At 47.5% G+C, this 69,941-nt stretch overlaps 1 protein-coding gene across 5 annotated transcripts; it reads right to left on the bottom strand.

The window, feature by feature from the left end:
* Positions 1–4,065: 4,065 nt before the first annotated feature.
* OLFML2B (olfactomedin like 2B) lies at positions 4,066–42,245 on the bottom strand. 5 transcript variants are annotated; one of them, XM_068541163.1, is made up of 9 exons: positions 41,637–42,245; positions 38,874–39,137; positions 36,799–36,906; positions 24,488–24,664; positions 18,856–19,087; positions 16,453–16,989; positions 5,722–5,898; positions 4,655–5,172; positions 4,066–4,254 (listed from the first exon to the last, which is right to left on the bottom strand). In XM_068541163.1, the coding sequence occupies exons 1-9, from the start codon at positions 41,808–41,810 to the stop codon at positions 4,183–4,185; spliced, it is 2,259 nt and encodes a 752-aa protein (XP_068397264.1). In that variant the 5' UTR covers positions 41,811–42,245; the 3' UTR covers positions 4,066–4,182. The 5 variants fall into 5 exon arrangements, with proteins under 5 accessions (XP_068397264.1, XP_068397261.1, XP_068397260.1 ...); XM_068541160.1 differs by having other exon boundaries at positions 4,066–5,172; positions 16,453–16,986; XM_068541159.1 differs by having other exon boundaries at positions 4,066–5,172; positions 18,856–19,084; positions 41,637–42,244.
* Positions 42,246–69,941: the final 27,696 nt, after the last annotated feature.

Raw genomic sequence — 69,941 nt, forward strand, 5'->3', positions numbered from 1 at the left:
AGAGAGAAAAGAGAATTAAGATGCAAAACCATAAAATCAATGTGTAGACATTGACTGATCTGATTCAAATGTCCAAATGTACAAGACACTTTTGAGACAACTGGGGAAATTGAATGAGAGCTGGGTGTTATCGATTTTAAGGGATCATTGTTAATCTTGTTACATTGAAGTTATGTAGAAAAATGTCCTTTTTTAGAAATATGTCAAATGAAGTAAGTTTGGGTAAAATGTCATGATGTCTTTAAAACACGTCAGCAAAAATTTTTTAAAAAGCTGAAGCAAATATAATGAAATATTGATAATTATTATATTATTGGTGTTGGGGTTATGGGGGCTCATTATACTTTCCTCTGTATTTTTCTGATTGATTGAAAGTTGTCACAATAAAAACTATTGTGTGCCTATTTTTTGCCTTGTGCTTTAGATGTTATTTCATTAAGTCCCCAAACAGCCATATATGACAGATCCATTACTGAGGGCTCAGAGAAGTTCAGTAGTTTTTCCAAGATCACACAGCCAGAACAGGGAAGAGCCAAGATTTGTCCACAAGTACCCACTGCCTCCCATATTGCCTCGGGTGAAAGGACAGTATCTTGTGGGGTCAGGGGGAGTTAAGAAAGGAGCCTAAAGCTTATATCCCAGAGACCAGGAGACTATCAGGGACGCCAAGAGGAGGAGCTTGTTTGAGAAATTTAAATAAGGACTTTGGCTAATATTCTTCACTTACTTTTACCTGCATTCCCTTGCTTGAATCTTCCGTGCACCTACCCTCCTTGTAGGCAGTGTATGCTCCTTTTCTGAGGTCACATGAAGGCCAAGTTGGGGAGTCAGGACCCAGACCCAGTTTCCTCCAGCAGACATCCCTCTTCACGGGGTGGTAGCAAGTGAGAAAAAGGCCTGCACGCCATCACCCAATTGTGTTCAGGTGAGTTAGCATATCGAGTGGCTGCAGAATAAACTTGCTCACTGCCCAGGGTGCTGGGTTGGTTGTAGGTGCTTTGGCCAGCCTCACCTTGTGCCTGGAGGGACTCCAGGCTGATACGGCTGAGTGGGACCGCTGCAGGGCTTTTGCTTGGTCCTGTCCCCCCTGTCAGCCTCCAGAGGTCTGCATGCTCAGCCCTGGCTATCTTCTGCTTCTGTCCAAATGTCCCCATATCACACAGGCTTTCTCTCACCTGCCTACACAAAAAGCCATGCCCTCTCTTCGACCTGTGTTTCTCTATATCCTTTCCCTGCTTTATTTTATTGCCACCTGTCATATCACATATAAATCTATTTCTTTTCTCTCTTCCACTCCAGAATATAAGCTCTCTGAGGTCAGGGACTTTGTCTTGGTCCCTCAGGATCCCCAGTGGGGGACTCCATGAATATTTGTTGAATGAATACATGTATACATGAATAAACGAAGGTAAAAAGAATGTAGGATAAATTGCTAGTCTTATTTTTCTCCAGTTTTGAAAATGATACTGTTGGGAAACACTTTAATAGGAAAACAAAAGTAAATCTATTTTCCCGTCAGTATCAAGTGATTAAAATGCCTCAGGTTCGGTGTGAGGTTACAAAGCCCGGAGAAGCCTCAGCAAATCTGAGAGCTGGAAAATCCCCCTTCATTTCACAGGTGGGGAGAAGGCCCGGGAGGGTGGGTACATACCTGACTGTTGCTCGGTCTCTTCAACTTTCTGAGAAACTCGTTCTCTAATTCTTCATGTTTCCAAAGTTCAAACCCACGATGAGAAAGCTGTTTGGAGAAGTCCTGGGTGTGCTCGGGGAAACTGTTTCCCACCACCCGGCTTCAGGCCTGAGGTCACCCCTTCCACTGCTTCCTCCTTGCAGCGTGTGGGAGGTACTACCTGGGGAGAGGATCCTCACCTGGCCCGAGTGGGCAGTTCGGCCGCAGGGCAATTAGATCGCCCAGAGAGGCTGCAGCTGGCACCCGCAGAGGCTGATCTTCATGGCCCCCTGGCTCTCCCGGCAGGGGGAGTTTCCTGACCACCTACAGAGGGGGCTCTGAGGAGCTAGGGCAGGAAAACTGACTCTTGGGCAAGCGGCCACGTGAGTTTCCATGTTGGAGCCTCAAACCAGAGTCACCGAGGAGTGGAGGGCAGCCCTCCTTGCCTGCTGACCACCTGTCCTGGGATCCACGGATCCAGGCCACGGACGGTTAGGACAGCCACTCCTGTGGCTTAGGCAGTACTGCTGCCTGGCCCTTGCTCTGCCCCTCCTGTCTTGAAGCTCCTCAGCCTGGGTTCTGGCTTTTCAGGGGACGCGGCTCATGGCCTGGGATCCTACACCCGCACTTGTGAGGCAGGCCTCCCAGAACTAATTATTTTGCATGACAGCTGGGGCCCTGACCAAGCCCTGACCACTTCCTACTGACCCTGATTGCTTGTTCCTGAGGTCCATTATCGAAGGTCACTCGCTCTGGAAATGTGAAGTCTGAGAACTCCCTTTCTTGACATGGCAGGGCAACTTTTAGGAGGTTCATGCAGAAACCTGAGGAGTAGGCAGACTGGGAGGCCTTGGTGTCATATGGACAGCAGCAAAGAGAGTAAGCTGAGGGTCAGGCACAAGTGGGAGAGAGGCACACATCCGGCCCCGGCCTCTGGGCACCCAGCAGTGAGGTCCCAGGCGGGGTGAGTGTGCCCTGGGTGACAAGCCCTGGTCTGGGAATCTGGCAACTGTGAATATATCACTTTACATAGATGGATGGGTGGGTCGGTGGATGGATGACTGGGTAGATGATAGATGGATGGCTAGCTAGCTAAACATTTCCGTAAGATGTGAGTTCCTCACCAGCAACTCTCCTGCTGGCTTACCCCATTCCCTCGGAGCAGCCCTACCTTGGGCTCAGGCTGACTTTGCTGTGGTCTCCAACTGGGGCCTGACAGAAGGGCCAGGATCTAGGGAGGAAATGCTTTCTCTCTCCTCTGGTCGGGTAAGAACTCTGGACGTGGGCAGCTTTACCACCAACATCATCCACCAAAGCCTTTTTGAACCCTGGACATACCATCTCCCCGCCTCTAAACCCTGCTGCTGCCTCCAAGCCTGACAGGCACTTGCACTTGCTCAGGAGAATTTGACCCAAACAGCCCCAAGACAAAGTGAAGTCATTGGATATTTGTTATTTGAAATGGGCTAAGTGGAGGAAGCTGCTTTCCGGGTGGGCGTGGAAGCCACGCACCGTGCAGAGAGGTGTAAGCAGCGCGAAGATCGACTGGGGAGCGTGGAGGGGGAGGGTGTCTGTGCGGAAGGACTCAGCAGGCAGCAGCTGCTCCCTATATGGGGGGCGTGGGGTGGAGAGGGTGGGGACAGTGTGGTGACATGATGTGCTTGTCTTCCCACGTCATTCTTGGGTTCTGCCCTCCACCCATAAACTCAGGAGACGCCCATTCAGGTTTTTTTCCACTTTTCTGTCTCCTGTTTTGTGTAACGTGGAGGAAAGGGCAAGCTGTGGGCAACAGGCACTGCACAGGGCCGGGCCGTGCATGCGGAGGGACGGCAGGTCTTCCCATCCTGCAAACACTTCCCTCAGGGGCCTCGTTTCAGAACCAGGCCCTTCTCCTGGAGGGGAAGCTGGGAAGGAAGGCTGGCTGAAGGTGAACGTTCAGGATGAGGCAGAGGAGAGGATCATTGGGAGGGGAAAGATTGATTGATGGATTGTAAGCTTCTTAAGAAGTACAGGGTCAAGGTCACACTCAGCTTTGTACTTTCAGCAGTGCCAACCACCAGGCCACATGGAGGAGGAATAAGGAATGAACAGGTTCCCCTATCTTGGTTAATGACTAGAAAAAAGCAGAACAGCGCAAGGAAGCTGGTGAGACAGTGGAAGAGACGGGAAGGGATCAATGCCCCCAAATTAAAGCGAGTGTAGGGGTCAGCTCATTCCAAATCTCTAACACCCCCTTTCCTGCCGCCACAAGGAAGCCCCTCATTAGGAGGGGAGGGGAGCTGCCTGGGGCAGCTCAGCATGAGGGTATTTCTATGGGACACAGATCCCACCTCCTTCTGGGGGAGGAATCGAAGCCCGCCAGTCATATCAGTGCTAAACAAAAACGCACTGGGGGGTGATTTTAAATTTCTTCTTTATTAAAAAAAAAAGCATTTTTTTCCGGGTTTTTAAAAAAACTTCTCTAACACATAAAACAATTTTTCCCGCCCCTTAGCACTTCCTTCTTGCCGCCTTCACTCCTGCTCCTGGTGCCAGCTGCCTGCAAGACCCAGATGAAGAAACCTTCTCCGATCGAGATGTGGGAGCTGGAGGGGGTTGAGGGTTTGAAGGAAGGTGGTTACTGGTCAAAAGGAGAAGTTCATTTGCACAAAAATATAAACCATGGAGGGTGAGGCCAGCACATACACGTATGGATTGATCTACAATCCGTATAAAAAAAATAGACCCAAATTGTCATTTTACATTGGCAATATTATACAAAATAATATATATTTTTTAAACCACACACACCCACATACACACACACACACACACATACACACACACACACATACACACACACACACACACACACAAGGTGCCAGTAGCCCCTCTGCACTTCTGCTTCTGGGGACAGGAGTGTCAGTAGGCAAAGATGACATGGTAGGTGACCTGGTGGCCATTGTCCCAGGCGTAGAGCAGGCGGTCCTTGGGGTTGTAGTCTACCTGGGTGGTGTAGGAATACTCATTCTCGAACAGCAGCCTGGGGATGATCTGCGTGTTGGTGTGGGTGTCAAAGGCGTAGGAGATGTTGGCATTGCGTTGGTTGTAGCTGTCCACGGCGTACAGCACCCCGCAGATGACGAAGCAGTTGCCGTAGAAGTTCCGCCGGAGCCCCGTGCGCCACGTGGTCTCCTTCTGTGTGCTCAGGTCCACGGCGTTGAGCTTGCTCAGGACGATGACCTCCTGGCTGAAGCCCTCGTCGTCCAGGGCCGGGTAGATGAGCCACAGGCCATTCTCATCCACAGCAAAGTCCACGTCCGAGTGGCCCTGCCACCGCCAGGGCGTGGCCTCCTCATAGGCCACGTCATGGAGCATGGCCCAGGCAGCCACATAGCGCTGCTTCAGGTCGTACTTGATGATGTTGCGGGTGAAGGCCCGGTTGTAGTAGAAGGCACCATTGTACACCACGTGGCCCGTGCCGATCCAGCTGTAGGGGAGCTTGTAGGAATTGCTCCAGCGACCTGTGGGCAGTGAGAAGGCAGAAGGCTCGAGGGCAACGGTGCAGAGACAGCCTGCCAGGCAGGGAGGGGGCAGCCCAGAGAGATGGGACGTGCCATTGGCTTGAGGTCTGGAGCCCACGGTTTGTGTCTTGGTTCTGCCACTTCCTAGTTCTGTATGGCATCCTCAACTGTCATTTAGAAATAACGATTTCCACTCCCCTCACTGAGCTGTTGCAAGGATCCAGAGTGCTAATGTATGTGAGCGTGGTTTGTAAACTGTCAAGGGCCATGGGAAAGGGAGGAAGTATCACTACTGTTTTCTGGACCAGACTCCAGGTTGTCCCACGTCCCAGGGACTGGGAAGGAAGGGCAGGGCTGAGAGATGAGAGAGCAGAGAATGTGAGGGAGTGTGGAAGAGGGACATCCCGCTACCAGAGAAGGTCCTTTTACCATCAGAAGAAGGCGTTGCCCTTCCTGTCCACTGTCTCCACCCTAAGAGATCTGGCCATGATTAAAACAGAGGACAGTGGGGAAGGAGGAACCCCCCTAAGGTGGACCCATATCATGTACCTTGTTTGAAGTTGTCCAGGTTCCGGAACTCTACCAGGGTGTTGCCATAGTAATAATTGGTTACGTAAATCCGCTCATCTTTGGCCAGGGGGTCCTTCATCCAGGCCCCTTCATTCCGCCCGTATGTGTTCTGCGTGGTTGGCCCAGTGATTGTGGAGAGGGTGTCCTTGCACCTTCCTGATGGAGGAGAGGTGGATGGAGAGGTTGGGATGATCGAAGGACACCCCACCCCTAAAACCCTTGCTGGCTCCGCCACCTGGAGTCTGAACTCCTCTGCAGGCTTCTACGGCCCTGTATAGCCAACCCGATGCCAGACATTTTCTCAGCATCATCCCCTGCTATTCCTCTCATCTATCCTATATTCTACTCCTATGAAGCCATCTACTGCCACCATCCTGGGCCACTTACATGCCACCATGCTTTGCTCCTGCTGTCCTCTTACTTCTCAAGCCTACAAACTCACCCCTCAAGGATCTAAGCTCCAATGCCCTTTTCTGACACCACATCCTCCTCTGAAAAACCATTCTAGCCTTTTACAGGATTCCATCCTGCTCCCACAGTACTGGGAATGTAGCTCTCTTACAGGACATGTCATCTGATGTCTCACCAGTGTTTGTGCATCTCTCTCCTGATTCAAAGCCCACCCCCATCCAGAGCATAAGCCCCAGGGAGCAGGGTCTGCGGCTTTCCTCTTTGTGTCCTCGGTCCTCAGAATACACGGTGTCTGGCAGGCCACGGGCACTGAGCAGACGTCCTGAAACTTGGATGAGTACGCGGCGGCATCACTCCTCTCCAGTGTGACCAGAGGAGGGGACTTTACAGGTATGACCAGGAACACGGAGCTTCAGCAGCCACTGCGCCACCCCAAGGGACTTGGCCCAGGCCACCAGCAGAGACCAGCCCTGACTGTGCAGTATATGTCATGTCCCTGAGGCCCACCTTCTGGGTCCTAGAGAGCTGTCCTCAAGCCTATGCCTCTGTGGGCAGGATGCCAGGGCCCCCTTCTGGGAAACTGGAGGGGCCGGGGACCAAGTTCCCACATAAGGAGCTTACTCTGGCTGTAGGAGACTCCTTCAAAGGCCAAGTCTGCTTTAAGGGAACTCTGCAATGCCCTCCTGAGTGACTCTTTGGAGAGACCTGGTGCCCATGAGAGGCCCTAAAAGACCACTGGAACCATGCTGGGTTCTAAATCAAGTTGAAAGCTTGCCTGCATGCTTAATATGCAGTATTACTATTGAACATGGCCCTGAAGGCTACTGAAATCACATGAGACTACAGAGAGCACGTGCTCTTTTTGTCTCTGCAGTAGTGGGTTATGAAGGAGATGGGAAGAGGACAACGGAGGGGGCAGTGGGAGAAGCAGATTAATCCGGGCTTTACAACTTCCTCCTACTCCTCCTGGCAGCTGGGACCAGCAGAATAACCCCCAACTGCCATCAAGACTGGTGCACACATGGGCAACAGTGATGAGAGTAATTTGTCCCTGACATTCACGTGGGACCAAAGAGTAAGGAGCTACAATTCAGATTCAGGGTTCTCTGAACTCCAGGCCACGCCCACTTCCAAATTGTTGCAGTCTGTTCCATCCGTTCTGCTCCCGCATAGCGGTCTGAGCTGGCAGGACAGGGCAGGCGCTGTGCCCTTGGCCCCATGCCTGGGGCAGCCAGGCGTCTGAAAGTAGGATAAACATTGTTTTCTCAGGCAGGGCCCACAGTTGGGTGCAATTGGCCGGGTTCAGGCATCTCCGTGTGGGGTTTATTAGGTCCTGGTCCGACAGAGAGGAGAGGGTTTTGGCCTCTGTAAGACAAACAACAGAGCCTACCAGCCAAAGCCTCATTCCCCCACATGAGTTCATCTGCTCAAGACAATAAAATAGAAGGCTCTGGCTGAGCCCAGGCAACAGAGGTCTGATGGAAAATATCTCATTCCCTGGCGCCGAGCAGGGCCCTGGCTTGCCAGTGGAGAAGCTGTGCTTCCTTAGAACTAAGGTGAGCCCCAGCGTGCCATCCCCAGGGAGGGGCGTTTTTATGTGCCCCCTTCCCCTGGAAAAGCCCAGTGAGGACATCAACTCCCTGTCTGAGAGGCAGCCCCCAACCCATGCCCAGAGCCCTACAAATGGCTGTGCGAGGCCAGGGGTTTCTGCCATGGCTATGCCACCTCTCTGCCCAGATATGGAAATTGCAGATGAGCTCCTGGAAGCCAGGACTCATCTAAGTTTCGATGTACTGCATTGCCCCAGGCAGCCCCCCAAATCCCTGCAGGGTCCTGTCTCAGCACTAAGGCTCTGCAATGAGAGGGGCTTAACGTGAGGCTATAGAATGTGCCCCGGGTTTGCAGACAGAGGCCTGGCATTGGTCTTGGCCCTGCTACTGATTCCAAAGTCTGTGTTTCTTTTAAAAGGTCACAGAGCTTTAATTTCTTCCACAGTAAAACAAGTATAATATATGCCCTACCTACTTCACAAGAGCGCTTGGAAAATGCCCTCTGATGATGGTATGGTAGGCTGAGTAATGGCTCCCAAAGGTAGCCAGGTCCTAATTCCTGGAACCTGTGAATGTGACCTTATATGGCAAAAGAGACTATGTTGCGATAGGGGGACTATCTTGTATTATCCAGGTGGGTCCTAATGCAATCACAAGTATCCTCATGACAGGGAGGCAGAGGGAGATTTGACTACAGAAGAGGAGGCAACCTGATGATGGAAGCAAAGATTGGAGTGATGAGGCCACAAGCCAAGGAATGCCGGCAGCCACCTGAAGCTAGAAAAGGCAAGGAATGGACTATCCCTTGGAGCTTCAGGAAGGAACCAGCCTTCTGACACCTTGATTTTAGTCCTATAAGACGCATTTAAGCCTTCTGGCCTCCAGAACTGTTAGAGAATAAATTTCTATTGTTTAAGCCATTAAGTGTGTGGTAATTTGTTACAGGAGGCATAGGAAACTAATACAGATGGCGTCAGCTTCTGGCATCTTTATTTCTGTAGGAAGAGGGGAGTCCCAGCTTATAGCTTCAAAGTCCTGATACCCAGGACCTCAGGCTGTATCTCCACACGCCCTCAGAGCAAATGTCGGCATCCCACAGGGTGGTCCAGCCCAGGCAGGAACAGTGGGACAGACAAGGGTGGTTTGAGAGCATTTGAAGACAGGTTCAAGGGAGATCAGTAAACCATGAGGCCCAGACCCAGGTCTGAGAATCTGGGGCCATTCAGATGCTCCCACCCTTGGCAGCAAACTGTCAGCCTTGGAGAGAAGACGCAGCATGTCTACTCCTTTTCAAGGGTAATGAGAGAAGGGAGGGAGATAGTTCGAAGGCACTGAAGAGAAAAGAGTACTGCCTGCAACTCATCTTAGAAGTGTTCCCCCGAAGCATGGTGACGGGGAACACTTCCTAAGCCGTCTCTATGTATTAACTCATTTAACCATCGATAGTCCTGGGAGACAGTTGGCCCTGCATCAAAGGTCCCCGGGGTCTGAAAAGTAGGGGCTCTTCCTCTCAGCATATAAACCTGCTCAAATCTTGCCATCTAACGCAAAGAAATCAGCAAACAAGAGGCTCCGTGCCCTCTGGGGCTCTCAGTTCTCGCGGCAGGCCTCTCCTGCACACTCCGCAACTCCTCACCTGATGGCTGCCTTAAATGCTTACACACTGTCCATCAGGGATGCTCTCTGGTCTTTTTATTCGAGTCAAGCCTGTCTTTTGTCTGAAATCCCCGCCCACCTCCCCCCACCTCCCTCGCTCACTGGGCTTTCACACCCCGCTCTCCTGGTCCCCGCTCACCGCCCTGGTCATGCTGCCTTTGGCTGGTTCTCTTTCCTGCCCACCTTTCAGATGTTATCCCTTAGAGCCCCACTTTTAGCCCCTTATCTTCTTGTTCTTCCTGTGTTCCCTGGGCACACTCAGCTCTTATACAGCCCGGCGTTTGTTTCTGAGCACCAGACATCCAACCCCTACTAGACATTTCTCTCCTGTGTGTCCTCCTGATTCCTCAAACTGAATGGATTAAAAATGGAATTCCTCTGCTTCCATTCACAGCCTGTTCCTCCTGTACTTCCTGTCCTGGAGAAAGGCATGGCACACCGTTAACCAAGCCTGGAACCTTGTGGTCCTCCCTGATGTCCCCCTCTCCTCCACCCACACACCCATTGGTCGCTGTCTCCCACCTCTTCATCTCTCTGCCCTTTCCCTCCACCTCTGCAGCATTTGCTATGCCCAGAGAACACAGGTGGACCCACTGCGCGTGGGAGCCCAGAGAGACTCAAAGTGAAAACAAGGCAGGTGTGTTGTCCCTATGACTGAGTAAGTGGGGCCTGACAGCCCCAGAGGCCACAATTTCCATTTGAAACCGAACTTGTTTTGAACGCAGAAAGAAGGCAGTGGTGTTCTAAGAAGTATAAATAACCAAATAACCCTATCATATTCTTTCTTACTTGTGTTATTTCCTCATACTAGCTAACAACTCATGCTGAAGATGACATAGAAAAGGGAAAGATAGGGCAACTCATAGTTCCTTTCCTTTTTAGTCTTCCTTACTCAGTAGGGAGTGCTGGTAAAGTGTACTCATATTAAGAAGTGAGGGCTTCCCTGGTGGCGCAGTGGTTAAGAATCCGCCTGCCAATGCAGGGGACACGGGTTCGAGCCCTGGTCTGGGAAGATCCCACATGCCGCGGAGCAGCTGGGCCCGTGAGCCACAACTACTGAGCCTGCGCGTCTGGAGCCTGTGCTCCGCAACAAGAGAGGCCGCGACAGTGAGAGGCCCACGCACCGTGATGAAGAGTGGCCCCCGCTTGCTGCAACTGGAGAAAGCCCTCGCACAGAAACGAAGACCCAACACAGCCAAAAATAAATAAATAATAATTAAAAAAAAAAAAAGTGAAACAGAAACAGATGAGTTAGTTTTGTGTGTTTCCACTGGTCTGCTAGGCACAAAATGCATACGAATGTAGCAGCCATGAAATACCAACTGTCATTTTGGTGGATTCCGCATGAGTTAAATAATCTGACCTTTGCATTGAAAACCGGCAGTGCACAATATGATAAAATTCATGCTATTCAAGTTTTTAATATTCCTTTACTTACAATCGCATGAAATCCAAAGAAAAAAACCAAGTGAGAGAGAGAGGCCAGAGAAGAAAGGAAACAGCTTTATACTGACTATCTTCAATGCCACTTTTCTCCTGCTCCTTGAACGAGGGGCTCTGTTTTCATTTTGCCCTGGGCTATACAAAATGCGTAGTTGGCCCTGACCAAACTGGTTCACTTCTGGGGCTCTTGCCGGCTCTGGTCCTTCTCACTGCAGTGCTACCTTCCTTCCTGGCTGTTTTTCCCTCATCCCTCAAGACAGCTAGGTCAGCTTCTCTTTTCAGAAGAGACATCTGACCCCAAAGCACCCTATGCATTCACTCACCACCCTGAGTCGAAATGGTGTTTATGTGTCTCATATACAAGCTTGCGGCAACTCCAGGTCAGGGACGCTGCCTCATCTGCCTTTGCACGACCAACACCTACAGAACCTGGGCATCAACAGCACCCAGTACTTTCCTTAAACTGACAAATCTGAATATAGTCCCCCCGCTTAGAACCTTCTGTACCACTTTTAGATATAAGTCCCAACGTCCCACTCCCTTCATCAGCAGGCCCCCCTCCCTTATGTCGCCCTGTGTATGCCAGGACGATGGGCGTTCTTTAATCCCCCTGACCTCCCACCCCCCATGCCCGCACAGGCTCATGCTGTCAGCTCTGCCCTGGGGACCACACTCGGAAATGGAGCTCCACCCTCAGAACCAAAGACAGTCTCCACTGGACTGCACACCTTGCCGCTTGCCAGCCCTGGCCACTTTAGTCGCCCGTATCCCCCTCACGGTGACCCCTCTGCGGAAGTGACCAGAGCTCACTCCCTTTCACAGCCAGCACGGCGTGGGGCTGAGTGAATTAGGAGTGGGCACTTCATCCTTGTAGAGAGGCACAGACTTTATTCCTTATCCATTTACAAGGAGCGTCTCCACTTTCTCGCCTTGTTTCTAGGGCCAGCGGCCTCTGTGTTCTGACTGAAGCTCCTCGTGGTTTCAGGGGGCTGGTGAGGTGCCCCAGCAAACAGACTGAGAGCAGAGTGTGTCTGTGGAGTTGGGCGTCGGGAAAGCTGCCTGTCCAGTGACTCAGGGCAGCCAACTGGCACACTTCTTGGTCCTGAGTCTGGGTGCCGTGGAGGATCTGGCTAGCCCTGCCCCTGCCCGTGTCAGCACCACCTTCCTCAGGCTGCCTCACACCAGGCCCGCTGACATGTGCCAGGCCGGCTGGCCATCTCGTGCCCACAGCCAGTGGCTGGCCAGGCCTCGGGGATTGTTAAGGTGGTTTACTCTGTGAAGGAGACAGTCTTTAGCCAATCGTATTTCCTAGGTTCGACCATGAGGCAGGCTCTCTGGTAGTGCTGTCATCCTGACTGTCCTCTTTGTCTGCGCCTTCCCACTCCCCACCCCCGCCCCAAAGCAGCCTCTTCTAAAACGTGCAGCAGGAGTTGCAGTCCTTAAAGTATGGGACTCCGCAAAGCCTTGGCAACGTGGCACAAGTGTCCTCTTCCTCTGCGGTAGCCTGAGCAGACCTCTCCCAGACACTGAGGATGGTGACCGCTCCTGTCCCGTCCCTTCACTTCCCGAGCCCCGGCTCCCATCACTGACAGCATTTTTCCTCGCCTGTCCTAGAGCTACTATGCTTTGGCCAAAAGTTAATTCCAATTTGCTTGTTTTGGGAATTTTTCTGACAGTTTTACAATTCTCCTGAGGAAGACGGTGGACCTTTCAGGGTATTACAAAACCAGGTTTAGAAACCATGGGATAGGATGTTCCTTTTAAAAGCAGCCTCATTTAAAAGCACTCAGACAGCTCAAAGTCAAAATTGCCAGGCTCAGTAAACAGCAAGCAACCTTTCACAGGCAACAAATCAGTGGCCTGTGTTGGTTTCAGCCAAATGATTTTTATTTAAATGATGACTACATGTACTCCTACTCGGCCAGGCACAGGCAGGCAGGAAGTCTGCAGAGAAGGTTCCAGAAAAGAAATCCCATCCACACTAACAGCAGCCCGAGAGAAGCACTTGACAGTGATACATGATTAAAAGTGATTCCTGGGGCTTCCCTGGTGGCGCAGTGGTTGAGAATCTGCCTGCCAATGCAGGGGACACGGGTTCGGGCCCTGGTCTGGGAAGATCCCACATGCCGCGGAGCAGCTGGGCCCGTGAGCCACAACTACTGAGCCTGCGCGTCTGGAGCCTGTGCTCCGCAGCAAGAGAGGCCGCGATGGTGAGAGGCCCACGCACCGCGATGAAGGGTGGCCCCCGCTTGCCGCAACTAGAGAAAGCCCTCGCACAGAAACGAAGACCCAACACAGCCAAAAATAAATAAATCAATCAATAAATTTTCAAAGAAAAAGAAGAAAAAAAAAAGTGATTCCTGAAAAAACTTGCCAAGACTCCACATTGCCTAAAGAGCCACCCTTCTCTCTGTGCCACCCCCTCTTTTCATCCCTTGGTATTTGAAGAAACACTTATATCTGTGTCCACGTCCCTGTGTTTTTTTTCTGCAGTAGACATAAGAGGCAAGAACTTCAGCTCTTTTGAAAAATCCTACAGGCCAGTCTTTAAGCAGAGGCTTACATCCTCTGTGTAAGACAGATGAATGGATAAAGAAGATGTGCTACGTATAGACAATGGAATATTACTCAGCCACTAAAAAGAATGAAATAATGCCATCTGCAGCAACATGGATGAACCTGGAGATTATCATGCTAAGTGAAATAAGTCAGACAGAGAAAGACAAATATCATATGTCATATATCATATGACATATCATATATCATATATCATATCATATATCATATCACTTATATGTAGAATCTAAAAAAAAAAAAGGATACAAATGAACTTATTTACAAAATAGAAACAGACTCACAGAGAATGAACTTATGGTTATCAGGGGGGAAGGGTGGGGGGACGGATAAATTGGGAGTTTGGGATTGACATGTACACACTGCTCTATTTAAAATAGATAACCAACAAGGACCTACAGTATAGCAGAGGGAACTCTGCTCAATATCCTGTAATAACCTAAACGGGAAAAGAATTTGAAAAAGAATAGATACATGTATATGTATAACGAAATCACTTTGCTGTACACCCGAAACTAACACAACATTGTTAATCAACTATAGTCCAATATAAAATAAAAATTAAAAAAAAAAAAGAACCCCAGCTCTTCTGAAAAATCCTACAGGCCAGTCTTGAAGCAGAAGCTTACATCCTCTGTGACAATGTTACTCTGGTTGAATAGAATATTGAACAACAAGAGAAAATGTATCCCTGTCTCCCATTCCTACCACCAGGTAAATAGCGGCTAGGACACAGGGTTTCTCCTGTCTGGGCATCAGCATCTCAGTCAGGCTAATGGAGGGGGTGGCGTCCTAAGAACCCCAGAAAGGTGCATGTCGGGAGTTACACCAGAAAAGCCCACTGGTGGCAACACCCAGGGTAGGCAGGTGGATTGTGGAGACAGTGGAGAATTCCACCCCTGGCTAGGAAGTCGCCAAGGGAAGAGGCTTCCAGGCTGGCAAACACCATCGCTGAGGACATACAAGGCGTGCAGATGTACCCGTAGCCTGTCTTCACTGTTAGCATCCTATCCATCTGTGGAGGGATAGTGGCGGGCAGCTGTCTAAGTTTCTGGAGGAACCATCCCTCCCACCCAATTGGTGGTGGTACGGGGGCCCCCCCGGGGGGCTCATTCCCATGGCAGAAGAGGAGATGGAGTGCTGGGCTCAGGGGCTATGGGCCCATGAACATGGTCAAGGCTGCTCAGAGCCAGTTTGGAACAGGGAACCTCTGCTCAGACCCTGGGGCATTCTGCAGAAACTGAGCAGGACCCGCAGCTTCAGAATTGATTATCCATGCAGTGAGGAATGGACCTTTTCTACTCTATGGTCAGCTTGCTCCCGTCATGGAAGCAAAAGAAAGGAAAAGAAAAACATTCTCTCCTCCCACCCCAACCTCTGTGGCTCAAGAACTGTCTTCTTGCTTAGCTTCCTCCAGGCCAAGGTTCATGAGATTTTGCCCTGGGGTCCATTTGGTTATTTCCTTGCCATTATTCTGGGATTTTTCACCCAATAGGAATCCCTTGCTATACCATGGGCTGATAAACTTACTGCAGAAAACCACAGAATATAATGGAGAAAACAGTCTTTAGCAAATTTCTGAGACCCATAGATGGGCAGAGATTTGGCCAAGGTCACACAGCTGTCAGCGGCAGAGACCAGGCTATAACCAGGTGTTTGGCTCCTGGCAGGTGCTCCTTCCACCATCTGTCTGGCGTAGCTGGCACCTTATTCTGAGGAGGAATTGGGAAAGAGGCTGCCAAGGGAGCAGAAAATGGGAAGAAGGGAAAGACAGGTATAAGGCAAATCACGTCTTCCGTCAAATCAAGTATATTTTTAATGAAATTATTATTCAACAGTGTTATTTCTCAATCACTATGGATGGTGATGTAATGAATGTTTGGTTTAGTTCTTTTTGGAAGAGACATCTGTAGCCAGGTCTCATTTCCTTTTCTAGTTGTTCCTCCCCCCCCTCCTGCCCCCCCGACCACCACACAAACACAGTCTCACAGTTCATTGTTCTCAGAGTCATCTTGTGGCCATGGAGCTCCCAGGCACAGAACAGGACTGTATTCTCTGTGCTTCTGGAACATACCCTGCTCCTTTAGACCTAATAGTCAGAAGACTTCTCTACTTAGAAAACTCCTGTTTGGGCTTCCCTGGTGGCGCAGTGGTTGAGAATCCGCCTGCCAATGCAGGGGACACAGGTTCGAGCCCTGGTCTGGGAAGATCCCACGTGCCGCGGAGCAACTAGGCCCGTGAGCCACAACTACTGACCCTGTGCGTCTGGAGCCTGTGCTCCGCAACAAGAGAGGCCACGACAGTGAGAGGCCCACGCACCGCGATGAAGAGTGGCCCCCGATCGCCGCAACTAGAGAAAGCCCTCGCACAGAAACGAAGACCCAACACAGCCATAAACAAACAAACAAACAAACAAACAAATAAATAAAAAGAAAACTCCTGTTCATCCTTCAAAACCCAGTTCAAAGGATACTTCCTTAGAAAAGCTTCCCCGGCCTTCTTAGCAGCCAGGCCAAGCTGCTGCTCCCTCTTTCATGTCTCTGTTTCTCCATTCCTCTGTTACAGCATTTATCACATGATGCCACAATGTTTCCATGCTTTCTAAGGCTGAGGGCTCATGAGATTTTTCGCTGGGGCCCACTGCACTGGTTATTCCCCTGTTCCCATTCTTATTATTCTGGGATCCCTCTGCCCACATAATAATCTATTGTTAGTTCATGGCCTGGTAAACATACTGCAGAAAACTTAGTCATCACTAAATAACCAAATACCCAATATCCATCACAAAGCCTAGTACGCCAGCACTTGACAAACATTTATAAAATTTATTAATGAAGCTGAGATCTTGGCTCCATTAATTTACTTATATTTTAGAAAGGTTTCCCACTCTTATCACCGGCACATTTTGAATACATAGACCCTAGATGTTAAAACTGATCATTGGCCAAGGCGAAACTCCACTTGCCTTTCTTTATGAAGCAGTTGGACCATCTGAATCCTCCCTCTCCTTTCAAGCCATTTCCAGGCTCTGCCCTTCACTCGAGCAGGAGACCCAAGCCAGGTAGAATGAACTCACCTATGACATTCCGTATGTCATCTTCTTCCTCGGGGCTCAGGGTGGGGCTAAGGGGGGCTGTGCCCTGCCCAGCAGTAGCATCTTTCCCCAGTGAGTCTGTCCTGACTGGCGGGGGAGGCACCGGGGCTGTGTGCGTAGCCTCTACAAATGCATCCTCGGGAGCCACTGATGGAGGCGCTGAGGCTGGAGGTCGCTGGGTGGCTGTGTGGGCCACGGTCGTGGCTGGTACCTGAGTAAAAGGTTTAAGGACTGCCTCCCCTGTGGGATCTGGAAACACTGAGGTGGCTTGGAGTGGTGTTGAGAATTTTTCAACTGAGGCAGACAGAGTAGGGTCAGGGATGCTGGCAGCTGAGGTCGAGGCCTGCGGCTGTGCAGAAAGCAGGGCTGTGGTCTGAGTGCCAGCATCAGTTGTCACAGCAGCATTGTGACGGGTGGCTACTGGCCTCCGGGTGGCACTGGTCAGCAGGTGGTTGTGTCTCAGAAGCTGATCTTCAATCAGCAAATCCATTCCGTGCTCGCCGCTGAAAAACTCGTCTTCTGGGAAACAAACACAGGTGCATTTGTGACTGGGGGAGAGGAACTGGGAGCATGTGGTATGTGGCAGATTAATGAGGGTTTCTTTCCTCAACATGATGCCCTGATTTAGAGATAGAGCCCAGGTGGGATTTAGGAGAAGCAGGTGAAAAGGAGCACAGATGGAAGCATTTCCTGGAGGGTCTCTGAATAGTCTACTGCTATCCTCTACCTGGGACCCAGGGGCCACCTAGAGGACGCACAGCCACGGGCTTCGAAACCTGGGAGGAAGTTAGTCATTCATTCAGTAGGTATCTACGGGGCACGCACAAGAACAATGAGCAAAAAAAAGATCCTGCCCTCGCAAAGCTTCTCTCTAGAGGTGGAGACACCAAACAATACATAGATTGTACATTTGAAGGTGCTATGAAAAAAAGTCTAGTAGGGTGAGGAGAAGGGAAGGGAAGAGAAACTTGCAGGAATGGATAAAGTAGTCAAGATGGGACTCAGTGGGATGGAGAGATGAGCAGAGGCTTGAAGGAGTGAGGGAGTTGGCCAAGCAGCTATCAGGGGAAGAGTATACTAGGGGGTAAATAGTAGCAGTGCAAAGGCCCTGGGGCCAGAACATGTCTGCCGAGGCTGAGGAGCAGTGAGGTGGACAGAGGTCAGAGAGGACGCGGGAGCCAAGTCATGTGGCGTTTGGCCGTTGTGTTTGGACTTCCGTTTTTATTCCAAGTGAAATGGGGCAGTCTGCAGGGTTTTGAGCAGAGAAGGAATACGAGGAGGCAGAGATTTCTTAGGAAGGACACAAAGAGGTCTAACCACTAAAGACATAATTGGTCAATTGGAGTTTATCTGCTCATCAGAAACACCATTAAGGAGCTGAAAATACAAGCCAAGGGCAGAAAGAAAATATCTGCAATATGTATGCCTGACAGAGGACTTGTTCCAGAATACAAAAACCCCACACACCAATTATTTATTTATTTATTTTGGCCACGCTGCGCAGCTTGTGGGATCTCAGTTCCCAGACCAGGGACTGAACCCGGGCCATGGCAGTGAGAGCGCCGAATCCTAACCACTAGACCACCAGGGAACTCCCACAAATTAATAATTTAAAAAGGCTACAAACAGTTGAAAATGGGGAAAATGATTATGCCAGCGACTGGGTGAGCAGAAACTGTAAGGCGGTCGAGGCAGAGCAGGTGGACGAGTCAGGAGTCTGCTGAGGAGAGCCTGATGGGAGGAACTGGCACTCCAGTGGAGAGAGAGGAAGAGTGGGGCCTCCTGGGGTGCTGGGCAGGGAGAGACAGAAGAAAAGGGAGGGGCCGGTGGCAGGGAGAGAAGCACAGGAAGAGGAAGTGTTAGGGAAACAAGATAAAGAAGAGGTGAAAGGGAAGATCTGTTTTCTATGAAAAAATAAGAGGGACAGAGATAAAAGGGGTCCAGCACGTGCTGGAGTCTCGGTCAGGAAGCCCAGGGCCCCTGGAGAAGGAACAGGTGGGAGAAGCCCACTGTGTGGCGGGGAGTGAGTCATTCGCCTCTATGCCTCAGGGTCCTCATCTGCGAATGGGAAGGACTGGACTCCAGGGCACTGAAGTCCCTCTGGCTCAGCCATGTTCTGCCTTGTGGTCCTCTGCAAGCCCAGAGAAGGCAAGTGACTTGCCCCAGGGCGCTCAGCAAGTGGTGAGGAAAGGCCGTAAGAACTCTGGATAATTTGTAACTGCAGGGAATTCTCAGGTAACCGAGCTGGCTCTGCGGGGCCACAGTAGTAATCAAACTGCAAAAAGGGTGTGTGCCTCACGGGAAGTGCACCTCCACAGGGTCCAAGTGGAGACTCCGTCCCTTTCCCTGCCTCTGGGGGGGCGGCCCTGCTGACCCCCAACTCACGATGCTCTTCGATGTCATTCTCCTCCTCAGGGTCCTTGGCTTTGTAGTAGGTGATGCCCCGAATGACGGTGGGCTTGGAGGCCGGCCGGCCCCTCAGGTGGACCTGCCTCTGCAGGGGCCGCTGAGGCTTCACCACCTCTGGCGGAGCCAGTGGCCGCGTCTGCAGGAGCTTGATGGAGTTGATCTGCTGGGACACGGTTTCTTCCTGTAGAAACCTCTCTTCATACTGCTCCTCAGAGGGGACACAAGGGAAGGTCAGGTCACTGGTCAGAGAGGCAGCGGTCAGGCAGAGACAATGCTGGAGCCAAGGCCATACTAATAACAACAGCTAATCCTAAAAGCACTTCCTAAGAGCCAGGCATTGTTCATCTTCTCATCAGCCCTATGAGGTAGGAACCATTTTTAATCATTTCCATTTACAGATTGGGAAACTGAGGCACAGAGAGGTTATGTAAATGGCCCAAGGTGCCATAGCAGGTAAGTGGTAGAGGCAGGATTTGAACCCAGGCAGTCTGGCTCCAGATTCTGTCTCTAACCTCCATGCTATACTTCTCAGAGAGTGCAGTTGTCCTCTCAGCTCTGGCCTGGGGATGCTGGGTGACTTAGATCTGGTATCAGTTGTTTCTAGTGAGGTCCATGTGGCTGGGACATGAAGGCTGAGGACCAAGATGCATACCTCAGGATGAATCATGACTGCTTTTACTTATGCTGTTAGAACAAACTGCCCCAAGCCCTCCCTAACGAATCCAGAATAAAGTCCAAAGTCCTTGGCCTGGCACTCAGAACTCAAATCGACTTGGCCCAGCACAGCATTCTTCTCTCTTGCTCCACCCCCCAAGCGCCAACACCCCCGGTACTCCAGGCACTTGGTTGACTCCTGAACTTCTTGGCTCTCCTGAGCTTCTGGGTCTTTGCTCAGACTGTTTTCTCTGTCTGGAAGGCCATTCTTTTCCCCCCATATAGCTATTTCTTGAAATCAACCCATTTTACAAGGCCCGGCTAAAATCTCAGGACCCCAAGGAAATACTCCCAGCCCTTTTCATTCAGAATTAATCTTTCTTTCTCAATCATCACTTTGCACTTCGTGGCAGAGACTTCCAAGTGACTACCCAAATCCCCTGTCTCCTTGTTCCTGACTTAATGAGAAACTGGTTTTGTGGGAGTGGTCATGGGATTAAGTTCTGGTTGGTAGGGTATAAGTAGAAGTTGGTGGGAAGAGCTTTTGGAAAAGTTTCTTAAGACGTGGGGCTGACTCAGCTGAAAGGCATCTTTTGCACTCTTCCTCATTTCTCCAGCCAGGAGACTATGGACAGGATGGCTGGAGCTGAGCAATCATCTTGTGATCATGAGGGGATTTTGAGGATGGATATCACTAATGACATCTTGCAGCTGACTATACCAGCCCTGGGCCACCTGCCTCCAGAGCTCTTCTACATGAAAGAATGACCAACCCCTCTGTTGTTGAATGCACTGTATTTCGGTCTCTTACTCAAAGCAGAACACAACTCCTAATGGATACAAGTCTGTACTTCTATTGTAACATCTTTCTCAGCCTGCCTTCCACAGGCATTATTTAAGGATGTTGCCTCTGTTGACTGTGAGCAACTGGAAGAGCAGAGACCACCTCTTGTTCATCTTTAATTCCCCTGGTTAAATGCTGGTTAAATTGAATTTCTGAATCATAACAAACCCCAAGCAGCCATCTACATTTGTGACTAGCACTGGGAGTTTTGTCAAATCAAATGATGCTTTAAAGTAGGTAGCCGATGACCTGGGCATCTTGATGGTACCACAGAAGGCCTCTTGTGATGGTTCTGGTCACATGGAAGGACTACCCTGTCCTCCACAGAGCTGCTGCCTGGGAACTGAGCTCTTGTGTCCACAGTGTGGCAGAGTCTCTGGGTCCTGCCTTGGTCCATCTAGCCATGTCCCCTCACCCAGGATCACAAATCGCCCACCTTTGAAAGCAGAGGGGCTTGGGCACAGGGCCTGCAAGCTGGCTGTGCTCAAAGTCAGAGCCACTGGACAGGGGGTCCAGCTCCTGAGGGGCAGTGGCTCCATCGGTAAAGCAGGCAGGGACCTAAGTGGGTGTGGCCCAGCGCTGCTCTCGTGAGGTCTCCAGTGGCTGAATGATGAAGGGGTTGCCACTGTAGTCATCTAAGCCATGAAAGCTCCCCCTTTTCGCCATGAGGAGGTGGGCGAGCTCCCTTAAGTCCTTGGTGAAATCCACCCAGACAGCAGAGTCCACTTGGAAACAAAACTTCTGTCCCTTGATGCCCAGTGTCCTGAGGGGCAGGGCAGGACTTTCAGGTTCACTGAACATTAGCTGGCAGGGATCCAGCTATCACGGCTAACTTTCTCACTTTGCACAGGAAGAAGAAGCAAATCAGGCTCTTGTTTTGACCTTTAAAATCTGGCCTGGAGAAAACCTAGAGTCCTCATTGCCAACCACATCCCAAGTCTGTACTGGTTTTCCCGTGACAAGAGAGTTTATCCAGATGGCACAGCAGACATGGCAGTTCCTGAATATGTGTTCCTTGCTCCCCTGAGTTGACCGACTCCTGGAAGACAAGGGACACTTTCTGCCAGCCTCCCCTGACTGGGGCCAGAGCGCTGCCCAAGAAGAAACAGGCAGATTTGTGCCCCGGACAGCCCCTACTCCTGCTACCTGCCCCTCTCTCACTTCCCATTCTTGGCTGGTGAGGTGACCTCCATCAGAAGCGCAGGGAATGCTTGGCTGGTGCTGATGACGTTTTACAGAGCACCTATTATGGCCAGACATGTCCCTTTATATTATTTTCAACCCTTAAAATAATGGGGCAAGGTAGATATTATTATCCACATTTTACAGATGAGGAAGGAGAGGCTCAGAGTCATTTAGCAACTTGGTTGAAGGTCAGTCAATTAAGTGGCTGAGAGGGGCACTTATTAAGTCATTCAGCTATTAAATAGGCCCAGGGCTGCCTGCCTTCAGAGCCTGTGCTCTACCTTACATTAAAGCCACATTGTCCTCAGCTGTGACCACAGGACTAACTCATTTGCTATCCAAAAACTTGTCTACATCCCCAAGTCCTGAGGGCCATGGTCTGGCTAGTGCCCAGCAGACTTGGGGATCCCTCATTTCCCATAGGAAAGAGCTGCCTGGGAGGCTGACAAGAGGCCCCAGCCCTTGACTCAGACGCCGCGGGCCATCTAATTGCCAGACTCTGGTTTCCCTCTGCATTGCAAAAGCAAGCTGTCATTTCTTCGTGGCAAACCCCAGGAACTGTCTTTAATCCAAGCTCTTAGGGACGAGCGGGAACTGCAGTTCCTTCTCCCAGCCAAGAAGATGGAGAAAGACCATGGACAGCCTCTGCCAGAGAACATATAATTTCCTTGGATTCGCTGGCTGCACTGGGAGGCAGTGGCCCCCACAAGCTTTGATTTCCTCTCTCTGTTAAACTGTTGTATGACTTCAACTGCTGGTGTCCCAATTTTCCCAATCCCACCCTGCCCTCTCCACTCCCAACCCACCCCCCCAGAGCCCCCTGCCAACCCTCCAGGCAAGGACCTTCCTGGAAAGAGGCCTCCAACAAAGTGCCATTCACCATTCCAAGAAGCCCTGACATCATCTATAAGAACCCTGAAAATAACAGCCAAACCCACACACCCCACTCACCCCCTTTTTCAGCACGGGGTTCACTAAAGAGACAGACGCATGCAAAGGGAGAGGAAGATCCTAGCCTTGCCTCCTTCACCACTTCCCCCTTTCCAGTCGCACCCTGGCCCTGGCTCTGCCCCACCCCCCTGGTTTGGGTGGATTGTGCTAACTTCCACAATGTGTGAATGGGGATTTCAGGAGGCAGAAAGTTTTGCTGAGCAAGGAGAAAAAGAGTTCGGTGTGGTTGATTTGCCTTCAGGAAATCTGAGCTGGGTTCCTGAACATACCACATGACGTGTCATCAAGACAACAGATGGAACTCTCAAGCTCAGCCGACTGGGAAATTGGAAGCCAGAGAGGACAGGGAGTGCCTAACTCTGCTGGGCTGCTGGGCCAGCAGAGGATGCCTGCCATACGGGCTGTGATGGGAGCCGAAGAGCCCCAGGTGTGATGCAAGGGTGCTTCCAAGTTCCCTTCCGGCCCAAATGTCTTCTGGCTCTTTGGCTTACAAACTCAGACCTGCTCAGGGATGACCCACCAAGCAGACTAAACACACCCTCAGTAGCTGGCATGTCGGGGACACCCAAAAATGAGAATAAAAATAATTTTGGAAGGAATATGGTATTTCCCAAAAAAACCCCATCAAAGTAGTCATCATGGGCTAAGCCAGAAAATTGGCCTTCCTTGTACTTATTTTCTGGGTTGGAATTGGTTTTATTTTGAGTTACAAATGGGGCAGGGCGCAGGCACCATACTCTCTTCAGGGCTTCTTGCCTCCAAAGTCCTAATCTGCCTGCTCTCCTGCCTTCGGAACACATGAGCCCAAGGTTCCCCAAACCCACAGCTGCTGTCTGCTTGGCGCCACTTTGAGGAGTTTCTTTGCTCAAGAGTTCCGAGCCCACATGCCTAGCCTCACTTCCTTTCTTACCCCGATTCTTAATGACCCAGGCAACAGGATCCTTCGTAGCGATGCTTCCCAGCCCTTTGCAATGTCACAGCACATACAACAGCTCAGGGGCTCTGACAGCCCCTGTCCCAGGCCCTGCTCCATCCACACCCTGCCCGTCTGCCCCAGGCTGAGGGGATCCCTCAGTGGTTCACCTGGAATCCACGCTCTGCCGTCCACCACCAACCCCTGGCCCAGTAAAAGTGAGCAAGACCCCGCTTAACTGCAGCTATCCCATGGTTGCCAGGGACCCCTCCTATGATACTTCATCCAGACCTGCCTTGCTAATAGCATCCACACTCTTCAAGTCCTGAGGCCAGAATTTACCTGTTTTCTCTTCCACTTTTTTGGGGTTAGCTCCTGTTTTTCAGGCATCAATTTACGAGATAGTCCAATACATTAAATAATCACACACACAACTATTGAATATTAGCACATACTCATAACTTAGTAACTACAGCCAAAAGAAACAGGTATCAAATGAGGAGGTATTTTTAAGCAAATAGGTCCTTGGGCATCACTCAAATCACATTAGATAGTGTTTCGTTTCATTGCGCAGGTGACTTTGTATTCCAGACAATACTGAGTGGGAAGAGACAGAGGTCTGAGACCCCTGTCACCATTTCCCGGCTGAGCAAGGGAGACTGTGAGCACTCCTGGATCTGTTTTCTCATCTGCAAGGTGAGGATATTGATCTCTGCCCCAGCCTGCCTTCCAGAGCTGTGGTGAAGACCACACGGTATGATGATGAAAGACGTAGTACTCGAAAAGGCAGGATGGAGTATAATAAAAAGAATGGGGCCTGAAAGTCAAAAGACCCAGATTTGAGTCCTGGCTTCAGTACTCACTGAACCTCTCTGGGCTTCAGTGTTAATTAAGTACAATGGGGTCAACCCCTGCCGCATCAGACCTATAGAACTGTTGTGTAGATGAAACGAGACCATGCCATGGAAGGACTGAAGCCTGCAAGCTCTATGCACGTGGGAGGTGCTGGGAGTATGCTTTCCGGGGGTCTGTGGTCAAAGCCCCTGGAGGCTGGGTTGTACCTCGGGGTGGGTGTAGGCTGCAGCCGTGTCCCTCTGCAGGGCTGAGCGGATGTCCGGCATGCTGTCTAGGATGTTACTGGAGCTGTTCTCTTTGCCTCGCTTGTTCATCTTGGTTCGAAGTTCTTCCACGTCCTCTTCGATTTGTTCATTTTCCTTGGTGAGGTTTTTAGAAACTTCCTAAGAAGAGAGAAAATTTTAAAAAGAGAGTCCTTTAAAGTGGTTTGAAGGCAAACAGGAGGGAGCTGGCAGCCAGCTTCCGCTTAGAGCACAGAGACTCAACAGACAGGCTGAGAAATCAGCCAGAAACAACTGGGGCCCTCGAGTGTGTCCAGCCCTGCACTGAGGACCAGAGCTCGGTCCCAGGCGGCATTTCCAGGGCAGCTTGGCTCCGGTACGTCCTCTGCTGGAAATGCTTCCCAATACCACCACGGCTTTCCTAATAATAACACTGCCATGTCCCTGGGCTACTGGGACATCTGTTATTTTTCCACCCTTTGTTCACAGTACGCTCTTATGCAGTGACAAGTAAAATTACAGAAAAATTCCATTCGCTTGCACCTCCACACATGTGAACCAGTGGCTCAGTTAATGAAAGATTTTCTGAGCAATTTTAAAAGAGGTGGCCAAAGAAATCTACATAGTATGCTTTTCTAATGAGCACAAACTATTCCCCAGCACTTTTTTTAAAAGTCTCTTTTTCAATTGAGATATAGTTGATTTACAATATTGTGTTAGTTTCAGGTCTACAGCAAAGTGATTCAGTTATACACACACACACACACACACACACACACACACGTATACCTTTTTCAGATTATTTTCCATTATAGGTTAGTACAAGATATTGAATATAGTTCCCTGTGCTATACAGTAAATCCTTATTGCTTATCTACCTCATGTATAGCAGTTTGCATCTGTTAATCCCGTATTCCTAATTTATCCCCCCTCCCTTGCCCCTTGGGTAAACATAAGTTTGTTTAATATGTCTGTGAGTCTGTTTCTGTTTTATATATAGATTCCTTTGTATTATTTTTTAGATTATACATATAAGTGATATGATATCATATTTATCTTCCTCTGTCCGACTTACTTCACTTAGTATGATATTCTCTAGGCCCATCCATTTTGCTGCAAACGGCAATATTTCACTCTCTTTTTATGGCTCCCCAGCACTTTAAAAGCATCATTAATATAGGAAATCGATAGGCTGGCTTTAAACTTTCCTATTCACACATTAAAAAGTTTCCCTAAATGGCTTGGCAAATTAGGCATGTTCCAGACGTAGTTCATACCAGAAAGGACTAAAGCTACATTTCAGTCAACCAACACTGGTGAGTGCCTCCTGTGTGTCTAGGGTACAGTATGGCAGAAAGAAAGCCTCTAATTCCCCTGGGGGTTCTTGTCCTGGGACGGAGGCGGGCGCGGTGGGAGGACAACTGTAATGGGGGAGACAGGGTCCACACTGCAGAAAGAAGATGACCGACCATGTCAGGTTCTGTAAGGGCCAAACATGGGTTCAAAGGGAGGGAGTGCACTGGACGCATGAAAGGCAGCATCCTGGAGAAGACGAAGCTGACTGCGATTTGAATCTTGGACGCTGTCAACAGGCGTAGAGGTATCCTTTCTCCTCCAGTTATTCTTAGAGAAGTTTACTGCACTGAGATCTAACATTGTCCAGCCTTGGCCCCCATTCTAAGGTTTCCATGAGCATCTGAATTTTTAAATGTGATGTTCTCCTTTGATCCCTGTTTATGAGGGCGATAGAGGAAGTAACCATGGAAGAATAGAAGATGCATTCACTTTTCATCTTTCTTTGACAGACAGACATGAGAAGTGCAAAAGCTCAGGCATTGCCGGGCACAGTCTGCAGCCTGGTAAGATGCTACTCATGTCCCAGAGGGAAGCCACGGTAGCTCAGAGTTAGGGGGTGTGTAGGCAGATGGTGACACCCAGACACTGTGGCTCCAGTGGCCCTACGCGGGCTGCCCAAAGGAGCCCACGACGTGATAGTTATAACTAACCAGGCTCTAGACCACTGGCCATGCTATTCTTACAGCACTTCAGTGCACGCCAGATTTTGAGCACTGGAAAGGCTCAATGTGTCTGTGGGGCTAAGGCCAAGCCAACCTCTCTAAACTGCACAGAATTAACTATGAGAGCTAAAGCCCTTGAGAAGAGGTCTTGTTTCAAGAATACCCAGAATAAGTGGTTTTACTGGGGGTGCAGTCATTCCTGATAAGTGTTATCAGGGTCAGTCAAGTACAGTGGTTAAGAGCGTGGATTCCGGAGGAAACGGTCTGGTTTACATCTCAATGGTGCTACTGCTAGATCTGTTATCTTGGGCAGATTACTTAAGCACCCTGTGCTTCATTTTGCCCATGTGTAAAATGGGGTTAATACTAGCACTTGCCCTATGGGTTGTTATGAGGATTAAATGAGTTAAACTATATGTGGAAGTGCATGGGATGTACTAAGTGGTTGTTATTTTTCATAGAATGTCACAGCTGGAATGGACCCCGGAACTCAAGCCTAACCCTTCATTTCACAAATGAGGAAACTGAGGCCCAGAGTAAGGATATGATTTTTCCCATGATCATTTTTAAAAGTGGCAGAACTGAATCCAGCACCCAGCCTCTTGGCCCTTGCTTCTTCAGTTCACTTGCTGGATCACTAAGAACACCAGGAGAGGTTCCTGGCACTCAGCCAGCTCTCAAGCAGCACTGAGCACATCACAGGGGGCCAGCGAACACTGTCAGTTTGGTTTCAGGATATACAATAGGATATGCATATACGGAGAAAGATAAAAAATGTTTGATTCCCATAAATCCTTGCTACTCAAAGAGACCAGCAGCATAGGCAACACTCCATCACTCAGGAGCTCGTTAAAGTGCAGAAGTTCCGACCTGACCCAGACCCGCTGAATCAGAATCTGAATTTTAACAAGATGCCCAGGCAATCTGCATACACATTAAAGGTTGAGAAGCACTGTCTAAAATGTAGGAAGCTTGGGGTAAAGCTAATGGAAAGGGGGCCCAAATGTGTGAGAGACTGTCTTACAGGAACCAGGTTCTTTCTGGGGCCGACAGGAAAAGTTCCTGGTGCCTGAGTGGGATTCAAGCATTTCTGTACATCTATAAGCACCTGCTAAGAGCCGCACCTGTGCGTCTTCTCCTGTAACTCTCACATCCTGTGACAGGTAATGAAGCCCCAGAAGGTTCAGGGGTTCGATATAGTACTTCTTCACTAATGCACTCATGAGTTCAGCCCTGGGCACTGAGGGTAAGCCAGGCCAGCAGGGATCCTGTTCTGATGAAGACCACCCTCCATGAGGGGAAGTAAACAATAAATAAGAAATAAACAAGCAAACATCAACTAGTGAAAAGTGCAATGAAGGAAAGCAAGTCAGAGTGATGTGACAGATGCAGATTCTAGCTCATCGGCAAGATCAACGACACTTGTCTGAGGTGGAGACTGAGGCATGTCCACAACTGCTGCCCAGCCAGCCACGGCCCTAGGACCCCTCCCTGGGTGGACCCAATGGTTTGGCCTAAGTAGCCTAGAACAAGATCCCACCCAATTCCGGAACACCTCAGAAGAGTCAGCATTGGTCCTTGCACTCGCTGTGAGGCAAAGGGGCAACCCCACAGATTTAGCCCCTGCCCTCCAGATTTTGGGTTTTCTAGGCCCCTGGGAGGCTCCCCTCTCATTGATTTAGAAATGCCAGTACCCTTTCTGGTTTTAGTGAGGAGCCATTATTCTGAGTTTCCACAGAGGAGGGTTTGAGACAGGCCTGGCCCTGGGACCCCAGAGGACAATATTCTTTATTTCCCTTGTGGGAACAGCAAAGCCCGCCAGCCACCTGAATAAACACCAGGCTGGTGGTGGCATCACCCCATCGGCCTGCTGGGCCAAGCCAGCTGATGTCCCCCAGGGCAGCAGAGCAGCGGCCACGCCTCCCACTCAGCCACCTCTTCCCCAGGGGTGCTGGCCTTGCAGGGCTCCCCACTCCTCCCTGGGGCTCTGCCTTCCTCACACCAAAGGCCTTTTGTGGGGTACATCTCAGGAGGCACCGGGGATGGTGCCCACACAAGACGCTCTCGATCCTGCCCTGGGAGAAGGGTGAACCCCATGACCTCATGCCTCTGGCTCTTCCCCGCTGGGACAGCTGCAACTGTGACATTTATGGTGTGTGCAACTTGGCTTGTGCATGGCACTGGCAACGTGGCGGAGGAAGTGGGAAGGGTACCTGTCTGCCAGGGGTGAGCACACCACATGGTCCCTGCCAAGGATCCTGGTGCTGTGAGGAGGGAAAGAAGGAGGGAAGAAGAGCAGGTAGATAGAGGGCTGGCACAGAAGGCAGGACACAGCCAGCCAGGGCAATTAAAGATCTGGGAACTGTGTCATGGTCCTTGGGCTAGACAGAGCCAAGGAACTGAGAGGTATTCACAGAACAAGTGCCATGTGCTGGGGGCATGTAGTAGGGCATTGGAGGGTGCCTACTGAGAGCAAGCCCGCATTGCCAGGTGGGGATAGGTGTCCTGTGCTGACCACAGTCAGATGCACAGGTGCCAAAGGGGAGGAAGTCTGCAAACTAGGCAAGTCCCTGGGAAAAGGGGAACTGGATGTAGGTGGAATTGAGGGTACAGCTGGCGGTCAGCACTGGGCAGCACAGTTGGTCAGAGGACAGCTTTAACGAGCCATGGAGGGACAACACAAGCAGATGTGCAGACTGGTGCAACGGGCATGTGCAGAAAGGCTGTTCCATGGGCACAGACTGTGTCCTGACCTTGTCCAGCTATTGGACAAGTGTGTGCATGCCTGGGTGAGACCATGGGGCAGCTTAAGCCAAAAGCGTTGGGACCCGAGGGAAAGACAACCAGAGTGCAAAGCTCTATCAGCTCTCTGTGGTCTTGTTTTCCCAACCAGGACCAGGGACGAGGTGTGGTGGGCAAAGTGCTGGCTCTGGAGACCAGGTATGAAACCCACACCACAGTCACTACCTGATTTTATGTAACTACATAAGGCAAGTGATGGGACCTCTCCAGGCCCCATCAGTTGGAGGAGGAAGGAATAATGATACCTACCTCACCAGCCTTGGTCTGGAGAACGAATGAAGAACTGTGTGTGGCACAGCACACAAAACAGGGCTTGACACGCGTCGCCCAAGGTGGAGTGGGACGGACTCATGGGATCTCAGTAGCAGATACACAGGTGGAAAGGGGGAGGGGAGCTAAGCTTTGGTGTGGCTGGGACAGGGGAGAAGGCGAGGACCCAAAGCTGGTGTGTTGTAAACAGACTCCTGTAGAAGGAGACTAAGCAAGATTGCAGCTGAGCCAAACCATGGCCCCAAGTCACGCAGCAGGCATGTGCCCCCACTGGTAGATGGCTGGGTGTGCACAAGGCTCAGAGGCAGATGGCAAGCCTGAGGACAGAGGGAGCACGGTTCCTTGCGGGAGTGAAGTGAGACAGTGTGGGAGTAACCAGACCTGGTGGGAGGGCTCGGAGTTCCCATAGCTCGCCTTGCCCTTCCCCCCGCTCAGAACCCTCCAAGACACGACTAGGACCAGGTGGCCTGGGACAGACACCCTAGGCGACAGCTGTCTCCAGCCCCTATAAGACAGCTGGATGGGGGGAGCAGCTAGAAACAGCTGGCGCTCCAGCTGACAGGACAGGCAGGACGCAGCACAATCCCTGACCACAGACGATGGAGACTGGCGGGCCGGCCTGGCTGCAGGGGGTGGCCAGCTGACGTGCTCAATCACTCCCCCAACCAAACAGCTGTTGAGCATCTAATCCACATCCACGTTGGGCTAAACTTTGGCAAACAGAGACAACTTAGAGACCCAGGTTGTCCTCAAGAAGTCCAGAGCCTGGAAGACAGTCAAACAAGTAAAGAGCCAGAAGTCCCAGGCCTCTGATGATGAACCCCATAAATACAGCCACACGCTCCCTCACATGCTGGCAGCTACAAGCTATTCCTAGGCCAGCGGATGGAGGGCTGAGGCTCACACCTTAAATCCCTTTAGCCAAGAAGAAAACCTTTCATGCCACAGTGACAGATTAGATTTGAAGTATATATAAAACCCAGGAGAGGTTATATATTGACCTGAACCCATACTAAGATGTAAACTGAATTAAATAACGTTAGGGCTGAAATGTATCTTAGAAATATTATCTCCAGCCCTTTCCCTTTTCACAGGTGAGGACACTATGGTCAGACAGGGTGAGTGACACTCCTCTCCAAGGCTGCACTTGAGTAAGGAGAAGAGTGAAATGATTTACAGCAAACCCTTCTGTGAGTGAAGATCTGATCAGGAGAGAGAGTGAGCACTTGGGGGGTCTTGATGTGAGTGGAGGGAGGGCAGAGAGGAGAGGCTTGGAAAGAGACAGTTCCCCTAACTCATGGCCAGGTCTGCACAGACAAAAATTACATTTTGCTATTAGTTGGTAAAAAGATATATCCCCCAGAGTCAGGAATGATCCTTTGATCCTGCCTTCCAGACCAGAAACACAAAGGCCACCAAATCCTTACGTCTGGGGGAGAAGCCCTCAGTAATGCTTGTGCCAGCACATTCTGGGGAGAGGGCCAGTTCTGGGTCTGGTAAATCCATTGTAGACTTTAAATCCCACTCGGACACAACATTATCAGAAGAAAAAGCTTCAGATGACACACAAGGTTCCACAGTGCCATCTGTACTCACGGATGGGGTTTGCAAACTCCAGCGGGTAGGTGCGCGAGAAAAGGACTCACACACACACTTGGGCAACAGAAATCACACTTTGGGAAGCTTGTAGGCAGGCATCTATTTTAAGAGCCTGGGATATGCACCCACATGTATACAAAGGCACATGTGTACACAGTCACATCCAAGTAATTATAAATGTTGCCAGTTGTACTGCAGCTAAGTGGAGGTAGGGCATTTCTTCACAAAGATTTGCAATTTTTATGGGCATGGCTTAATTCAACTAAAGCCTTGATGCTGGAATAAATTATTTCAACGACCTGTCCCTCTGTTTGTCTTTTTCTTTACTTGGATGATAAATCTACTCCTGGAAGCAGTACGTGGTACTAGGCCTGTACCTCTGCCTCTTGTCCTGCTGCCATCAGAATCCATTTTTAGGCCTGGGCAGCCTACAAGTCTTTGTGTCTCTGGGCGCACTCAGCGCTCAGAGCAAAAGTCTTCTGAGCTGAATCTGTGCCAACGACAGGTCTGCATGTAATGAATAGGGTCTGCCTTTGCCTTTGGAAGCTACAGATTTTCCTTCTAGACTTCTAATTCCTATCTCTCCTGGCACCTATATTCTGTGCCTACACCCACCCCAGCTCCAATACATACCGGTCCTTCCTGAATCCCTTATCCCTTCCCAGCCACTTTCAGAAGAGTGTCAGCCTGGATCTACCCCGTAGAAGGTTCTTGGACCACTGACCACCTTGGATGTTAGTTCCACTTGGACAAATTCTAGAGGAATGCCCATGCGGTTTCAGGCCTCCACTAGGGGAATAGGAAAGAGGTTTTGGGGGGTAAGTTTGTGGCACACAGTGAAAGGGTCCTACTAAGATACATGCTCCAAATTGATAAAAATTAGAAAGTCTGCCAATACCAAGTTTCGATAAGAATCTGCGTGGAGCGTTCACACCCTGCTGGAGGCAACATGAACTCGTACTACCACGTGGGAGGACAGCCTGGCAATACAGTTGCCCCATGGTCTCTGCAGGCGATTAGTTCCAGGACTCCCCACAGATACCAGAATCCACTCAAGTCCTCTATATAGAATGGTGTAGGATTTGCATAAAACCTACAGACATCCTCCTATATACTTTAAATCATCTCTAGATTACCTATGATACCTAATACAATGTAAAGGTTATGTAAATAGTTGCTGGCATATAGCAAATTCAAGTTGTGCTTTTTGGTGCTTTCTGGAACTTGGGGGGGAATATTTTCGATCACCCTAAAATTCCTGTGGTTGAATCAAATCGTAGGCATGCACCTATTTTAAAAGCCTGGGATATACACCCACACATATACAAAGGCACATGTATACACAGTCACATCCAAGTAATTATAAATGTTGAATTCCATGTGAATTCAAATTGGTTGAATCCACAGATGAGAAACATGTGGATGTGTAAGGCCAACTGTATCCCCTAAAGTTGCCGATAAGCATAACTAATAGCCCAGTAGTTCCATTCCTACTTATATATCATAGAGAAATGTATGCATGTATGGGATGTGCATATAGAGGGATGCCCCTGGGGTTACTATGAATTACAAAACTAAAAATAACCCCCATATCCGCCATCAGTGGAACAGATCAATAAATTGTGGTATAATCTCACACTAGAATACTACACAGGAATAAAAATGAATGAACTACAAGCCAAAAAATGACATAGGTGAGTATTAAAAACATTAAGTTGAGTGGAAGAAGCCCAACATGCACACACATAGACACGCACTTCTGTAGGATTCTACATATTTAAAGTTCAAAAACAGACAAAACTGTTGTATTTAGGGATGCATCCTTAGGTGATGAAACTGCAAAGAAAAGCAAGAAGATGATTAACATAAAGTCAGGATGGAGGTTCCCTTCGGGGGGGATGTGAATGGGAGAGGGCATGTGGGGGGCTTTTGGGGTGTTTCTGGGGTGTTTCTTGAGCTGGGTGCTGGTTACATGGGTATTTGCTTTATGATAATTTGCTAAGCTGTACTTTCATTGTTTATGCACTTTTCTATACATGTGTTATTTTTCACGATTTAAAACAGAAGCTCAACCAAAATCACTCCACCAAGAAGAGCTTCCAGAGCTGATTTTACCAAGAGGTGAGATTCTCAACAGTTCAGATTCCATTTATCTCTCCTTTCTCCCTCTTTCATCTGCAAATGGAGTTTCCATTCTTACATCCTCCTACATAGCTGAGGTGAATGTACACACATGTGCATGCCTACTTCTTCTGCCAAGTACTGATCTTACTCTGGGCAAAATGTCCCTCTAATTTGACCCTTTTGTCTGGTCTGACCTCCAAAGAGCTCTCTTTGGGATTCAAGAAGATGCAAAGACCAGGAGCAGAGTTTCACTCCTATTCCTCCTACAGAGCCAGGCTGGAGAAGGAGTGTTTTTTCCATTTACCCAACATTCTGCCTTTTCACTGCATGCAGACTGCAGACAGAGTCAGCCAGCAAGAGCCAGGAGACGAGTGGCTGGACTTGAAGCTGAGAGACATTGCTCTGGTCTGTGGGCCCAGGGCCCAGACCCATCTGTATCTATTGTCACACCAAAGCACCCTGTCATCTTGGGCTGCCTGCTTGGGGAAACTTTCACTGGGTGGGACCTTCTCTAACTTAACTTTAATCCTGTTTAACAGGATTTATGGGGTATGGCCATGGTTCTGCCTAGAAATTCCCTTGGAAGAGCTATTGCTGTAAGTTCTGGTTAGGAAAAACTGATGCTCCCAGGGCAGCCAGCAACGATTCGAAGAAACTTATGAGGTTGATTAGAAAGAGTCCTGAGGAACCAGGAACCAGAAGGCCTGAGCTCCAGCCTATACTTCACTAGCACTGTGACTGAAGGAAAGTCATCTAATTTCCTTCGGCCTCATATCCTGTCCAGCTCACAGGAACAAATAAGCGAAATGTATATGGGATGCTTTAAAACCACAAATGCTATACAAATATAAGGGATGATGATGATTATTATCATAAAGGTCCAGTTTTTGCTACTAATCATTCCACAGTTTTGAAAAAGAGGTAACTCTCATCGATATAACTAAGGTTGGTTTGGGCAAAAACCCAGTGACTGTACGACTGCACAGAAGATACATCCTGCTGGGTAGTGGCACTGCACCAAATTCATCCACACTCCTACCCTTTGCCAGCAGGGAGGGCTCAGCTGCTAGACAAGGCTGGAAACATTATAGCCCTTGAACAAAGCTCAGCCCACTGGCCTTCTCAGAGGCTGAGTGCCTGACCTTGGCCTCATGAACACTGTGTTGTACCCCCAGAGCTATCTTTCCCAGGCTGTGTTCTCCAGACAGAATGAAAATCACGTGGCTGCCAAGGTCAGGTGCAGAAGAGGTGGCTATCACCCCTGTTCCTGTAGAAGATCAATCTTTTTTTTTTTTTTTTTAAAGGTGCATTGCACATTTGGGATGTGCAATGGGGCCAAGAGAAAGAGAGGCACTTTCCAACTTTGAAGGTCCAATGGGATCTTGGTTTAATTCCTTTTGAACCCATCTGAAAGAATCAGAAGGTGGTTTTAAATAGCAGAAAGAATCCCAAGCCCACGTGAAGTCCATTGGTAGTAGGATGGTGTTGACCATTCCGAATCCCATCATTCCAGCTGTCAACATCAGGAGAGACTCGAGATGCCAAGTGGCCTGATTCTCTCAGGGAGCCCCTCCAGGAAGACTGGGGTGATAAGAGTGGACTGCCATGATCCCGTTGGCCACTTTGATCTGCCTACAAGCTTGGGCTCCAATGTCCTGACCCCGCTCATTAGACCTCGTAACTGAAGTGACTGTGGACCTACCAACCCTCCCAGAGCAAATGGCCGTGTTCAGAAAACACTTCATCCCAGCACCGGGGGAGCTAAGGCTAAGGGTGGGTTGAGAAGGATCTGGTGTTCACTTCCAGGGAACATCTTTAGGAGTGTAGGAAGTGTGCTGAAATCAATCCTTGAAATCACAGCGTTTCATCATCCTTTGGCCAGTTCTCTTGGCAAAGCAACAGAGGGACATTTGCCCACACTCACTCCTTGGTCATAACCTGAGTGCTTTGTTTTACTTAGCATTTCAAAGTGTTTCCAAAACGATTAGCTCAACTTTTATCTCCTCAGCAATCATACGCAGTAGGTAGGGGACCTTTCCCACTTCACAGATGGAGAAAGTGAGATATGGTTCCTTGGTAGCGGCAAACAAAGAGTAATTCACTCTGTCTTGACTCCTAGTCCAGTGAGTTCCCTTTCTGCCACACTAAGGATCCTTACTTTTTTCTCATCCTACCTACTAATCACCCATCAGGGGACCTCAGCTCCTCCATGAGAGACCCCCAAAAGCCCACTTTTTCATGAGGAATATATTGATATGTTTACATTCATCCCATTATTAAATGTACCTCTTATATTAACATTCTAACATACAGAACAAACGTGTGGACACCAAGGGGGGAAGGGGAGTGGGTGGGATGAATTGGGAGACAGGGATTGACATATATACACTATTGATACTATGTATAATGTAGATAACTAATGAGAACCTACTGTATGGCACAGGGAACTCTACTCAGTGCTCTGTGGTGACCTAAATGGGAAGGAAATCCAAAAAAGAGGGGATATATGTATACGTATAGCTGATTCACTTTGCTGTACAGTAGGAACTAACACAACATTGTAAAGCAACTATACTCTAATAAAAAATGTTTAAAAAAATTCTAAAAATTAAATAGTTTTCTACTTGAAGCAGCAGCTCTTTGAGTCACTGTTTCAAGTATCCATTCCAGAACTGGATGCCAGTCGAAGAAACATCCATAAGCTTCTCACCAATCAGGCTGAATGATGATCATTCCTTTTCTGGTAACTAAATGACTTCTTATTTATATGTTAAAGCATTACAGCAACAAAACAATGTCAACATGATTGTTTATAATGACTTTTATCTCCCATCACCATATCACACACCAGCTGAAAACCATAGCTCCAGCTATGCATCTCTCTAGAACTCAGTCATACAAATGAGGTATCTCTGTCTATGAAAATTAAATTACTAGTGTATGCGTCCTGTGGGTGATCAGCCTGAATGTTTTGCAATAAGGAATATTATTTATTAGTAATCATTTTTATGTCTTCTTTCTCTAAAATGGATTTGAGATGGATTACCGCCCCCCGCCAACACACACACACAGAGGCATGCACCAGAACAGTTTTTAAAAAGAGAAATTAACAAACATATACCCAGAAGAGACATGACTCCACCTTAAAACTGGAAGTAAGATGCTTATTGCACTTTTACATTTTATTTAACTCTGAGTTCCCTGGAAGTCAAGGGGAAAATAGATATACATTGGTTATACGGTTCTTATATATGAAAAAAGTAGGTATTTACATTTATATTACACTATTTCTCTTCGTCACCAACAATTTGGCATGATTTTGCATGAGTGTTTTATGTTTTGTGTATATTTTTTTCTTTCCAAAGAACAATGAGTTAAACACAGCCAGGGTACATGCTTTCTGAAGAAAAGAGTATGGTAAGTTTTTGATGCACTTTGGGGCCTGATCAAGAGAAAGATATGGAAACCCAGACTCTTCCTTACCTCCTCTAGTTTGTCCACTCTCCCCACCAGTTTGGTGGTAACCGAATGCAGTTTCAGGAGATCCAGGCCATAGAAAGCTCCTTCCAGCATGTCTATGATTGTGGAGAGCTATGAAACAAGGGCAGGCGTTAGTCCAAGGCTGGGGCAGACAGGTCCAGAGGGAGACATTTCCTTTTAGATCTCCATGTTGGAGTCTGGACAGGGAAGCCACTAGCCAGAAATTGAGAGGTGGCCCTCAGAAACCAGCACTTGTGTGGGTGGGCACATAAGCAGACCCAATGGCGTAGGTGTATTCTGTCTATTGGAATACGCGGGTAAGAAAATGGGAGAATCCTACAAGAACAAGTCAGCTGAGGTCTGGACAGCTTCACCAAACTGTTTATACTTCTTTTACTAAGTCCATCTGTTGCATGCATGTCTGTCTTTCATACTAGACTGTGAGCTCCTTGGAAGTAGTGCTATGTCATCTTCATCTTTGATTACCCATGATACCTAGTACAGTACTTGGCCCATAACAAGTGATCTGAAACACTCACATGCATTGTCTGCTGAAGTCCCTGGAAGACACCAACAAGCTTTTCCTTAGCACTAAAAGCAAAACTGCCCCTGGGGTAAACGAGACCCAGTGGCCCATCTTTGAGGCGGCAAGTTGTCATAGGGTACCCAGCTCTCTCAGTTTTTTCAACACTGTCCTTCCTGCCGGTACAGAGCCACTGGGAGGAAGGTGGCTGAGGCACTGGTAACATCCAGGGCATGCAAAGTGCAGGTTAAGGAAGCAGATGAGAGATGCTTTAACTGAGCCTCCCTGCCAAGGACCATCCCTGAAGAGTTTGTTGGACACTATTGTGCAATCTCTGCTCCTCCAGTAACAGCTTTTCTATTAGATGAAGAATTCAACGTACGAAATGCTCATGTTTAGAAGACCTCCTTCCTCCTCCTCAGAGGAAGATAGCTGAATCCTGGGTAAGGGCCAAGGGAGGGTAGCTGATTAATATGTACTGTGATGATTTTCTGATTCCTAAAATTATGCATACTGTTGTTTCAGAATCCCCCAAGAATCCAATCCTATAACCGGGTAACTATGCCTTTGGATCAGAGATTGTTTCACGGCAGAGCTGTAGTTCTGAGTGATGTGGCTGAATCCTGGGACACTCATTTTATTGGTAAACTCTACTCTGCTTAAAGGAATATCAATGATGACCAGTTACCGAGTGTGTACCAGCTGCCAGCACAGCAGTAGCACTTTACATGGTCATTCATTAATGGAACTAGTGTCTATTGAGCCCCAACTATATGTCAGGTATTGTGCCAAGTACTCAATAGTTGTCATCTCATCGATTCTCAAAACAACCCCCAAAGGTAGATGTTATTCTTCCTACTTTTTAACTCAAGGAGACTGAGGTCAGACCAGGTGAGTAACTTGAGTAGCATCACGCAGCAAGCAGTAGCAGAGCACTGATTTGAACCCAAGTCTGACTCCAAACCAAGCTCATCCCACGACCCCACGTTGCAGGGATCAGATGAAGCCCTCAGCTGACCCACTGGGCTGCCCCAGGTAGGGCCTGAGCTTCCCCACCCTGTGGACCAGAACTACAGGATTGCAGTTTGATGACTGGACCTAGAGCAGGCCCCAGGCCTCTTCTTCTCTGGGTCACCCAGCCCTTGCACTGAGGACTAAAGGCTCACTTCTCTCTGTGTGTCTGGTGTGTCTTTGGGGTGCCTCCTGTGCTGACAGCAAATTGTGGCAGTAACTCTCCTGGAGAAGAATGCTGAGTTCTTTTGGCTGGCTGGGTCTGGCAGCTGCTCCCAGGCCCAGCTTCCTTGGCTCCATAAGAGAGGCGGGCACACTTTGCTCTAGGCATCTCCCTCAGACGTTAGAGTTGCAAATGACCAGTTTGTCAGATCATCAGCTTTGGGTCCACACGCAACACTCTCAGGCCAGGGCCTGACCTCCTTTATAGGCTAAAACAGGGCCCACTTACTCAAAGGCCTACAATCCCCAGCAACAGCCTTGCCAGACTCATGGGTCCCTAAGGCACCCTCTCACCCAGGCATCAACCCACACTAGGTCCTACCTTCAAGTCCCGGCTGTCTGCCTCCCGAAGCTTCTGGAGCCTGAAGTCTCCCTCACAGGGATTGAGAGCGGATGGCGGTGCAACACAGGCACACTTGCAGGATGAGCCCGAGGTGATGGTTTCCACAGTGTAGAAGTCTTCCTTCCTGGAGGTCCCCTCGTTGACCCTCTGGCAGGCGTCTCGGCCCAGGGGTCGCACTACACACTTGCACTGACAGTCCGAGCCCTCAGACACGGCCTTGACTTTGTCATAGTCTCCGAGCAACTAGACAAAGAGAGAGAGAGCAGGTTGGGGGTGTGCAAACACAGGCATCAGTTAGGGTCCTGAAGAAGGCTCTCCGTTCACTTTGTCAGATGTCCTGCTAGCCAGAGACCTCAGATAGCCCTGATGTGGAGTTGAAAAGGTCATCGCAACACAATTTGCTGACTCTAGCATTTCCTGGGAGGCACTCAGAGTTCAGCTCTCTTCGTTTATCTTGGAAAGCTGTGCATTTCTCAGGGGGCCTTAGCCTTTCATCATTTAAAGGAAAAAAACAAATGAGCTCCATCATTCTTCCGGTAGTCCTTGCCTTAGCTAGAATCCAGATTTACATTTAAAAAGGAAAGGAGAAGGGATTGATGGAGGGATCGGAAAACTGACATTCCAATTTCAAGACTACTGGCTTCTGTCCTCCTTCATTCATTCACCATTTATTGAGTGCCACCTTGGGACTGAGCTAGGTGCTGTGAGAGGTAAAGCAATGGGCCAGACAGAGAGACTGCTCTCAAGGAGCTTACGGTGCAGGAGACATATAAATAACAGTCACACCAATTAGGGAGTGATAAGTGCCCCTGAAGTGGGAGTGCAGCGGGAGCTCAAACAGAGGGCCACAGAGAGTGGCTCTAGCCGGGCACCAGGGAAGACTTCTTGGAGGAAATGGTATCTGATCTGGTCTCAAAGGATGGGTTAGATTTGGAGAAAAGAAACTGGGAGGAGAGAGACAGATCCAAATGTCAGTAAGGTTTACTCAGCCCAAGGCTTCATTTGGCTCCTAGAATAGCTTCTGCACCCAAACCCCAAGCCAAAGCCAGGAGAGCAAACTGGCAGCACTTGCTGCTTCTACAGTGCTAAACATTTCCTTCTGAGTGCTTTCCCCTGCCGGCCTCCCCAGGCAGGAAAACACGCAACAGCAGGCTTTCTGGAACCACGATCCTAGGCACTTGCTGGGGAAAAGGCTCCTCCCCAGCTCCTCTCCAAGACATCCTACATCCCTGAAGTTAGGGCTCCCTTTGTGGGCACAGAGAAGGGTTCCCTTCATTTGACTAATGACACTGTCAGGCAAGCTTTGAGCTTGTTGGAGTGGATATGTTCCTGGGATGCTGTTGGAGGGGGGAAGAAGTCTCGTTATGTTTTTCTTACAAGGGTTGGGTTTCTGCTAATACTAATATTTGTTTTAGGACTGTTGTCAAATGCAGAATGGATCAGTGGAAGGAGCTGTAGTTCAGGGTGACTTAATTGGCCAGTCTTTATGGTCTGATAGTAAATCGTAGCTGTCTGCTCTCTGAAACTCTGCCTAGATTCCTACATACCCCTGCTCTGAGAGCTTGGGTGGATTCCTTCATTTCAGGAGGCTCGGGTTTCAGGAACGCTTTTGTTGATGGTCCTCCAGAGCCCCATGTGAAGGATTTTTATGTCTTTTCGATTTGGGGGTCAGTGTGAGGTTATGGGTGAGTATGGGGCATGTATCAGCATAATTATTAAAGGAAGGGCGAGGAGACTAGTGTTTGATAAATGCCAAGTGTTTCTACAGGAAGGAGTCAAGGACCCCCAGTCCCAAGGCTTAGCGGAGGTACAGGCAGCATTATAGGAGCCCTTTCTCAGCCATCCCTCATCCTTAGGATTATGGCGACACCCACCACACAATCATCATGCAGGCTCTGGAAAGCATGAAATAAACACTCTAGAGAGAACTGTCTTTTCCAGTCATGAGATCTGGGTTGGGACAACCATGAGATTGTCAGAAGACCCGGCTCTACCCATCTCTAGGGCCCTTTACCGTTCTAAGCCTCATGGTCCTTAACTATAGAATGGGAACCAGGATTGTGTGGGGATTGAGTCAAATAAAACAAGTGAAAGTACTTCGTAAAAGGATATGTTACAGATCCTGTCCCTATCAGCTGTCACTCTCTCCCCTCCCCCCCACCATCTGCCAGACGTGAGTGGATCTGCATTTCCATTTTACCTCCTCAATATGGGGGGGACTTATCATCAGTCCCTCTGTTTGGCGGTCACCTCATATTCATCACGCTTGCTGCTGTTCTGTTTTCTCCCTGGGTGTCTCACTCCGAGCAATGAAATATCTCCCCATGGGTTACGCCATCTGCCTCCTGTCCAGCATGCCCGCCTGTTTTCTGACAACATTCCAATTCTGACAACCAGCCACACAGACAAGAGATGGCCATACTTCCTACAGCCCTTCAACCAAAAGGTTTTGAATTTTTTTTTTTTTCTTCTCTGGGAGTTGTGTGGTGTCTTCCCTTCCTTCTCCTCTCCTTTCTCCTGATTCTGTAACCTTGAAAGACCCTATGATTTTGAGAGGAGGACCCATGTTCCTTTGCTTAAGAAAATATTCTGATAAATGAAAAGCAAGTGTTCCCCCCCCCCCCCGCCCCGCTTTGGTAATGGAGGGAGAAACGGCTGCTTCCGAACGCTTCAGCGAGGACCATCTTAAGGCTCTTGCCACCACCCAGGGCAAGAGGGGTGGGCACGGGACTCGCAGCCTACCTGAGATAAAACGTTCTCCTGGTTGTCCGCTTCGTTTTGCAGAGTCTCGTCCTCCGTGGGCGCCACCGTCTGTACATCTGGGGGCTCGGTCGTCCCAGTCGGGGGAGTGCTGTACCCCGAGCCCAGAGCCATAACCAGAGCGAAGCAGAGAACTAGCAGCAAAGACTTGGCCATGAGGGACGCGACAAGAGGGAGCTCGGCCCCCTCGGAGAATGGCTGGGGTCCGGTGGGGTGGAGGGGGGGTGTCTCAGCAAGGACTAAGGCGAGAGGGTGTCTGGCTGGAGCCCGAGAGTGGCTGCTCAGAGTGCCTTCTAAAGCTGGGTGCGGCTGAGCGGGGCGGGTAGATGCTCCCTAGAGACCCTGGTCATCTCCTTCCCAACTCGATCAGCCCCGACCGTGCGGCCCTGGTAGAGAGTGGGGCGCAGGGTAGGAGGAGGTGACGGGGAAGGTGGAGGTGGTAAGGCTAGCCGAGCGCGCCGTCCTCTGGAGAGGGCTCAGGTGGAAGGAAAGGGTCCAGGCGGAGGCGGGCGGGGCGGGGCGGGGCGCGCGGGGGCGGGCGGCTGGGAGCCTGGGGGCGCAAGGGGACCCGGTGGGCGTGTGGGGCGGGCAGCTGCGAGGGCTGCTGGGCGACTGCGCCGCGGAGCGCTGGCGCGGAGGGAGGGCGGAGCCTCTATTGTGCAGGGCAGCGGGGATGCAGCCAGTTACGGCGCGGAGGAGGAGGACCGGGAAGCGCCCGGGGCTCGGGCGGAGGGGTTCCCGGCCGACCCCGCTCCCCCCACCCCAGTCGACCTCAGCTGCTGCGCACGCCCTCCGGGGCGGGGTGGGGGGGCGTCGGAAGGTCGCCCCTTTCCTTCATCTGACCGCAAATGATAGAGGGAGAGAAATTACCCCGAGCGGGATCCCTGAAATTTGGAGATCTCTTGTGCCCATTCTCGCGGAGAGGAGCGAGTTTCCTCTGGGATGGGAGGTAGGCACCGAGAACGCTCTCCAAGCACGAGCAAGCATGGATGGATCCCCAGCATCCTCCTTTTACTGCATCTGGAGGAGAGAAGGAACATTTGCTGTTGGACGTTTCTTTTCCCTGACTTGACTTTGGGAAAGATATTTGGCAGCTTTGAACTTAGCGCCATTGGTAGTTTGCTTGCCTGCGGTAGCTTTAGAACCTGGTAAAACCTCCAGCCAGAGGATAGCTTTTTTTTTTTTTTTTTAAACATCTTTATTGGCGTATAATTGCTTTACAATGGTGTGTTAGTTTCTGCTTTATAAAAAAGTGAATCAGCTATACGTATACATATATCCCCATTACTCCTCCTTCTTGCGTCTCCCTCCCACCCTCCCTATCCCACCCCTCTAGGTGGTCACAAAGCACCGAGCTGATCTCCCTGTGCTATGTGCTGCTTCCCACTAGCTATCTATTTTACATTTCGTAGTGTATATATGTCCATGCCACTCTCTCACTTCGTCCCAGCTTGCCCTTCCCCCTCCCCGTGTCCTCAAGTCCATTCTCTACGTCTGTGTCTTTTTTTTTTTTTAACATCTTTATTGGAGTATAATTGCTTTACAATGGTGTTTTAGTTTAGTTTCTGCTTTATAACAAAGTGAATCAGCTATACATATACATATATCCCCATTACTCCTCCCTCTTGCATCTCCCTCCCACCCTCCCTATCCCACCCCTCTAGGTGGTCACAAAGCTCCGAGCTGATCTTCCTGTGCTATGCAGCTGCTTCCCACTAGCTATCTATTTTACATTTGGTAGTATGTATAAGTCCATGCCACTCTCTTACTTCGTCCTAGCTTACCCTTCCTCCTCCCCGTGTCCTCAAGTCCATCTCTACGTCTGCGCCTTTATTCCTGTCCTGCTCCTAGTTTCTTCAGAACCTTTTTTTTTTTTTTAAGATTCCATATATATGTGTTAGCATACAGTATTTGTTTTTCTCTTTCTGACTTACTTCACTCTGTATGACAGACTCTAGGTCTATCCACCTCACTACATATAACTCAATTTCGTTTGTTTTTATGGATGAGTAATATTCCATTGTATATATTTGCCACATCTTCTTTATCCATTCATCTGTCAATGGACAGTTAGGTTGCTTCCATGTCCTGGCTATTGTAAATAGAGCTGCAATGAACATTGTGGTACATGACTCTTTTTGAATTATGGTTTTCTCAGGGTATATGCCCAGTAGTGGGATTGCTGGGTCGTTTGGTAGTTCTATTTTTAGTTTTTTAAGGAACCTCCATACTGTTCTCCATAGTGGCTCTATCAATTTACATTCCCACCAACAGTGCAAGAGGGTTCCCTTTTCTCCACACCCTCTCCAGCATTCATTGTTTGTAGATTTTTTGATGATGGCCATTCTGACTGGTGTGAGGTGATACCTCATTGTAGTTTTGATTTGCATTTCTCTAATGATTAGTGATGTTGAGCATCCTTTCATGTGTTTGTTGGCAATCTGTATATCTTCTTTGGAGAAATGTCTATTTAGGTCTTCTGCCCATTTTTGGATTGGGTTGTTTCTTTTTTTGATATTGAGCTGCTTGTAAATTTTGAGGATTAATCCTTTGTCAGTTGCTTCATTTGCAAATATTTTCTCCCATTCTGAGGGTTGTCTTTTTGTCTTGTTTGTGGTTTCCTTTGCTGTGCAAAAGCTTTTAAGTTTCATTAGGTCCCATTTGTTTATTTTTGTTTTTATTTCCATTTCTCTAGGAGGTGGGTCAAAAAGGATCTTGCTGTGATTTATGTTATAGAGTGTTCTGCCTAAGTTTTCCTCTAAGCGTTTTATAGTGTCTGGCCTTATATTTAGGTATTTAATCCATTTTGAGTTTATTTTTGTGTATGGTGTTAGGGAGTGTTCTAATTTCATTCTTTTACATGTAGCTGTCCAGTTTTCCCAGTACCACTTGTTGAAGAGTCTGTCTTTTCTCCATTGCATATTCTTGCCTCCTTTATAAAAAATAAGGTGACCATATGTGCGTGGGTTTATCTCTGGGCTTTCTATCCTGTTCCATTGAGCTATATTTCTGTTTTTGTGCCAGTACCATACTGTCTTGATTAGTGTAGCTTTGTAGTATAGTCTGAAGTCCAGGAGCCTGATTCCTCCAGCTCCGTTTTTCTTTCTCAAGGTTGCTTTGGTTATTCGGGGTCTTTTGTGTTTCCATACAAATTGTGAAATTTTTTGTTCTAGTTCTGTGAAAAATGCCATTGGTAGTTTGATAGGGATTGCATTGAATCTATAGGTTGCTTTGGGTAGTATAGTCATTTTCACAATGTTGATTCTTCCAATCCAAGAACATGGTATATCTCTCCATCTGTTTGTGTCATCTTTAATTTCTTTCAACAGTGTCTTATAGTTTTCTGCATACAGGTCTTTTAACGCCTTACGTAGGTTTATTCCTAGGTATTTTTTCTTTTTTGTTGCAGTGGTAAATGGGAGTGTTTCCTTAATTTCTCTTTCAGATTTTCCATCATTCGTGTATAGGAATGCAAGAGATTTCTGTGCATTAATTTTTTATCCTGCTACTTTACCAAATTCATTGATGAGCTCTAGTAGTTTCCTGGTAACATCTTTAGGATCCTCTATGTATAGTATCATGTCATCTGCAAACAGTGACAGCTTTACATCTTCATTTCTGATTTGGATTCCTTTTATTTCTTTTTCTTCCCTGATTGCTGTGGCTAAAACTTCCAAAACTATGTTGAATAATAGTGGTGAGAGTGGGCAACCTTGTGTTGTTCCTGATCTTAGAGGAAATGGTTTCAGTTTTTCACCATTGAGAATGATGTTGGCTGTGGGTTTGTCGTATATGGCCTTTATTATGTTGAGGTAAGTTCCCTCTGTGCCTACATTCTGGAGGGTTTTTATCATAAATGGGTGTTGAATTTTGTCAAAAGCTTTTTCTGTACCTATTGAGATCATCATATGGTTTTTCTCCTTCAATTTGTTAATATGGTTTATCACATTGATTGATTTGTGTATATTGAAGAATCCTTGCATTCCTGGGATAAACCCCACTTGATCATGGTGTATGACCCTTTTAATGTGCTGTTGGATTCTGTTTGCTAGTATTTTGTTGAGGATTTTTGCATCTATGTTCATCAGTGATATTGGCCTGTCGTTTTCTTTCTTTGTGACACCTTTGTCTGGTTTTGGTATCAGGCTGATGGTGGCCTCGTAGAATGAGTTTGGAAGTGTTTGCAAAGGAGAGGTGTTAGCTCTTCTCTAAATGTTTGATAGAATTCGCCTGTGAAGCCATCTGGTCCTGGGCTTTTGTTTGTTGGAAGATTTTTAATCACAGTCTCAATTTCAGTGCTTGTGGTTGGTCTGTTTATATTTTCTATTTCTTCCTGGTTCAGTCTTGAAAGGTTGTGCTTTTCTAAGAATTTGTCCATTCTTCCAGGTTGTCCATTTTATTGGCATATAGTGGCAGGTGGATTCTTAACCACTACACCACCAGGGAAGTCCCCCACTTTCTTCACCTTTTATTTCCTTTTTATTCACCTGTTTCTCAGACCACATGACCTTCTAGACCTTCTATTATTCTGGTTATTTTTTCTCTAGAAAGGCTCCAGTTTGAGTATCTGTTAGAGCATATTGAAACTATTTCTTCTCTTTTTCTGGGCACTGTTGTTTTATCAATACAGCCAAAGATTGCCTTTGTTTTTTTGGCAGTTACATTACACCAATGATTCACATTGATTTATTTTTTAAATGTAGTTTTTTCCTGTTCTTTTTTCTTTTCGATGTTCTTTTTTTTTTTTTTTTTTTAACCCAAATGCCAGCCTTTACATTTTTTCCCATTGAATATTATGATGGTTTTGGCCCATCTTTTCATTCTGTTGAAATCTTGCTGTTTTTGCTCTTGTCCCAGTTTGGGATAATTTCCGAATTCGATAAGCCTAGTTTCTGTCTTAATGCAAATCAGTAATTTTAAAAAGTCATATTCATTCATATTCTAGAGCCCTACCCATAATAGGAAAAATCTTTCCTTATTGGTATTAACTTTTTTGGTGATTGCTCAGGCAGTCAGAGGCATTGGTGCTTAGGCCATGTGTTTTCATCATGTCTAAAAGCATTTTCTGACAGACTTTTAGAAATCCAGATATACTGTGGCATTCCTCCCACCTGCCAGTCTGATAACCTGATCTGAAGATCCTGAGATGACCTCGGTTTGGCTTTAGAGCATCCAAGTTGACATAAACTCTGTGCAGTCTTTGCTAGGTGCCTACAGATCTCACTTCACTTGATCCTCAGCGTATTCATGTAAAGTAAGTACTGCTCTCCCTGTGTGCAGAGGAAATCATTGAGGCACCAAGACAATGAGCTGTATGATGACCGCTCTGTACTGAGTGCTTACTGTGTGCACGCGTCATTTGATGTTCAAAAAAAAAAACCCCTGAGCTAAGTAGTATCATCCCCTTATACAAATGAGGAAACAGCCTCAAAGAGGGGCATACTTACTGTGGAAAAGTTCAAGGAACAGGGTCCCAGAAAGCCCTGAGCATGCCACTTCAGCAACCTGAGACCCAGGACCTTTATAGGTTTTGGCCAGTGGGCAGGTTGCCGGGCTCTGGGGATTCCTCAGCTGCTGTATCCACCAGGCCTCCCCAGCCAAGTTTCCTTCTGGCAAGAGCATCTGTTTTCCAGTTTACCTGGGAGCCTGCAGACTTTGCTCTGAAATGCCCGTCTGTTGAAAACCAAGGCTTTGCCAGGTGGGGCTGGGGTGGCTAGAAATGACCTGCCACCTTAGTGTGTAATTTAGAAAAGGCACCTGCCCCACAGCATTAGAATCAAAGAGCAGGGCAAAATCCCACGCGCACCATCATTCTGCCATCTCCCTTCCCTGGCTCACTGCAGGGTGGGAGCCCTGCCAGAGAACTGCCATAAAATGCTGGAAAGGGATTATGGAAAGCCTGGCCGAAAATGAAGTCTTTTTCCCCCTGTTCACTCTGCTTTGCTGCTTTCTCAGCTTCTTATTTTGCCTTTGATCTTCTAGGTTTTCTCCCTTTTTAAATTCAGTTTAACTCGATTATTGAATGTATATTATGGGCCAGGTGCTCTATGGCCTGCTGAACACAAAAGATGAAGAAGACAGAACCTCTGCCTTTATGAGCTCATGTTATAAAGATTACATGTAATCCCAGGGAGGCATACAAAAGGCTTTTTTTCCCTCCGAAGGTATTTTAGTAAAAACAAAGTTGTTCATAACTGCAAGAGAGGTAGGCAGTGAGGAGCCATTAAAAGATTTGGGCCAGGAGAATGGCCATAGTCAGATCTGCAGATTAGATGAATCACTCATGTGGTGAAGAGTAGAAAGCAGAGGGAAAGGCAATGCAATAACTATAGTTCTCTGTTTGCAGACCACCTGGCCTCCTGGGTTGGCTCTGCCCAAGCCAGAGTCCTGTGCTGGATGGATCATTGCTCTGACTCAGAGGGAAGCTCCCCTGTCCTCTATGACTTGTGCTGACCCAAGGAGGGCTAGGTAGGCAGAGGCCCTTTGCCTTCGCAAGGAATTTTCCATGGCTGCTACATGGCAGAACTCCAAGAGGTACAATTCCCATCATAGCTTACGTGAGTGGAGCCCCCCAAAATTGTGCAGGCACAACCGGCAACCACCAAACACTGTCCTGGGGCAGGCCAGGAACACTGCATACAGCCTGTGGCTTCTACACACCATGATCTCTCTCTCTCTCTCTTCCCTACCCCTCTCTCTTCCTTCACTCCCTCTCCCTCTCTCCTGGTTCCAGGAGACGTCCATGCTTAAAAGCAGAGAGCAGCGCTGGCACAGATTATGTGCTGTCCTGTGGTGGGCTTTTTCAGGGCATTCACATGCCTTCCCTGCCTTTTCATAGAAGTCTGATGTCCCTTTAATAAGTTCTGCCTTCAGTGATGAGTCTTTACACATGAATACTTCTGGTAGAGGCAATGCATTGCCTTAAATCTATACCAGGGAATAAATAACTGATAACAGATTTTGCTAGGGAAGCAGCAGTGGGAAAACACTGCAAAGTCAAAAGGACGCATTATGGGACAATGCCAGAGAGGAGAATGTGGAGAAAGGAAAGGCCTGGTCCATGCTTTACCACCTAGCCTAGAAATTAGGTGTGAGGACTCATTCTTGATTATTAAAGATGCATAGAAGCTGGTTCAGTAAAGACTGGGAGACAGCACTCCAGGTACAAGCCTAGAGGTGGTAAAACTGCGGTGAGTTATTGGGAAATGCAAGCAAAGCTGGAGCATGGGGGTTACAATAGACAGAAGAGAAGGGGACGTAGCATGGAGGTCCAGAGGTGAGAATGGTGGGCAGATCACACCAGACCTCTGTACTGTGCTGGGAGTTTGGATTTTGAGCCAAAGGCTCTGGGAGGGAGACTCCAAAATTGCTGTAAGCAAGGGAGTGAAGTAGTTAAACTTGAGTTCTGGTAGATGGTCATGGCAGTAGAATGGGTTGGAGGGTCAGACTAAAGTAGGGAGGCCTGTATGAAGGCTGTTGTTGAAATCCAGGCATGAGATGGGAAGGCTCTGATGAAGGCAGTGGCATAGAGAGAAAGGGGTGGGTAGGAGATTCAGAAAGAGGTAGAAATAATAGGACTCGGTGACTGTCTAGATATGGGGGAAAGAGTAGGGTGAAAGTATTATTAAGAATTCTTGGTTGTAAGTAATAAAGCAATTTTATACAGATTAATCAAAGAAAAGGGGTGAGGAAGGGGACTTCATTATAAGGATATAAGATTTTCTCACAGAACCCAAGGGCTGCAGTGTCACTGGGGTCATTAAGGACTTCTCCACACAATAGACAGAAGGTGTACAGGTCATAGTTACATGAAGAGAGTGTGAGGCTTTCTCTTTCTCAGGCCCAATTCCAAATGCCCAGGGAAGGGACTCTGGTGCAACATGCATCAGGTGCCCAGTCCTGAACTGATCACCTAAGGTGTGTGTGCAGGGGGTCAGGTCACTGTGTAGAAGTGGGAAGAAGGGCAGGTCCCAGGGAGGGGCTAATAGACCAGGCAAATAGACAGGTATCCACTGTATTCTAGCCCATGGCTAGCTGGCTCTCTGTCTCCCCTCTGCTTCCAAGATGCACTTACTTAGCATAAATTAATCATCTTAGAGAAAAGCAAAAATGTACCCACAGAGGAGACAAGCCAAATTAGTATCTAAGAATGACAACTCTTCTATGTGTCCACATCTCCAGGTGATACCTTTTCCAGCACGGCTTGAATCTAGTCCAGACGTGACTTCTCACCATCCTACAGCCACCAGATTCAATGATAAATTTAAGCTGGTATATGTATGTACAGTAGCTCTCAGCTCAGTGTAGACATTTCACTTGGTAGATGAGCCACTGAAAATGGTAATCCATACATTTGCTTTTCAGGATGCTCCCTTCTGTTCACTGGGGTGCCTGAATGTCATTTAATTTTAGCCGTGTCAGGCAGCCTGGAGTCGTGCCGGAGCCTGGGCCTCAGGTCAGACAGATGGTCTGTGGAATCCAGGATTTACCACACTTACTATGGACTTTGGGAAAGTCACTCCACCTCTGTGAGCCTCAGTCCCCTCATTCTAACCTGGGAGTCATGTAAGCATCCTCTGCTGCTTACTATGCACTCACCACCTGTTCCTTGTTTGACCCGGGCAGGAATGAACTCCAGCCCCAATTCTAAGGCTAAAAATCATGAGGACTATCAAGATCCCAAAAGGCTTACTGAGAGGGGAAGTCTTAGATTTGGCATCGAGAGGAAAGCCAGACACTGATACAAAGGTGAAGGTTTGCTTGTAAGCAGGAGAGATGATTCTAGTCTGAGCTTTGTGGGGGCTTTAGAACCACAGACCTAGGCTCAAATCTTTTTTTTGGTTTGTTTTTGTACAGAATGTTCACAGCAGCTTTATTTACAATAGCTAAAGACTGAAAATGACCCATATTTCATCAACAAGAAAATGGATAGGGACTTCCCTGGTGGTGCAGTGGTTAAGAATCCGCCTGCCAATGCAGGGGACACAGGTTCAGGCCCTGTCTGGGAAGATCCCACATGCCGCGGAGCAACTAAGCCCGTGCGCCACAGCTATTGAGCCTGCACTCTAGAGCCCGCGAGCCACAACTACTGAGCCTGTGTGCCACAACTACTGAAGCCTGCGCACCTAGAGCCCGTGCTCTGCAACAAGAAGCCTGCACACCACAACAAAGAGTAGCCCTCACTTGCCACAACTAGAGAAAGCCCACGTGCAGCAATGAAGACTCAGTGCCGCCCAAAATAAATAAATTTATTTAAAAAAATAAAGGATATGGGTTTAAAAAAAGAAAAGGAAAGAAAAGAAAATGGATAGACACATTGTGGTACATCCATACAGTGGAATACCACTCTGCTGAGTAGTATACAAATTCTGTGAAACATACTACCCATCCGTGCACCAACATGGATAAACCTCAAAAACTTTATGCTGAGCTAAAGAAACCAAACACGGCAAACAGTACATGCTGTCGGATTCCACTCATATCAAGTTCTAGCACAGACCAAAGTAACGTGGTGGAAATCAGAACAGTGGTTGCCCCTGAGGGTGGAAGGTATTGACTAGGAAGGGGCATGAGGGAACTTTCTGAGATGTTGGAAATATTCTGCTGGGCTCAAATCTTAATCCTGCCACCTATCTGGCAGGTGACCTTGGGCAAGTTTTTGTCTTCTGAGCCTTAGTTTTTTTTAACATTGCTAGATCGTTGTGGAGATTAGAGATGTAAAAAAAGGCCTGGCTCATAGCTTGCCACATTCACAAATATTTGTTGAATGTCGAATGAATGATAAAATAATAACCATTTATTAAATGGGGATATTATTACTCCTGTCTCTGACTCACTATGTGAACTTAGAACTCTTCTCTGTGCCTCAGTTTACTTCTCTGAAAAAGTAAACTATCGTTTTCGATTCTTTATTCCTTCCATTTGGTGATTGTGACTTACGTAAACAAATTTTTCCCTTTTTTGGGTTTGCTTCATTCCGGGGACTAAACTTTAACAAGGTAACTTTCTAAAGTTTGAGCAATTCCTGAGGTGTTTGGAGCCAGCTGCCAGCCCCTTGCTTTTGTTGGCAGGGCAGCCCAGGCATATCTGGCAGCTGCAGCTGCCCAGAGACATGCTACCTCTAATGGGGAAATAGGGATGGGGGTGGAAGTGGGTAGGGCAGGGGGCTTGTCTGGGGGGACATACAGCATCACCCAGAGCAAGGTGGTGAGCAAAGCAAGGCTGTCACAAACAGCCCTGGCCTGACACTGAGTTCTGAGTGAAAACCAAGGGACACCTCACTCTGACCGGAGGACACCCAGCTATGCGCTCTGAAAGCCAACACTCCCATGCAAGGAGAGAGGCACCTAAAATAGCAGCATCACAACTGAGTCAGAGTGGTGCCACCCCAGAGTTCCAACTCCTGCCAACATTCTTTCTCCCCCTTCCTCTAAAAAATTACTCTCTTTTGAAAACCCAATCCAAGTTCGTTCCTGTTAATCCTGGGATCTTCCCTCCTGCCCGCATCATTCTCAGCCTTTCTTCATCTCGTTGATATTGCTCTGTTTTCCTCTTATTCCTCCTTCCTCCCTTCTTGCAAGGAAAAAACCATTCAGAGCTCTGTTATCTGAAAGTGATAAGAGTGGTTCCTGAACAGCCATGTGCTATTGAAGTTTTCCATTCCTTCACAGAAGATTTTCAGTGTCTGAGCTTCACTGCTTTTAGACCTAGAATTGTATGTCCAGTAACACACTTCCTTTGTATAACTCCAGGGGAACCATACAGTGTAAATGGTGTCCTCTGGGGTGAAGGACAGTTTGAGCACCTAACATGGCCAGGTGCAAGCATCCCATTTCATTACCACAACTATCCTGCAGTGGAGGTGTTATTACCCTCAGGCTGCAGGTGAGGAAACTGAAGCAGAGAGATTGATTAAACATGCCAGAGGACAAAAATACACAGCTTATAAGTGGTAAGCTAGCTTTTGATCTCAGGTCTGTCTGACTCCAGGCTCATGCTGTTCATCATACCCCATCCTACAACATTTAACTTTTAAAACCCAAATTCATCTCCTCACCCACATGCCATCTCCCCTTCTAGAATTCCATACTTAAGGTTCTCCAACCTCTTAGGGGCAAAGTGGCGCATCTACGTAAAAACAACCGACTGCAGAAGCTGTGGGCAGTGAGATGTCCCATCTGGGAGACCTGGTTTCTAGTCCGAATGCTGCCACTCTAGCTGTGTGTGTGAACTTGCGAAGTCATGGGCTTTAGTTTGGTCTACTTTCCAAGAGAATTGGTTGGACTGAGTGATTTCCAAGGTGGTCCCTTTCAACCCTAACATTCTGAATTCTTCGGTCCAAGCAGCTTGATTTATGATACTTCTTTACTGTGTTCTGAACAGTTGGCTTGAATGTAGCTACCCACAGAAAAATAGTTGTATTGTATGTTTCTGTAAGGCCATCAGTCACTCTAGAAAGTGTTGAATATTTGAGTTGTGAGAAGGGTAGATACCCCGTGTTTTTCATGACACATTCCACAACATGTGTGCATTCTGGGTTTCCTCAAATTGTAGCATGGTGATTGCATAGCCATGGTGTGCAGTCTGTATCTGAATACAGGTGGGAGAGGAGGGAGGAACATCAGGGCTGCCCCAGGGCGTGCTGCTGGGAATTTGGCTGGTCTGGTCAGAAGTGGTGGGTCACTCCCTGTGGAGCATGTGTCCTGGCCTGGGCAGCAGGAGAAACAGTCTGGTTCCAGATCGGCTCACTCTGGGATGGGGACAAGCTAAGCAGTGATAGTGATAGCAATAGTGGGCAAAGCCCATTAACAATTCCCAGGAAATAAAAGTAGAATCCGGGTAATAAAGTCTACCTTTTTTTTTTCCCTTTTCCTTTGTGCTTAGTCTAGTTTCACTTGCTCATAGGGTACCACGTGCAGAGGCCTTGCACCCAGCACTTCAGACCAGAGTTCCTAGTGGGAAATGGCTGCACCCTGCACTTCAGCTCGGGGACCATGTGCAGAAGGATTGTGCACAACACCGCAGTTGAAGATGGTGATGGCAGGCCGTGTGCAGAGACGCTGTGCCTGGCGCCGCGATCTGGAGCTATGATCAGCGCAGCTGTGCCTGACCGGCGAGAACTCCACCCCTCTCCCCTCCCTACTGATGAGAACCCTATAAAGCAGCCCCACCAAAGGCCTTTTGGGGAGAGTACGTACTCCAGAGCATGAGCTGGCCCCTCTCCATTCTTTGATCAAAGACTAAAGCTTTCCTTTCCTCCTGAACTGAACTCCATCTCATTCTATTGGCTTGAACGACACTGGGCAGAAGGAACCTTGTTGGGAACCAACCCAGGAAGGTCGGTAACAAAAATTTTGGTGACCACGAAGGTACGGACCGCGGCCTTTTCACCGGCACTTATCCACTCTGCTCCAGTGGGAGGACAGCGAAGGCTTTGGAGGTTTGCCTGAGGATGACTGACTCTGGTCTCTGAGTTCACTCTGACGGGGTAGAATGGCGGCAGCCTTGGCCAGATTCAGAGCAACCCTGACCAGCAACCTGAACCCCGGTGTGGTGCGCACACAGCGGTGGCCCCAGGGTCATCTGGACTGCACCCCCTTGAGGGGATCACACTGTGGCATCATTGGGGATCGGGGACTGAAATTCACACGACTGCCCACTGTGTCTGGCTGGCCTTCCCGCAGTGCCGGACACCCTGGGGACAGTGGGCACCTGTGGACGCGAGGGAGCCAAGGCAGTCTTGCCCACTGTCTTGCTCGTAGTGCTGTCCTTTCGACCCCTGTACAAGGCAGGAGCGGCCACACCAGGACTTTTTGCCCTCCTCACTGATCTCCAGGAGTCAAAGGTAGCATTCTCCGTAGTCACTTTCAGTTTGTTAAAGGAAAGTGGCCAGCCCCATGAGCCCAAGAGGCACGATTGGGAAAAGGCCCAGGTAGTAAGGACCACCTGACAAAATGGAGCAAGGCTGCTCGATCCAAGCTCAGGAAAAGGTACCAGGGACACCTGAGTGTGAAAGGGTCTCAAGGTAGGTATTTGACCGGTGACTTGACCTCTTCCGGTCAGCACTAGTTTCTCTGGGGAGTGCTAGTGGGCTGAGGAGCCCTGTGAACTGCTGGTGAGAACAGGAAACACCCACTGCCTGACCTCTCCTCCCCCTCTGCTTGTGAGGCGAAACTTGGGTGATTCTTTGTTGACCAAGGTTCCACGGGCTCTCCTCCTGGTAGCAGCACAGAATACTAGCTGCCCCAGCAGTCTAGTGAGTACCCTGTGGGAATTCCTACTGCTTTTAGCTCTCACCCAGTGGGAAGTCTAAAAACTCCTTCTCGGCTGAAAGGAAGAAAGAGAAGACCCCTGCCTCAGGCAGCTGTGCTACTCCCTAAGGGACCAAGGTGGTCAGGAACTAACGTGGCTAAACTGCTCTGGCCCAGAGACAGTCCTGTCTAAACTCCTGTGGGATATTCTGACTGAGGAGGGACTAACTATCTCAAGCACACACCCTTATAAATTCAAGGGGGACCCCCAGTTATATCAGAGTCCACACCATTTGGACGCTGCCTATTTAGGTCCCTTGAGGAGTCTATTAACAGTCCAAATTTGCCAAACCAGAAATGCAAATCACTCCAACTGCCTCCTCGGTAGTTGGGAAAAGTCATAGTAAGGGGTTGAGGGAAAATCCAGAGGGGTTCCTGAATCTGATTAGGGAATCTTTCAGACCCATAACCCCACATGGGCTGACATCCAGCCTCAGTGTACTCCTAACCGGGGAAGAAAAGGCCACAGTCTTTTCAAAAGCCCAAAAGGAAGCAGACAAAGAGAACAAAAACAATGCAGGTCATGCAGGGAATCAAACGGTCCCAGATAACAAACCTAACTGGGACCACCAATATAATGGAGAATGGGGTGGAAGACAGAGGCTGACTCATTATAAAAATATGGTCCTAAAGGGAATCCAGGCTAAGTGGGCTGGGGAGCCCCATGAGCCGCTCACAAGACTAGGAACCCCATTATTGGGAAGCCCTTGAGCTGCTGGCAAGAGAAGGAAACACCCACTACCCTAACCTACCTGTCAGTTAGATAAAATAAAGGAAATCAATTGGTAGCCATCAGAAAACCCTTCAGCATTCCTAGAGTGCCTCTGAATCTATACCACCACTGACCCTGAGTCATTGGAAGGGAATGCAGTCCAGAGGTCATATTTCATTTCCCAAAGTGCCCCCAACATTAGGCGTAAACTTTGGAAACTGGAAACAGAGTCAGATACCCCTACCGCTGGCCTGGTCGAGGTTGCCTACTGGGTGCTTAATAACTGAGGTATAGAGGAGGAAAAGCCAGAGGATAAAAAGGCCCAGAGGCAAGCCTACCTACTGACTGCTGCCCTCCAATGTCAACGGGTCACGGGAATCTGGACTAAGTGCCCACGGAGACTCTTGATTCTGGTGAGTGATCCCCAGCCCCCAAGGAGGGATAGCAAGCCAAGGAGACTAGGACCCAATCAGTGCACCATATGTAAACAAGAGGGTCACTGCAAGGGAGAATGCCCTCACTGCCCTTGAAAGGGGATGGAAATGGCAGATCCTGGCCTCTTCCCTGGAAGGCAGATGGTCCAAATATATGAAGAATGATGGGCCCAGGGGCTCCTAAGCTGGCACTCCAGTTGTCCCTGAGAAGCCCTGGCTGACATTGGACAAAGGGGGAAAGCCAATCTAATGCTTAGTCAACACCAGTGCCGCTTTCTTGGTTCTGAATGCCAGATCAGGCAAACTTGATCACAAGCATTATAAAATTATGGGGGTATCAAGGGAAGGTCCAAGAACGGGCATTAAAAGAACCCAATGGTTACCACAAAACCTGTCACACACTAAATCCTGCCCTCTTACTACCTAAAGAAACACGGCCCTTGAAACATGATTGTACAGAAACAATAGACACAGTCTATTCCAGTTGCCCCGACCTAGGAGGTGAGCCTCTCCTGAATGCCGAAGAGGACTGGTTTACAGACAGGAGCCATTTTATGAGAGAGGGAAAAAACCTGGTGGGGTATGCAGTAACTTCCCAGACCTAAGTGAGAGAGGCACAAAGCCTACCTCCAGGGACTTCTGCCCAAAAGGCCGAGCTGATAGCTCTCACCGGAGCCTTAGAGCTCAGAATGGGGAAGATCTTAAATGTTTACACAGTTTCCCGATATGGGTATGCCATCCTACATGCACACGGCTACTTGAAAGGAAAGAAGTATGCTTACTGCAGAGAAGAAACAGGTAAAACATGGCTTAAGCATACTGAAGCTCTTAAAAGTGTAAGCAGCTCTTTGCAAGAAACCACCCTCAGCAGGAAGCCCTTTCTCTTGTCGCTTTAGCAAAGCTATACTGTAACCAACTTTTATACCAGGCACCCCCATGCTCTCTCTACGCATCTCCCAGCCAAGCACACCTTTCAAGTCTTTCAATCACACAATACCTTGCCTAACTTGGTTCTTTCTGCAGATCAAAGAAGTAAAAATGAAGAATAAATAATTAACGTATGACCAGATCTCTTCCCTAGCTTGCCCTTCAGTAATCTCCCGAACAAACTGTGTGACCAAACTGTGTGAACGAGATAGCGTCTAGTGGAAGATCACGAGAAGTCAATGAGCCTGCATGCAGTGGGGGATGGCGACGACTCTGACCCCCTATCTCAGTGGCTAACTCAGACTACTTCCCTCCTTTCCTTTAAAACTTTCCTGGCTGAGCAGAATCTTCGGAGGTGTTTTTTGGGGGCCACTGAGTCTACCATCTCCCCAGGTTGCCAGCATTCTGATTAAAGGCACCTTTCCCTTCCACCATTGGTGAGTGTGTAATTGACTTTGTCAGCAGTGAGCAGCGAGACCTGATGCATTCGGTAACAGAAGCAGTACAGCTTCCAAAGAAGGTGGCAATGATTCACTGCAGGGGGTCACTGAAAGGGGGATGTGGAGGTGATAAAAGGAAACAGGGTGGACGCAACTGCCCTAGAACCAGTAACTTGGCAACTACCCCTCACGTCTCAAAGGCCAGATTTATACAATTATTCTGCAATCTACACAAAGGAAGAATTAGACAAAGCCTGAAAATGGGGCTTTAGTAGAGATCTAGGAGGCTACGTGTGGCTAGTTAATAAACATGGGCAGTACTTCTTTCCCCAGACTGTACCTTGGTCAAGCCATCAGGGAGGCTCATCAAAGAACTCAGTATGGGAGGGAAGTCGTATATAACTTGTTAGTTGAGGTGATGGTAACTCCTGGCATGAAAAGTATAATCAGTCGGATAGTTGAGACCTTCCCCATCTGCACAATGAACAACCCCAGCACCAGACCCCCCAGAGGCCCCCAGGTAAGGTCCATTCAGACCAGAGGGACATATCCTGAGGAAGACTGGCAGATTGATGTCACTGTCATGCCGAGAGTTCTGGGCGATTTCAGGTATCTCTTGGTGCTAGTAGACACGTTTTCTGGTGGATAGAAGCATTACTAAAAGAAATAACCCCCAGGTTTGGGCTCCCGGGATCCCTACAAAGCAGTAATGGTCCAGCATTTGTGTCTCAAGTAACAAAGGGGATAGCGAGTGCCCTGGGCATAAAATGGACCTTTCCGGCAGCCTGGAGACCCCAATCGTCAGGGAAAGTAGAGAGATCCAAACAGACCTAGAAATGGGCCTTAGCCAAGCTATGTTAGGAAACTCAAGGAAACTGGATTAAATTGCTTCCAATTGCCCTGCTCTGCATGCAGTTAGCCCCAAGGGATAAGTTCATATATGTAGACCCATTCCCGAGCCCGAAGAAGGGAACCCTTAACCCTCCTGAAATGGAACAACTCATGTATGCCCTCCAGGTAGGAGAAACCATGAAAGCCCTTACAGAATATGGTAATATGAGCCCTTACAGCACCTGGTGGTGCTGCCTGCACCCACTGACTTGGCCCTCCACTGCTTCCAGTCAGGAGACTGGTTGTACCTGAAAACCTGGAAAACCAGCAGCCTGCAAGATCAGCTCAGTCCTAAGGGGAAGAGACCCCACTTGGTGATCCTAACCACTCACTCTGCCCTGAAGTTACAGGGGTCACTCCATGGGGACATCACACTCAAGTGAGTGGCCCCGGAGCCTCAACCTCAGGAGAGACAACCTGGGACAATGAACCCTCTTGACTACTCATGTGAACCTCTCTCTGACCTGAAGCTTCTCTTCTGAAAAACAACAAAGTGTGACCAGGGATATTCAGGCCACGCAGAGCCTCAACATCAGGGCACACTTGTGCCTACAGGTAAAAGACCTAGCTACCTGCATTTTTAGGAAAAAATTGACATGTAACCATTATTCTCTTGCTAACATTTGCTCCATGCATCCTAAATTGTCTGGTGTCCTTTGTCTGACAAATGGTTAGACAGATGGTGGTCGCTCAAGGAGATGAACAGTTAGGGCTGAGGCCTGGTGACAGCCAGACACATCTAAAGGCAGCTGGGGAGAAGCTCTGCTCCTCCACCCAGGCATCCAGGGTTATGACCACGCACAGACTCAGCAGGAAGCAGTTACAGAAGACAGACCTGCGCCCCTCAAGAATGAGGAGCAGGGCTTCCCTGGTGGCGCAGTGGTTAAGAATCTGCCTGGGGCTTCCCTGGTGGCGCAGTGATTGAGAATCTGCCTGCCAATGCAGGGGACACGGGTTCGAGCCCTGGTCCGGGAAGATCCCACATGCCGTGGAGCAACTAGGCCCGAGAGCCACAACTACTGAGCCTGCGCGTCTGGAGCCTGTGCTCCGCAACAAGAGAGGCCGCGACAGTGAGAGGCCCGCGCACCGTGATGAAGAGTGGTCCCCGCTCGCCGCAACTAGAGAAAGCCCTTGCACAGAAACGAAGACCCAACACAGCCAAAAATAAAATATAAATAAATAAATTAATTAAAAAAAAAAAAAAGAATGAGGAGCAGGACAAAAGATAGAGGAGGGATTTGTCACCAGCAAAGATTATTAACAATTCCCGGAAAAATAAAAAGAATCTGGGTAATAAAATAAAGTCTAACCTTTTTTTCTCTTTCCTTTTGTGCTTAGTCTAGTTTCACTTCATCACATGGGTCCAAGTGCAGAGGCCTTGCACCCGGCGCTTCAGACCAGGGTTCTTAGCGCCTAATGGCTGTGCCTGGCACCTCAGCTCAGGGACCGTGTGCAGAAGCACTGCCCACGACACTGCAATTCGAGATGCCGGTGGTCTGTGTGCAGAGACGCTGCACTCGGCACTGCCATCTGGAGGGTGAGCAACACGCCTGCGCACGCCTGTGCGCCCCGTGAGGACTCCGCCCCTTCCCTCCCGGCAATCCCTGTAAAGCAGCCCTGCCCACGGTCTGTCAGCCTGTTGGGCGGACTCTATAGCACGAGCTCACACCATTCCATTCTCTGATCAAAGAGTAAAGCTTTTCTTTGCTTCTCAGCCAAACTCAGTCTCATTCTACTGGCTCGAATGACACCGGCACAAGGACCACTGTTGGGGTCCTAACTTGAGAGAGTCAGTAACAATAGCAGCATTCACGATAGTACCAGTTCTTCATGGTTTTACGCATACTGTCACTAATTCTCAAAGCATTGCTGGGAGACAGCTGTAGTTTTCTCCACTTTATGGATGAGAAAACAGAAACTCAGAAAGTACAAGTAGTACAACCAAAATTACAGACTGTGGATTGGAACTTGGGCTTATTTATTCAGAACCAGTGCTATAATCCTCATCTGTGGACTGAAGGGCTTGAACCACTGCTTCCCGGCATGTGACATGCATACTGCTAGGGGTACTTGAGGATATTTTAGATGGTACCCAGTTATTCATTAATTCTAACTGTTATGTTTTTTATTTTCAAGTGTGTTAGAAAAAAAATCACACACATAAAGCTTGCTATTTATTAAATATTGCTTAGGAAGAGTCCAAATTAAAAAGTGAGTTGATTTAAGAAAAGGGTTAAGTCAGTCCAGGTGATGTGGCAAAAATTGTGAAGATGGGAACTTCACAAACACCTGAGGCTTGAGGACTGCTGAATCAGATAATACGCTTCAATGTTCACTGGTTCCATGAGGACAGAGCAAGACTATGGCCTCCCTGAGCCTCTGGCACTGTGTCCCCAACGCGTGGGCATTTGGATCCCTCTGAATGGAGAAAAACAAATTGTGTATACAGAAGACTTAATGGGCCAAAGTTCAGCTTATCCCACTTCTAATATCTAACCCACCCCCACCATCCTGTCTCCTATGCATCTAAAGCTTTGCTGTCAGGTATCTTGAGTGAGAAGCCTAAGGCATAGGTTGCAAAGGGATTGGCGGCAGATGTATTTAGTTAGGCCAGCACAGTGATTGTTTTTAATTTCCGAATTTGAATGTCTTCAGGGAGGACACACTCTAGTTTTCTCAGACTTCACTTCTCTGCATAACACCATCCTTCTTAACTCCAGGCCCCTGAAGGCATATGAGGCTGTGACCCCTGGTTTGAGGTTTTATCTTCCCCAGGGTCAAAATCCTTAAAGGCCCAACAGACTGGTTCTTCAGTGGTGGGATTTCAGAGTATAGCATTCCCAAGGAGCCGTCAGCAGTGTGGATGTTTGTAACGCACCGTGAATCAGTCTCTGATGCATGTGGAGTTTCTGTACCAGGCCTGCAGGAGGGGAAGTCAGGACAGGAGCCTGAGCCAGGAGGTGGCAAACGTTACAGCTTTTTATGGCCCTTTGTTAGCTCCGTGGCCGTTTTGCGATTTTCAGGCTAGGAGTAGAGTGACACCTGGTGTCTGGTGTCATTCTTCAAACCCAGCAAATCCCAGTCTCAGTGCTTCGTCTCCATCCCCAAACCATTTCTCCTCCTTCCCTTCAATCCCGTTTGGGTGCAGACAGCCTTGGTATCAGGTTGAAAACTTCACAGTCATCACCAGTAATTTATTCCCTCTCTCCTCCCACATCCTATCCATTGCCAAGGTGTCTCAGTTTGACTTGTGTTGATTTTATGTGTCTTGCCCCTTCTTGTCACTGTCTCTTTTTGGCTCATAAATTCATCTCTCCCAGTGCAATAACTTTCTTAAGAGTTCTCACCTACACATCACTGCCTGATTAATACTCTTAAAGTATAGTTCCATCGGATCACTCCTCTGCCAATAGTTCCCCATGACCTGCAGGATAAAGCCCAACACCTCAGCCTGTTCATGACTTGGCCCCAGGCTACCCTTCTGGCATTTTCCACTATTCCTGTGTTCTTCAATCATGCTCCAGGCTTTCTGCAGCTCAAGTCACTGCTTCCACCTATATGAACCACTCTTTCAAGAGGGCTGGTTATAAAGAGAAGTAGAGAGATAGAGCAAATGGTAAAAGAGATGATCAGAGAGAGAGTTTTATTCTGATGAGCAGCAATGACTTGAACATGATTTAAGGCAGAGATTAAAGAGCTCACTGAGGGGGAGGTTAAAGATATATATATTGGCACCCTCTGAACACCTCCTAGGGCCAGAGTATTGACTCTGTTTAATAAAGAATAATTAATTCAGTCTTCTCAGCAACCTTACAAAGTAGGTACTATAGCTGTTCCCATTGTACAGATAGGGACACTGAGGCCCAGAGAGGAAATGTACTCATGTAAGAGCCAGAAGGAAGTAGAGCTGAGATTTGAACCCAGGCTGTTCAACTCCAAGTGTGCGCTCTTAACCACTTCATACAAGAGAGAGGGGATAACCTGCAGAGCAGAGTCCCTTAAGAGGTGGAAGGGGGAATAATTCCAAGCTTGGGGTGGAGTGGTCATTCTTCAGACTTACACAGAAAGAGGAGCACCTCTTCCCTGAGGTAGGAGGAATGAGAATGGTGGAGTTAGACCCATAGATGGAGGAAAGAAGTTGGAAATGTTCTTACCAACAGTTCTCTGTTGAGAAGTAGGGGGAGGTGGTGGGGTAGGGAGCTTGAGGAGAGTAAAGAGAGTCTAAAATAGTTGCTGTAGGGGAATGAAAGAGGAACTGTGAAGACCTAGAGTCAGCCTTGCTTCACTGAGGTTTCAGACCATGAAGATTTATAAAGGCCTCAGCTGCACAGCATGTGCACTCTCTTGTCTTGTCTATAGCAATTCTAGGTATCACTCAAACACTGTCTCCTTCACGAAACTTTCCCTGATTCCTCTTAAGCAGGTGTGAACTTTCCCACATTACTCTGACTCTTTCGTATGGTCCTTATATTAATACACCTTATATTATAGTTAGATTTGTACATTTCTGTCTTCCTAGAGTGACGGCTCTCTGATGGCAAGGATGATGTCATACCTGTTTTCTCTCCCTCAACAGGGCCAAGTACATTCTACTGCATTATGGTTGCTCATTAAATGCTTGTTCACATATTGCTTGACTGTTCCTCTCCAGATGGCGCTACCTCTTTCCTTTATTTTTCCTCCTTTATTATTTTTCACCTCTTTCTAGCTGTACCCCAGATCTTTCTTTTAACTGTTTCTTTTTTTTTTTTTCTCCATTTAAACTCTTGGGTGACTAACGGTGGCCGTGAGCACTGCCTGGCTGATCTAGGTTCTCTTGAGGCTAATTGTGGAGAACAATTCTAGAATAAATGAAGATCATGTAACAAGAGGAGATAGTAGTGTCATCTGAACACTCTCTGGGCTATGTCACTGTACTTCTTATAGATGTAGGGGGACCCTGACTAGAGTTGGCCCAAAATGGGTAAAAAGAAAAATCTTTTGTTACTGCAGACAGAAAACTGTTTTTTTTTTTTTTTTTTAATTTTTGGCTGCTTTGGGCCTTTGCTGCTGCGTGCAGGCTTTCTCTAATTGTGGCGAGCAGGGGCTACTCTTCGTGGTGGTGCACGGGCTTGTCATAGCAGTGGCTTCTCTTGTTGCGGAGCACGGGCTCTGGGCACCACAGGCTCAGTAGTTGTGGCGCACGGGCTTAGTTGCACCACGGCATGTGGGATCTTCCCGGACCAGGGCTCGAACCCGTGTCCCCTGCATTGGCAGGCGGATTCTTAACCACTGCGCCACCAGGGAAGCCCTAGAAAGAGTATTTAACTTAATGGTGTTACACAGGGACACTATAGCATCCATATTTCTACTCAGTTCATTTTTTCCAGTTTTTTCTTTCTTCAGATGTTGTCCCCAAATTACCACAGCATGGCCAGAAGACTTGTCTCACAGAATTCAACAGCAATTGAGGTAATACACTTGGACATGAAGCAGAACTCCCCACATGGTAGGCTGAAAAATCCATTCCCAACCCCTGCACAAAAAAAAGATACCCACATCTTAACCTTTGGAAACTGTAAATGTTTCCTTATTTGAAAAGAGCATCTTTGCAGTTGTTATTAAGGATCTTGAGATGGGGAGATTACCCTGGATTATCTGGGTAGGCCCTAAATATCATCCCAAATGTCCTTAAAGGAGAGAGGCAGAGGGAGAGTTGATACATACAGAAGAGAAAGCAATGTGAGGAAGTAGCAGAGAGAGATTTGAAGATGCTAGCCTTCAAAACTGGAGTAATGTGGCCCCAAGGCAACGGATGCCGGCATCCACTAAAAGTTGAAAGAGAAAAGGAACAGACTCTCTCCTACAGCCTCTGGAAGGAGTACAGCCCTATCAACACCTTGATGTTGATCCAGTGAAACTGATTTCAGACCTCTGGCCTCCAGAACTACGAGAGAATAAATTTCTATTATTTTAAGCCACTGGGTTTGTGATAATTTGTTATGGCAGCTACAGGAAAGTAATACACCACACTGCTAAAAAGACAAGCCATTCCCCGATGACAAATAACCAATGGGGACATTTTGCAGATCACATTGGAAGAAAGAAAAATCTCATTATGGTTTTGGTTTTCAAGACCTTGACAATTTTTGGCAGAGACTGAAAAAATAGTTGTGCATCTGGCAAAAAAGGCACTGATAAAAAGAACCCTCCTTCCAGCACAGACTCAAATGGAGAAAGAACAGTATGGGACACTCAGAAGAGGATCAGCTGAGCCTGGGCAATGCTAGAAAGGAGAAATCCAGATTACACCAGGACAGACACAAACCTCTTAGGCATACCTGGCTAAAGATTTTTTCCTACTTTCCTCATAGGAGAAATTTGAAGTGAATATAAAAAAAATACATCAGATGTTAAGTAATTATTTTATCCTGAACTTATTGTAACAAATTGTACTTGATTCTCTTTTGTTGATGTGAGTTCAGTTACTTGCAATTAGTCCTCATGCCATTTTCATAATCTCCTAAGGTAAAGAACTCTTCCAATATTGTTATGGATAATTCTGGACCCAAGGGTCCCCACCGGAGTACAGCAGTCAGTCTGTCGCTCAGAGAGTATAAACCGGATGAGTGGTGCCTCTTTCAGAATGCTGCCTTCCCAAGGCTTATTCCAGGGTGCGTGGACAATCCATTCACTAAAGCAAGGTAGTGTAAAAGAGTATCAAGCTGATAGTTTCTGTGAAAACAGAAATAAGATAAGCTCCCTTTTTTCATAAAAGGCAAATATGAAATCAGAAATGTAATATCTCCCCATAAGGAAGGAATCCGCTTCACTGAAATAGAAGCAGAATGACTCCCTCTTCTGGCTGCAATGGAGTAACTGATAACAGACTTGTATTTCCGCTGTAAACAACTAGAAAATTGGACACAATGTGTGAAACAACTGCTACAGACATTGTACAACAGGCAGCACAGAACTGTGATCCTTGAGAGAAAGGAAACAAATAAGGTGAAACTTACAATTAACACAGTTTCCTGCCTGGAGGCACTTTCTGGAATGTGATGCAGAGGTGGGACACCCAAGAAGATCACAGCAGCCTGCGCTGAGGAGACAGAGTTCAGAGAGGCCCAGGCAGCTTGAATATGCAAGGCAGAGTACCAGAAAGAAGGGAACTATATAGAGAAAGAGATTCAGAAATCTGCATAAGGGCTCCTCTTGAATTCTCGGCTGAACATTAAGATCTACATACGTAGAATACAACTTCATGAAGAGGACTTCCCTGGTGGCGCAGTGGTTAAGAATCCGCCTGCCAATGCAACGGACACAGGTTTGAGCCCTGGTCCGGGAAGATTCCACATGCCATGGAGCGACTAAGCCCGTGAGCCACAACTACTGAGCCTGCGCTCTAGAGCCTGCAAGCCACAACTACCGAAGCCCTCGCACCTAGAGCTCGTGCTCCACAACCAGAGAAGCCACCACAATGAGAAGACTGTGCACCACAACAAAGAGTAGCCCCCCGCTCGCCACAACTAGAGAAAGCCTGCACGCAGCAGTGAAGACCCAATGCAGCCAAAAATAAATAAATAAATAAAATTTAAAAACCCCACAAAACTTCATGAAGCCTCTCCAAATAAAATTGTGAGAGAAGGAACAATTACTGGAGAGATAAGATTTTCCTAAGTGTTAAGAATACTAGGAGTGTCTTTTGTTCTAATGAGACAACTCTTGACAGGCCCCTAGATAGCTTCAGGATGGGAGCTGGTTGCCAGAAAGACCAAGCTTTGATTAGAAGCTTGAAACTTTTAGCCCCCCTACCCAACATCTGGGGAAGTAAGAGGGGCTTGAGATTGAGTTAATCATCAATGGTCAGTGATTTAATCAGTCATGCCTACATAAAAGCCCCAGATAATGGGGTTTGAAGCACTTTCTGGGTTGGCGAACATATTAATATGCTAGGGGGTGGTGTGCCCCACGCTGGGCCCCACTATCTTTCTCCCCTTTGACTGTTCCTGAGTTGTATCATTTATAATAAGCCAGTAATAGTAAGTGAAGTGCTTTCCTAGGTTTTGTGAGATGTTCTAGCAAATTATTGAACCCGAAGGGAGAGAAGTCATGGGAACCCTCAACTTTATAGCCAAAATGAACATAAGTGTAGGTAACCTGGGGACCCAATACTTGCAACTGGTGTCTGAAGTGAGAACAATCTTGTGGGACTAAGCAATGAAACCTGTGGAGTCTGACACAAACTGCAGGTAGTTAGTGTCAGAACTGAACTGCATTGTAGGACACCCAGTTGAAGTCAGAATTGGTTGGTGTCAGGAGAAAAAAAGCCTCTCAATACCACTGAGTAAAGCCTATTCAAAGTCTACCCTATGAAAGTTTTTTTTTTAAGTCTCAAAGTGGTCTGCAATTAATTTAACTGCCTCTCAAAACCAAATTAAATCTTCTTTAAAGAAAGGCATCAAAATACAATCAACAATGTAATATTTTAAATATCCAGCATCTAATAAAAATGACTAAACACACGAAGATGCAAGAAGGTGTGGTCCATCACCAAGAGAAAAATCAGTCAATAGAAAGAGACTCAGATGAAATTAGTAGACAAAATTTTAAAACAAGTATTATAAATATGTTCAAGATGTAATGGAAAAAAATATATAGATTGTACCATACAACAAACAAATATATAAAGCAAGCCTTTAAAAAGATTTACTGTAAAATATGAATATGAGAAGTGAAATATTTGAAAAAAGAATCAAATGGACTCTCTGAAGCTGAAAAATACAATATCTAAAGTGAAAAATTCACTGGATGAACTTAATAGCATATTAGAAAGTATAGAAAAAAAGATTAGTAAACTTGAAGACAGCAGTAGAAGCTATCTGATTTGAACCTCAGAGGGGGAAAAAGCTGGAAACAAAACCCCACAACAAGCAGCCACAGTGACCTGTGGGACAATATCAAGTGGCATAATAAATGTGTAATTGGAGTCATAGGGTGGGGAAGAAAAATATTTCAAAATTCAATAACTGAAAAATTTCCATTTTGATGAAAACTAGAAACCTAATTATCTAAGGAGCTAAATGAAACTCAAGCAGAATAAACACACACACCCACAAACAAAAACCACAAAAGAACATAATAGAAAAATTGTTGGAAACCAGTAGTAAAGAGAAAAATCCTAGAAGCAACCAGAAAAAAAAGACAGTATATGCAGGAATACAAAAATAAGAATTTAATGACTTCTTACCATAAATAATGCAAGCCAGGAGACAATGGAATGACCTATTTTAAGTGTTGAAATTTTTAACAATAGCCCATCAACCTAGAATTTTATATCTAGCAAAAATACCCTTCAAAGATGAAGGCAAAATCAAGACATCTTTAGAGAAGCAGAAGCTGAGAAAATCTGTCACCAGCAGACCTGTGTTAAAATAAATGCTAAAGAAACCTCTTCAGAGTGAAGAAAAACAATACCAGATGGAAAGCCAGATATACAAAAAGGAATTAAGAGATATTGTATATATAGAAGAGACTTTTCCTAATTTAAAATATCTTTAAATGTAATTGTTTAAAGCAAATCTTTAAAAACCACAATGTATTCTGAAGTTTATAACATAAATAGAAATGAAATACAAGAATGGCACAAAGGATGGGAAGGGGAAATTTTAAGTATACTGTTGTTCTTAAATTATAGCTGAGATTGTGTAATATTTTGAAAGTAGACTATGATGAATTAAAAATATTGGAAACTCTAAAGCAACGCCTGAAAAATAAGATTAAGAGGTACATAGCTAACGTATTAATTTTCTAGGGTTGCCACAGCAAAGTATTACAAGCTGAGTGGCTTAAAATAGCCAAAATTTATTTTCTCATAGTTCTAAAGGCTAGAAGTCTGAAATCAAGGTGTCAGCAGGGTCAAGGTGACTGAAGGCAGTGGGGAAGAATCCTTTTTTGCCTCTTTCTAGCTTCTGGTGGTTTCTGGTAATCTTTGGCATTCCTTGGTTTGTAGATGCATCATTCCAATCTCTGTTTCCATCAGTGGGCATTCTCCTGTGTGTCTGTGTGTCTCTGTTTTCTTTTCTTATAAGGACACCAGTCATGGGGTGAAGGTCCATCCTAATCTAGTATGACCTAATCATAACTATAATTATATTTGCAAATACTATTTCCAAATAGGGTTTCATTCTGATGTTCCAGTGAACATGAATTCTGGGGGACACTATTCAACCCAGTACAGCTAAAAAACCAAAAGTGGAGATTGAACAGAAAGTAGACCACCTCCCCAGGTGTGAAAAACAATATAGTTAAATCTCTATACAGATAAACTGGCCAACTACTCTTTTCATGTCCAGTTCAGGCACTTTGGTGAATGCAAGACATGGTTTGTTTATTAACATATTTGTGCCCCTGTAGTACCAAGTTCCTTCCTTTTTCTTGCTCACAGTGATCTATCTTTTACCCAAGTGACTCATCAGAAAGTAACCCCATCCCCTGCTCAGGGTTAAGTCCTGATTAGTTTAAGTCACTCATGTTAGTCCCATTTCCCTTGCAAATCTCTTATTTAAGGGTGAGCATGTGATACATTTCTGCCATTGAAATGTGGTGGGTGCTACTAAGACTTTTCTGGGAAAAGTTATTCTCACTCCTAAGGAGGACACACTAGGAGAGACAATCCCTTTTCTATCTCTGAATGTTGTGTTTAACTACCATGTTTAGAACTGTTGCAGCCATCTTACTACCAGGAGAACCACAAAGAAAAAGAGTTGGAGCCTGGTGAACCATACACAGAATTTCCCAACCACTGAATAGCTTATTATAGGGAAAAGTACAAGTCCTCTTTGTTAAAGTCAAAATGAATGAGGATTTTCTATTCCTGCCGCTATAAGCATTCTAACTAGTAGAATGGGTCTGCACAAGGCTTAGGTGAATAAGTCCAGATTTTCACTCGTCACAGCTGTAGGAATGGGACATACTTCCCTTTCTTGGGCTATATTAATGTATCTTTTGAGGGTCAAGAATGAATCAGCAAACTCTTACCAAAATAAAGATGAAGATTGCCTATTTTAACTGATACTGTCTTAAAGATCTGATACGTCATTGCAATTTTCTATATTAATTTATTTTCTTGGTCACATAATTAGCGTGGTGATTGTATCAATCCATATGCTCATATATAAATGTTTTATCAAAACACCCTGCTCATAGATGCTTGTATAAATGTAAGAGTAAGACAAGAGTAAAGCTGACATGATGATGGTCTGGTGTCATGATAAGGGAAAACCTGGTGGTATTTAAATCTTCCCATCACAATTTTTTTATTTTCGCACGGCTTGTGGGATCTTAGTTCCCCAGCCAGGGATTGAACCCGTGCTCTCGGCAGTGAGAGCACGGAGTCCTAACCACTGGACCGCCAGGGAATTCCCTCCCCATCACAATTTTTAATCTTATATTTTCATTTTGAAAATATTTCAAAAGTCAGATATAAGGATATTCTAGAACAGGGCTCACATTTACATTGGTGTGTATGATCATGTTGTCAACTGGTGATCCCCCAAGTGACAGTGCTTGATTTTTAATGTGTTGTAATAAAG

Source organism: Eschrichtius robustus, chromosome 3 (genome assembly GCF_028021215.1).
Source record: "Eschrichtius robustus isolate mEscRob2 chromosome 3, mEscRob2.pri, whole genome shotgun sequence".
Taxonomy (NCBI): Eukaryota; Metazoa; Chordata; class Mammalia; order Artiodactyla; family Eschrichtiidae; genus Eschrichtius; species Eschrichtius robustus.

Coding starts and splice junctions, on each gene's coding strand:
- OLFML2B (XM_068541158.1), bottom strand. CDS start 41,810: ATGGCCAAGTCTTTGCTGCTAGTTCTCTGCTTCGCTCTGGTTATGGCT. Junction 39,138..41,636: donor AGGAGAACGTTTTATCTCAG/GTAGGCTGCGAG, acceptor CTCTTTGTCTAG/TTGCTCGGAGACTATGACAA. Junction 16,990..18,855: donor GAATGACATCGAAGAGCATC/GTGAGTTGGGGG, acceptor TTTGTTTCCCAG/AAGACGAGTTTTTCAGCGGC.